At 41.6% G+C, this 72089-nt stretch overlaps 1 pseudogene across 1 annotated transcript; it reads left to right on the forward strand.

The window, feature by feature from the left end:
- Positions 1-14120: 14120 nt before the first annotated feature.
- On the forward strand, positions 14121-53834 carry LOC311181482 (caspase-13-like; annotated as a pseudogene). The gene is made up of 8 exons: positions 14121-14270; positions 14693-14890; positions 46978-47151; positions 47951-48124; positions 49290-49496; positions 51006-51143; positions 51827-51936; positions 53736-53834. The product of its transcript is annotated as a caspase-13-like (transcript).
- The last annotated feature ends 18255 nt before the right edge of the window (positions 53835-72089 follow it).

Consider the following 72089-nt stretch of genomic DNA (forward strand, 5'->3'; position numbering starts at 1 on the left):
TGTTCCTGCCTTCTTTTTTGGTCCATTTGCTTGTAGGATTGTTTTCCAACATTTTACTTTCAGTCTGTTAATCTTTTGTGGTTAAATGTGTTTCCTGGAGATAGCAGAAGGTTGGATTTTGTTTTTTAATCCAGCCTGCTACTCTGTGTCTTTTTATTGATGAGTTTAATCCATTTACATTTAGAGTTAATATTGATATGTTGGAATCTGTATTTTATTCCCTGCTTTATTCTGTCCTTCTTGTTCATTCCTCTGCTGGTTTTGGCTTTAGGACTTCTTGTAGAATTTTTTGGAGTGGGGGTTTAGTTGTAATGAATTTCTGGAGTTTCTGTTTCTCTGAGAAGGTCCATAGTTTTTCTTCATAGAGGAAGGAGAGCTTTGCAAGGTAAAGTATTCTTGGTTGGCATTTGCTGTGCTGAAGTTTGCTGAACATGTTACTCCATTCTCTTCTTGCCCATAATGTTTCTTTGGAGATGTCTGAAAGTTAACCTGATTGGTTTTCCCTTATAAGTTATCTGTTTTTTACCCCCTTGCCAGTTTCATTATTTTTTCCTTGTCTTGGACTCTTGCAAGCTTTACTATTAGGTGTCTTGCTGTAGTTTTCTTTTCATTATGGAAATTGGGAGTTCTTCTCACTTCTTGTATGTCTATATTCATCTCCTTTTTCATGCTTGAGAAGTTTTTTTTTTTTAAGATTTATTTATTTATTTATACAAGCACTGGGTACAGTCAGAAGCACGGGAGGGTGAGAGAATTCACCAGAGCCAGAGCAGGGAGCAGAGCAGGCAGAAGGACCGAAGTACACTGCTGAGGGGAGCAGCGGGTGGCAGGAGAGGTCTTCGTGCCATATGGGACCCTCCTCTGGTGGCCAGAGAGCAGCCGGGGATTGAACCAGCGCTGCAGAGGCCTCGGGCTGCTTCACAACCCAGCACTCAACTGCTGCACCACCGTGGAGGCCTAGGGAAGTTTTTTTCAATTATCTCCTTTAATGATTTCTCAGTTCCTTTGTCTCTCTCCTCACCTTCTGGAATGCTGATAACTCTTACATTTCTTCACTTCATGGAGTCTGATAATTGTCTAAGGTTGTCCTCATACTTCTTCATTTGTACTTCTCTCTCCTTTTCTCTTTTGGCTCTTTTTATTTCTGTATCTTTGATAGTGCTGATCCATTCTTCTAGTTCATCGACTATGTTTTCATTGCATTTCCCAGATTTCTTTTTCTCCTCTAGTAATCATATTAATCTCCTGTGTTTCTTTTCTTTCCTTTCTTAAGGTCTCAATTTCCTTCTTCAGTTCAGTGATTATTTGTGTCAAATCATTTTTTTCCTTTTCATTTTCTTTCTGATTTTAAATCATGATGATCATTAATTCTCTATCTGATAGGCTGAGAAGTTTATCCCTGTCATTATTGAGCACTGGTGACTGTATTTCTTCTTGTGGTGTGTCCTTCTCCTGCGGGCTTGCTTGGTTATATATTTTTCTTCTCCCTGTTGTTTGCTTTCTAATTAGTTCTATGCATTGGGATTTTGTGCCACTGGTGTTGGCAGGCATCTCTTTGGAGTGCACCTTTAGGGGTGTTGGAAACTGTTTACCAGACTGAGACCAGCACTGGTAGGCTACAACTCCATCAGGGTGCTGATGCTGTGTTGCTGGGCACTGACCCTTACAGTTCCCTCCCTCTGTATTTACTCAGTTCCAACAGGGAATCAGCTAGTGATTTTGTTCTGGTCACGAGGTGGTGCCAGAGACCCATACTTGCTGACATGTGCTTTTTTTCCAGTGGTTTTCTGAGAAATGGAGGGGGGAGGGCTGAGGGGAGCACCTCAACACAGGGGCTCTTATTCTAGCTGGGAGCTGTGTCTGCCCTGTGTTCACCTGGTGCTGTGCCTGCAGCTATATGGATCCCATGCCCTGAATTCTGCACTCTAGGTGTCAGTTCCAGGGCTATGGATCCAAAACGCTGGCTGTCATCCTGTGTAGTGCCCACTGCTATGGTGTGTCCCATGCCCCAGATCCTGCACCTGGCTCTCAGTTCCAGAACAGGGTCTTGTGCCATGCCTTATTTCCTTTCTTAGCCCCGTTTGCATGGCCCACCCTCTGTCAGAGCCTGTGGGTGTTTTTGGGATCCCTGGTTTCCAACTATCAGGATGTTGGTGATTTTGTTCTGGTCACTAGGTGGCACCAGAGATCTTTCCTAGTGTCCTTCCAGGACTGTTGTTTCCCCCCCCCCACCCCGATGAGTCCAGGGAACAGAGTGGGGGTGGCGTGGAGTGCCTCAACGGCATGGGGGTGCTGTGTCTGCCCTGTCCCCCCTGTCGTGGGGATCTCACACCCTGAACTTCATGCCCCAGTCTCAGTTCAGAAGTCTTCAGATCCAGGATGTGGGCTCTAGCCCAGTGCAGTGTCCACAGAAATGGTGACTTTTGCACCCCACTCCCATGTCCGGGCACCTGATTTCAGATGACTCAGTGAGGGACATTCACCTTAGTGACAGCTCCTGCATATCTCCCCACAAACCTAGGTTGTGGGTGTGGACCTGGGCTGCTGCGATCCGATCCACGTATGCTTTTCAAGCATGCTGCTTTTCCACACAAGCTTACTGGCTGGCCTTGGGCTATTTGCAGGTCTCTCTGCGGTGTCCTTGTTTCCTCTAATGGCGCCTGGAGCCATTCGCTCACCTCCGTGGTGATTCCCACAGTTCCTGTCTGCAGGGTGTGGTGCCTGCAATAGTTCCTTTCCACTCACAGTCCTGCTTGATGTGTAGTTTGTTCTCATTGTTGTTTTTTTCTTTCTGTTGGTCGGACTGCACCAGCGTTGTGGGTGGGGGAAGGTAGCAGGGTTCTGAGCTTTCCTCTCTTTTTGTCCTCTTTTATGGCAACTTTCCTCTTTGGGTAGTTTGCCAGAGTAATCAGTTTATCTTCCACGCCCTGGTTTTTGCAGGGACCTGCCACATTTCCTCCCAATTAATTTTTTTTTCTTTTCTTTTTTTTTTTTTTTTTAATGGGAGGACTTACTTGCAGCATTTCCCCACTGCCATGTTGATCCCTTCTCCCTGATAAAAGGTTCATTTACAGGGGAAGGGGAAATGAAAAAATGAATAACTCAGGGGAAAAAAAAGAGGGAGATAAGTTTGTAAATGTCCTAACTGTTCCGCTGACCTGGAATTCCAATGACCCGCAGAGCTGGTGAAAAACCAAGCATGCTGTGTGGCCAAGAGGGTGACCCCTGGCCACATGACCAGTTAAATACTCAAACCGAGAACTTAGTTGCTTAACACCACCCTCAGGTCCTCACAACCTTCCCTTTGGTGATCATGGGGCTTGTAGTTCCCAGTGTCTTGATGGAGAAGGGGTGGAGTACACAAAGCCTGTATGGAGTTTGCTCAGGACATTCTTTCCCCCTAACAGAAATTCTGGCCTTCTACCCAAGTAGAGGAAGAACAAGCAGTACTTCAGGAATGGTGAGGTCAGCAGAAGCTTTATTACTCATACATGCGGGCCCAGACCTAGGTAGACCTGTAAGGTCTGAGCACCAGTTTAAACACAAAGGATTCCTTTTATACATAACTGTCTTTATATTTGCTACATTGATAGCATCATTTTTCAGCAGGCACAATCATTTGCTGCAAAGTTCCCAGTCAAGGAGAGGGAGGCAGGCAAAGGGGAAGAGACAGACAAGCAGGAAGGCCTTGGAGAGACAGACCAGCTTTGACTAGCTACCTGACCCTTCTGAGGCCCTGGCCATGAATCTTTAAAGGGAAAGAGCTGTAAGCAAGCAAACTTGTTAATTATGCCTGCATTTGGAGTGTTTGTTGCACCAGGGCTGGAAGCTGGAAGTTCTGTTGGAATCTTTATTATATTCATTTGCTCAATAATATATTTTCTCATCATTCCCCCCTTTGATGCCCTTGTGAGTTATTTTTTTCACAGGGTATCACCTATAAACCTTCCTTTTTTTTTTTTTTTTTTTTTTTAAGGGAACCCTGATTACTACCCAGCAGCCATTATGAGGTGAGAGTCACGGGAACTCTGGGAAGGAGGAATCTTACTTGGTTGGCTGTTGCAGGGCCTCTTTTTTTTACGATTTATTTATTTATACAAGCACTGGGTACAGTAAGAAGCGTAGGAGGATGAGAGAATTCACCAGAGCCAGAGCAGGGGACAGAACAGGCAGACTGATGAAACAGACTGCTGAGGGGAACAGTGGGCACGGCAGGAGAGGCCTGTCAATGCAGGGCCAGAGCTGGGTGGGTGTTTTCTGAACTACCCCAAAATTGTTTGCATAGAAGCAACGTTGTTCTTAAATACAGACCTCCATTTCCCAGTGGTCAGGGGCCACTGTGGCTAGGCCACCTGCAAAGACAGTCATTACAGGTACAGTAAAAATAACAACCAAGAGGTCAACATGTAGAAGGTCCTCAAGCTTCTGCCATGCATATAGCAACCAACTTCCCAAGTGTGGCTGGAGCAGGGCTTGATGTCTAAGGCTGCCTTGGTGGGTAAATCCATTTGTAGCCTCAAGCAGGAGTGATTCTCAGGATCAGGGGCTCTGTCCATCTGCTGGCCAAAGTGTCCTTTTTCTGGTTTGCAGGCCTATTTCACTCAGGAGTGATGCACCAAACGGGGTGGAACCTGAGAACTTTAAAGCAGCAGGAGTAGTTAAAATAACAGTAGAGTAGCCAATCATGTGGGTTTGGGAGACATTTTTAATCTTTTACCCAGACCGTGTCTAGCACAAATATACCAGGGGAATCTGATACGGGTGTAGGTACTCTAAAGTGTTGTATGATAAATGTTTTTTCAGGCTTTTCTGCCCTACCACCATTAGGATTGCCCTGCCTGATGGGGCACCTGCAGTTGTTACATTGTTGAAAACTGTCTTGTTTACTTCTTTGGGCCATGGGAGGAGCATTGAGATAGTCACCAAGAGAAGCAGAAGCAGGGCAGAAGCAGGACAGAAGCAGGACAGAAGCAGGAGAGAGAGGCAGGAGAGAGAAGGGGAGAAAAGAAGGTCAGAGAAGCCCAGAGTGAAGACTTGCCTGGGGCCTGGAGGCCTACTGGCCTCCTGGCCCCCAGACACCCCTGCCTGCTGTGTACCTGATTGCTGCGATGCATGTAAAGCTCAATAAAAGCCTGAGAAAGCCACCGAGGGCTCCAGGACTCTCCTTTACCCCATCGGTGCGGATCATAGAAAAACCTGCTCAGTGCCCATCCTGCCCCTACAATTGGCATAAGTAGGCAGGATGATTTGAAGCAGATGGGTGTAGGGGCAGGAATGACACTGCACAGGTTTTCTGATCCATGAGACCGGGTAAAGGAGGAGTCAGAGTCCTCAGTGGCTTTTGCAGGCTTTTATTGGGATTTACCAGGTACATGGCAGGTAGGGGTGCTGGGGGGCCAGGAGGCTGGCAGGCTTCCCAGCCCCCAGCAAGTCTTCACTCTTTCTGGGCTTTCTGGTGTTCTCTCTCCCTCTCTCTCTCTCTCGGCTTCTCTACTCCTGCTGGCGTCCCCATGATGCCATCCTTAAAAGCCCAGTCTTAGCCCAGGTGAATCCCATCTACCTATGCCCATACCCTACTCCAGGTACCTGCCATCAGGCATGCCTTCAGGACTGCAGAGTTCCATCATCTATCCTAATGGTGGAGGGCAGAAAAGCCTGATACTTTTTACCTTACCCTACAGTGGGTATGGAGCCCTCTGAAGACGTCAGGAGGGACTGAGGAGTAGCAGACTGTTTGCCCGTGACAAAGCTGGACTTGTCATGGCAGCACAGGAGATGAACAACATCCAGGAGCTGGGGAAAGAGCTAAAGATGCTTCAGGAGCACAGGAGGTGGACAAGGGCCAGGAGCTGTGGGAGGAGACCTTGCCTGGAGGAGGAGACGGCCGAAGAGGATCAGCCCATGACAACTGAGGTGGCAGAATTGTCTGGGAAGAAAGGACCATGATTTGGAGCTCACCAGTGCTGATGCAGAAAAAGACTGATGGACTGACAATCCTGCCAGAAGGTGGAGGGACTTTGGCAGGGTAATGCTATGTTTTGGGGACCCTGGGGGAGGATGATATTGTTTGTACACCCCAGGAGATGGGAATCTGGGAGTGGCCAGTGGGCCTTGATGGCCAAAAGCAGCTTGTGTATTGCCCAGCAGCTAGGCAGAGGAGAAAAGCCAAGTTAGATAAGGCAAAAGCTGATGCTGAGACTGGGAAGCCCCGAGTGCCTGTTAAGCAGCCTAAGTATGCTAAAGAAGGCCAATAAGTCTATTAAAATCACCTGTGGGTGATGCCCTGCTCACTGTTGAGTTAGGGTAAGTTGTTGAGGAACCCATCCTTGGGGGACCAGTGGGGAATGTGGCTTGTGGTGGAACCCACAGCCAAATAGGGGACCAAAGAGAGGCTGCATGCGGAGCTTGTATCCATAGATCCCCGACCCATGTGCTTGTGCAGTGGGTTGGCCTAAGTGCAGAGGTCTGCATGACGCATTGGTGGCTGTGAAAGCCGCATGTTGGAGCGACTGCAGACAGAAAACCCTGAGGGTTGGGTGATTACTCCCAAAGTACAGAATCACCAATCCAAGAGTGAGTACATCCTGGGGGTGGATGAGGTGTGTGGCTTGTGGCCAAGACCACAGCCGAATGGTTCCCTCCTTGTATGAGCAGCACCTTCAGCAGCAGAAGTGGTAGATCATATGCTGGTGCCAATAATTGTCTTTTGCCACTAGGCTGGTGCCCTGCCTGGAATTATTTGTTCTGTTGTATTGTTTCATTATTATGTTGTCTTTTCATTTGTGGGCCGTGGCTGCTGTGTTTGTTAAAGGAAACTTGTATATACTTGTTGTAAAGGCAGGACTGGGCACAGTGCAGGTTTTCTGATCCCATGCAGACCGGGTAAAGGAGGAGTCAGAGTCCTCAGTGGGTTTTTGCAGGTCTTTTATTGGGGTTCACCAGACATATGGCAGGCAGGGGTGCTGGCTGGGGGGCTGGGAGGCTGGCAGGACTCCCAGCCCCCAGCAAGTCTTTACTCTATCTGGGCTCTCTCTGGCGTTCGTTCTGCTGCTTCTCGGCTTCTCTTTTGGCTTCTGCTTCGGCTGCTGCTGCTGCTACTGGCGTCCCTGTGACGCCGCCCTTAAAAGCACAGTCTTAGCTCAGCTGAATCCCATCTACCTATGCCCACACCCTATTCCAGGTGCCCGCCATCAGGCATGCATTCAGGACAAGGATCCATCATCTATCCTGATGGCGGGAGGACAGAAAAGCCTGACATTTTCTTTACCCTACACTTGTATACAGACTGTATAGCAGAAAACCCTGAGGGGGTAGATTGCACGGTCAATTGTTTTTCAGGCTTTTCTGCCCTCCCACCAGTAGGATGGCCCTGTCTGATGGGGCACCTGCAGTTGTTACATTGTTGCAAGCTGACTTGTGTACTTCTGCTGGCTGTGGGAGGAGTATTGAGATAGTCACCAAGAGAAGCAGAAGCAGGAGAGAGAAGGGGAGAAAAGAAGGCCAGAGAAGCCCAGAGTGAAGACTTGCCTGGGGCCTTGGAGGCCTATGGTCCTTCTGGCCCCTCCGGGGCACCTCTGCCTGCCATGTACCTGGTTGCTGCAATGCATGGAAAGCTCAATAAAAGCCTGAGAAAGCCACGAGGGCTCCACGACTCTCCTTTACCTGGTCTGTGTGGATCATAGAAACTTGCTCAGTGCCCGTCCTGCCCCTACAGGTGTACTTCCTGAAGCGCATTAAGTGTGATATATATAGCCTGGAGCCCTCTGTCTGGATTTTGTTTTTTGTTTTTTTTCCTTTTTTTACACAAGCTTAGTTAAAATGTTCTAAATGGTGTGGTTTATCTAACTTTCCCTGAACTTTGGGGCACTGTGTCAGGGGAGTCTGAATTCTGGGATGATCTAGTATCCTTGTCCCTGTCCACCTTCTTTTAATCTGGGTGAGGCAATAGGCGATTCCTCTAACTTCATGTGGCTGGGTGCCAGCATAGTCTGTCTTTGATATTTTAATACAAGTTGATTTTCATCAGGCAGCCTTTATCATTCCCCCCTCTACCTGGAATTTAATGAAGAAACTAGTGAGAGTCTTTTTTGGCACCCATATCGCTTTATCCTCCTGTAGTGTAGATGCAGCTTAGCATTACTGTTAATTTTAACCTTTTAATTTTTATGACCTCACCTGTAACTTAGCGTTTTCACGAACCAACAAGGAAAAAGTTGAACTCTTTTTCACCACTGGGCACTGTGACAGTGGATGAACTTGTCTTGGATTAGCAAGCCAAATGTAGAAACAAAGTATCAGCAATTCTAATTGTAACAGCATTAAGAAGAGTGTGTGTAGGGGCAGGATGGTCACAGGGCTGGTTCTTTATGATTGGAGCAGATGGGGTAAAGGAGAGTCCTGGAGCCCTCGGTGGCTTTCTCAGGCTTTTATTAAGCTTTTACATAGAGTGCAGCAACCAGGGACACGGCTTGCCCCCAGCAAGTCTTCACTCTCGGCTTCTCTCTGGCTTTCTTTCTCCCTTCTTTCTCTTGTTCTTCCTCCTGCCTCTTCTCCTCTTGGTGACTATCTCAATACTCCTCCCATGGCCCACAAAAGTAGACAACACAACTCACAACAGTGTACCAACTGCAGGTGCCCATCAAGCAGGGCCATCCTAATGGCAAGAGGGCAGAGAAGCCTGAAAACCATTTACTCTACACTGTGCGAAGATTGCCTTTTTTCTTTTCTTTTAAAACAAACTTGACTTTACCCAGGCTCTTTACTGGTGCCCCTTTACTGCCGTGCTGAGATGTTGCACTTTTTGCTTGACAACGAGCCCATCCAGTCTGTCATGCTGCCAGATGATCAACTCTCAGAAGCTTTGTCTTAATTTAATGTTTGTTTTTGGTGAGTTCTCAAATACTAACACTTGTATGTTAGCAATCATTGTAGGAAAATAAGCATAACCACAGACTTTTTTTATCATTATCAAATTTCTTGAATCCAGAGCACAGCGCAAGTCTGAAAAGATACTGACTTTCAGATAAGTCCGAAAAGATAAGCCCCTGCCCCAAATCAAGGCAGAAAGTTGTGCCCCTCTGTGCATATCATTCCGCTTGGAGAGTGTTGGATTCCTTGACAGCATAACCTGTCCTGCAGGTGTTTTTCTGCAAGAAGATTCTGGATGTGGGCATGATCTCAGCCGCTTTTGTCACTGGAAGACCCTTGGACATAGCTATGGACTTTGTACCTCTATGAGATCTGGCTTTTATAGCAGCCACATCCAAGGAGCTGGTCTCTATGAATCTGAGCAGTTACACTGGCAGTACTGGATGCACTGGTGATGAGAAAATATATTATTGAGCAAATGAATATAATAGAGATTCCAGCAGAACTTCCAGCCCAGGTGCAATGAATACTCCAATGTAGGCATAATCAACAAGTTTGCTTGTTTATAGCTCTTTCCCTTTAAAGATTCATGGACAGGGTCTCAGCATTCCTATCTGAACAAAGTTGCATTTCAGAAGGGTCAGCTAGCCAGTTAAAGCCCGTCTGTCTCTCCAAAGCCATCCTGGTTGTCTGCCTCTTACCCTTTTGCCTGTCCTCCCTACCCCTTGTCTGGGGACTTTGCAGCAAATGGTTGTACCTGCTGAAAAACGGTACTATCAGTGTAACAAATATGGAGACAGTTATGTATAAAAGAAACCCTTTGTGTTTAAACAGGTGCTCAGACCTTAAGGGGCTACCCAGGTCTGGGCCCTCATACATGAGCAATAAAGCTTCTGTTGACCTCACCATTCCTGAAGTACCGCTTGTTCTTCCTTTGCCTGGATAAAAGGCCAGAATTTCTACAACACCAGGAGCGCTGCGGCGGTCACCTTTATCTTGGGGCTCAATCAGTTATTTTTGTTGCTGCTGCTCCCCTGGGTGTGTAGGGCCACCATGCCTGGCAGTTCTAGCTGCACACAACACTGCCACTGTTGTTCATCAAGCAGTCTCTATCAGATTTGTTTAAGCAGGTTTGGGGAGCAGGGAGAATGGCCATGGGAGGAAGAATAGCACGGTATGGTTTAAGCAAGTGTACAACACAACTGTAAAGATAGTGGGAGATCCAGACACTTGGACTGAGAACACCCCAATTGAGAGAGAGCATGAATTTTTGAATCTTGCTACTACTGGCCAGCTATGAAAGCCATTTGCACAGAGTTTTGTCTTTTAGCAGTTGAATGACCTTGTCTTCGTCTTTGTCTTTACTTGCTTACTAGGGAGACCACCAGTGAGTTTTGCATTAGCTAGGGACCTGAAACATAGGCCATCGGTCCCCAAGAAACTGGTAGGAGGCTGGGTGCTGCCATGGCCACACAACCTAGGTTAGGACTTTCAAATTGATACCATCTTTTTGTTTTGTCTGTGAAGATGTTAGAGACCCTCCAGCTGGCAGCCCACCCTACTGTGGAAACGTCCCAACATCTGTTATCCTCAAAAGGCAACTTTTATATTTTAGCCCAAATAATAACCTATATTATTCTTCAGCCCCAATTTTGTTGTGTACAGGGTGAACGTCTAGGTACCATACTTGTTGCTGGCATGTTTGTAGCCTTTTAAAAACTTGGTACTCTGGGGCCTCCCCGTTGGTGCAGTGGTTGAGCACTGGGCTGTGAAGCTGCCCGCAGCCTCTGTAGTGCAGGCTCGATCCCATCCCCAGCCTCTGGCCAGGGTCCCACATGGCGCTCAGACCTCTTCTGCCGCCCGCTGCTCCCCTCAGCAGTGCATTTCGTCAGTCTGCCTGTTTTGTAAAAACTTGGTACTCTGAATTTATTTATTTATTTATTTATTTATTTTTAAAGCAAGTTATTTTATTTTTTTTAATTATTTATTTACACAAGCACTGGGTACAGTCAGAAGTGCGGGAGGGTGAGAGAATTCACCAGAGCCAGAGCCGGGAACAGAACAGGCAGACTGACGAAATACACTGCTGAGGGGAGCAGCGGGCAGCAGGAGAGGTCTGCATAGCATGTGGGACCCTGGCCGGGGATCGAACTGGTGCCGCAGAGGCTGCGGGCAGCTTCGCAACCCAGCACTCAACCGCTGCACCACTGGGGAGGCCCAGTACTCTGAATTTAACAGAAGTTAGTGGCCAGCTTTGTGGAGCCAGGCAGAGGCAGAAAGCGCTCTTCTTTTTTTTTTTCAAATCCAAACAGGTAAAGGGTGCACAAGTTTGAAACTACCGGGCGGAGAAAAACAGTCACTTTATTAATGACATGGGAGTCGTGAGCTGATTTATAATTTTTCCAGTTATTTGTGAGGGAAGGAGAGGTGGTGCTTTTACAACTAAATTGACTCTACCAAAGTACCAGTTTTTTTTTTTTTTTTTTTTTTATGACGAGCTAGGCGTTTTTGGATACCCCTCTGAGATTTCCAACTGAAGCAGGTACTGGCACTATCTCTGTGGCACAGCATAGGAATTAAGTCCAAATAACAGGAGCTCTGCTAGGGCCAAGCCTGGGGCTTGCTTTTGGTCATGTGTGAAGAAGTTTGTTGAACAAGTCAGACCAGCCTGGCATTAAGACTCCTGTGTCATGGCTTTTCCCAGCATTCTTTAGCTCTTCTGTTAATCCTTTGATCTCCTGTATTTCCTTCATTTCCCTCTTTAGGGACTCAATTTTATTCTTCTGAGCATTGTTTTCCTTAATGACTTTAGTCAGTTTTTTCATCATGGCAATTTTTTTTTTATAATAAATTTTATTTTTATATTCCCTATACAATTTCAACCCCCCCATTTTGACCCCAATCCCTCCCCTCCCTCCACCCCCCCCAAAAGTGTCTCTGGTTCATAGATTTTTGTTGATTTTGATTTTCACTTTCTTATAGTTATTCATTTTCCTGGTCCCTTATTTAAGTTTTCTAGATTCCTGCTATGAGTGAGACCATCCAGTATTTTTCTTTTTCTTTCTGGCTTATTTCGCTGAGCATGATCCCTTCCAGCGCCATCCATGTTGCTGCAAATTGCATGTGTTTATCTTTTTTGAATGCTGAGTAATACTCCATGGTATATATGTACCACATCTTCTTGACCCAGTCATCTATTTTTGGGCATTTGGGCTGTTTCCAAAGCTTAGCTATTGTAAACAGTGCTGCTATAAACATAGGGGTGCAGGTGTTCTTTGGAATTGATGTTTCTGTGTCCTTTGGGTAAATACCTAGGAGTGGAATTGCTGGATCATATGGAAGCTCTATGTTTAGTAGGTCCAGACATGGCAATTTTAAATTATTTTTCTGGAAGGCTCAGAAGTTCTTCAAAGTTGCTGTTGTTGGAAGCTGGTGGGTGGTTTTCTTTTTGTGGTGTGTCTTTTTCCTGCGGAGTTGCTACATTGCATGTAGTTTTTCTTTTCCCTGCTGCTTGTCTTCTAATTTGCTGTATGTGTTGTGACACTGTGCTGCTGGTACTGGCCGGCATCTTTTTGGTGTGCTCTTTTGGGGGTTTTGGAAACTGGTAGTCCAAATGAGTCAAATACTGTTATGCCAGAAGTCCAGAGAGGCAGTGGTACTTTGAGTATGTTGATGGTCACTGTCACAGAATATCTCCTCCTTCTGTGTTTAATTACAAAGGTGTGTCTTGAAGTCCCACAGACTTCCCTGGAGGTGGGGCAGCCGGATTGCTCTCTGGGTTCCAAATTGCTGGATCCCCCTTTGGGCTCTGACTTCCTACTAGGCAGGACCAGCCTTGTGGGGGCCTTCTGCTCACCTCTGATGCACAGGGAACCTTCTCCCTCTGGCTCCACGGGGAGCCTCCCGCCAGTTTCAAGCAGTCTTTATTGAAGAAAGGTCCCTGTTCTAAAATGGTGATTCATGCGGAGAGGCACACTCCTGTGCGCCTGGTCTGTGTGCCTTGGCTCTCTTAACCCTCCCCCAATCTGCATCCTTCTAAGCCAATGGCTCAGAGGGCCAACCGCTTATTGTTCCTGGCCAACACACTAAAATGTTGTAGAAATTCTGGCCTTCTACTCAGTCAGAGGAAGAACAAGTGGTACTTCAGGAACGGTGAGGTCAGGAGAAGCTTTATTACTCATGCATGAGGTCCCAGACCTGGGTAGCCCTGCAAGGTCTGAGCACGGGCTTAAACACAAAGGGTTCCTTTTATACATAACTATCTTCGTATTTGTTACATTGATAGCATTGTGTGCAAAATTGTTGATTCTGTGAGATGAAGGTAGATCCTATATCCCACCTCTGGAAATCTCTTTTGGATTGAGATTGTTCCATTGGCAGTGACTCAGTCAACAGCGTTAATGTCCAGCCCAGAGCTGTCCTTCTGAGAATGCATTTCCTCCTCTGCGGTTTCTGACACAGAAGAAGCTGTGTGAGCACCAAGAGGAAATTCTACTTTTCATAAAGTTTCTTATCTCTTGCAGCTCTTCAGGCAGTGCAGGACAAACCACCTACCCTCACACCCTCAGGGTCAGAGAAAAAATGACAAGCTTTGTCCCCTAGAAATAGCCCAAATGATAAAGGAAGAAAAAGCAACAGAGGTGCTGTGCTGTGGATACAAGGATCTGGGTGAAAGATATTAAAAGAACTTTTAGGTGCTGTGTTGCTTGCTTAGAGCTGGTGGCCTTGAGATGCTCTGAAAAAACACTTTGACTCTTCCCTTACAAAGATCGCTTCTATATCCTAGATTCCCAGACTTAGTAAAAATTCCCAGTTTGATGAATTATTGAAAAATAGTAACAATAACAATCATATCTATTGAATGCTAACTATACGTCAGATCTATTTTAAGTTTGCTGCAATTAAAACCCCCTTTAAATCTGAATAGAACCCATTTTACATATCATTAAATTAAGGCATGGATTATTAAATATTTTAGACAAACCAGTAAGTGGGGACTTAGTTTTAAATTTCAGTCATTCTAGTTTCAAAGTCTCTTCATCGCACAGTCCTGTCAAACTCATTACATCATGTTCACGGCTGCCATTGGGCTTAACACTCCATCCCCAGCCCTAGGGCAGGACTCGCTCACCCTCCACGTCTTTATCTCTGGCTCATGGGATTTCGTGTCTGGGTAGGACATCAATTAAAGAGAACAAGACTATTCATCTCACCTGCCTTTCCTACAGATATGTCTGATAATTGAAAGATCCATGTGCACATGTCTTGCCCTCATCATCTGCAACACAGAGTTTGACCATCTTTCAGGGGGAAATGGAGCTGATGCTGACATCAAAGACATGAAGAGACTGCTGGAAAGTCTGGGGTACAGCGTGGATGTGAAAGAAAACCTCACTGCTTTGGTATGACCTATCCTAATGTAGGCACAGAGCAATACCCTTCCTATGTCTAAAGAATCTGAGAAATCCTCATTGTAACCTCATAAGTATATATATCCTGGTAGTCTCAAATGGAAGTTTTCCCTTGGAGGAGACTTCATGCTACCATCATCTTTTCGAACATGCAAGGTTTTAGCAAGAGTCTGGTAAACTTTTAAGTGGGATGTTATAATATTAATTCAATAATGTCTTTTTCTCTTTACTCAAAATCCCTGAATAGCACCCAATAACCGTTTGCTGCACCTTGTCCAAATTTAAGTTTAAATTTTATTTTGCATTCCATCAATTTGAAGTGAGATATAAATTCCTTAAGTGTCTCCCTATTGGATGCCCACAGAGTCATGACAATGAGTCACATGGGAGACCAGTGCTCTGCTCTCTTCCAGAACATGAGGATGGAGTTGATGGCATTTGCTACCTGCCCAGAGCACCGGACTTCAGATAGCACTTTCATGGTGTTCATGTCTCATGGTGTTTGGGAAGGCATTTGTGGGATGAAATACTCTCAAGAAGTTCCAGATGTATTAGATGTCAACACCATCTTTCGAGCTCCAGTTTGTACCAGTTTTCTGCTGGGATATCTGGTATCAGGAACTGGCCCTTGTCACAGATGGATATCTGGCCTCTGTCTTAGGCATCCTTATTCATTCCCTTAGTACAGCTTCCCAAACCTGCCTGCTGGTTCATGAATAGGGTGTAGTTATTATACTTTATTCCGTTGTACCCAGACACCCTGCACTCAGCAAGGTTATGAGAGGAAGCACTGGGAGAACCAGGCTCAGGAGCCTTTTCTAATCATAACCCATTGCTGAATTTGTGAATCCTACAGAGTTGAACATGTCACGGTCTTTTTTTTTTTTCCCTGTCCACTGACTGTTGTGGAAAGACCTCTCTTGCACAACCCTGCATTCATTCTGCTATCATCTGAGACTGCATATATAATCTGTTGTCGTTTCTGGAGTCTGTGTGTTTGGAGTGCGGGGGTCCTTGAGTTCACTCTGGGAAAGGTTTCTCCAGAGCTCCTGTTTCAGAGATACGCGGTGAGTTCCCCAGGCAAGTTTCTCCATGACAAGGTGACATTAGTTATATATAAAGGGCAGGTTTATTAGGGAAGGGATAAAACAGTTAAAGACACACACCTGCATAGTCACAGGTTGGCAATGGGATTGCTGCCCCAACCTGTGCAGAAACTGAACTGATATAGTCTTTTTTTGTTTGGGAGGGGTCACTCCTTGTGAGTAGTCAGTTATTTGCTAATTTTGTATAACTAGGTAGAATTTGAAAGGGACCAGAGAGTCTACAATGGGCTCAAACTCCATATCTCTACCTTTGGATGTGCCCTCTGATACCTGCTTGAATTTTATGCTTTGTGATCTAGGTGTCCATGCCTAACAACACTAGTCTGCGTCTAAGGATACCAGTTTCCACAACTGTGTTGTCGGCTGCCTAAGGATCTTGGTTTCCATAGCTGTGTCAATGGCTATGCTTATCTCTTCTACCCCCACCTCATGTGAGCCAGGTTTCTGGTCTCGTGGCACACCTCTTTTTCATTTTTTTTTTTATTCTTGTCCTCCATCATAGTAAGTCACTGTTCAGCAGGTATCAAAACAGGGAGATGAACAGCCCCCTCAATAAAAATTAACTGTTAAGGGCCTGCCTGGTGGTGGCACAAGGGTTTAAGTCTCAGCACTATGACGCTATTGGCAGCCACTGCAGCATGAGTTCAGTGGCAGGACAGGGCGATAACCCACATGGCACAACAGACCTCTCCTGTCTGGCCTGCTGCTTCCCTCAGCATTGTATTTCAGTCAGTCCACCTGTTCTGCTCCTGACTCTGTCTCTGGTGAATTTTCTTACCACCAACCCCCTACCTGCACCTATAGCCTACAACCCAGCTCTTGTATGCATAAATAAATAAAATAAATCTTAAAAAAATAAATGTTAAGGGGGGGCTTAGTCAGTAAACAAAAGCAGGGGGGGTGGCCTTGAGGTGTCTGCAGAACTTACCTCTAATGACAGGGTGAGATGACACTGAGATGTCGGGAGACAGGGAGGGAAACATCATCCCACCAGATCATAGTTCATATGGGAAACAAGCTATGTGGGTAATTGTCATCTCCTTCTCTGGAAATGAAAACTGTCAGTTTTTACTGCTCCCTGATTTGCATTTTTAAGCAAGCAGAGGTCAGGTGTAGGGCAGAGACAAGGAGGTGTGAGGGCACTAACAAGTGAAAGGAGGCCGAGGTGCCAAAGTACAGGAGAGTGGATTGTTATTTCCACTTGCATTTCACAAAGGAAGAAAAGTTTTACCACACAGGACAGAAAAGTCCTTTCCTGTACATCGGGATATTACTCAAAATTGAGTAAGCGGTTTTCTAAACAGGTTTCTATGCCTGGACGAGATACTCTAACCCCTGAAGTAAGGAAAGTTCTGATAACTTTCACATTTTGAAGTCTGTGCCTTTCTTCAAGCAGGAAGGCCTGAAGATGTTATCCATAACTCGTGAGTAGTGATTCTTTTGTGCTCTGGGGTCAAAGACTTGGGTGTTAGGTCTGGCACAGGCAGAAATAAGGAAGGGGTGGTGAGGTTGATGTCATTTTTGGAATCAGTGGGTTTGGAGTGTGGGGTCCTTGGGTACACTCGGGAAAGATTTTATTATGGGGCAGAGAGAGAGGTACCCCAGAGCCCCCAAACCTGCCTGCTGTGAAGAAGTTCTATGACCCATCGCATCAAGACAAAACATGTAAGACCTTTATTGGAAAGGAACTTTAATACAATTAGTAAACAATACAAAAAAGACAAAGAATATAGTTTCAAAATCAAGCACACAAAGTTACCCATTCCCTCATGGGTAAAAGTCCACCCAAACAGGATTGGCCCAGAGAAAGACCCCATAGTCTGCCACAAGTCTAAAGCACCTTCTGGTGGGGACCCATTGAAAAGGATCAGAAACAACCAGACGAGTCTGGGAGGAAAAGAGCAAAATCAAAATAAAAATTGCCATTCTGAATCCCCCAAGGGTCTCTCACCCACATCTGTTTCAGCCAGTTCAGGAGCAAGAAGCAAGTGCAGCTTCTTCACGTATCTCTGTTCCATGTGCCTCCTCAGGCCTCCTTCTGGCTCTCCAACCTGTCTCCCTCTCCAGTCTCCTCTTTAGCATCTTCTCCTCCCTGCTCAGCTCTACCCTCCATTCAGTGGGGCAGGGAATCTGGAACTTTCCCTTTTCCTGGGCACCACCCTGTTGCAGTTTCACCAGAGGCTCCCCTTTCAGCTGCACACACAGAATTTTCCGGGCAAGATTCTCCATAAGACAGAGAAGTTACTCAAAAGAGAAGGATTATTATGAAAAAGGAAAGAAGGAAAAAGGATACTTGCATAGACAGGAGGGAACAAGAAGAATGCCCTCTGGAGGGGCCAGCCTCCTGTTTTATCCTCTTCTTTTGCTGAGTGGTTCTCACCTCTGTGGGGTGGTCTGCTTTTGTTGAATTTGAATAGCTATGCAGAATTTGAAAAGGACCTGAGATTCTACAATGGCCCTCAAATCTCCATATCCTCACCTCCTTTCTGAGCTCCTGACACCCTCTACAGAAGTCTGAGCAGTGCTTGGGTCTGGGTCTCCTGACCTAAACATTGGAGCATCAGGATTGTCAGTGCCAATAGCTGGGTCCATGGCTCTGGGAATCCCTTCTACCCCCAGCTCCTGTGTGAGTCAGATTCTGGTTTGGTGATGCCTCCTTGTCAAGTTTTCTCCCCTTTTCCTGCACCAGTAGCATGAGAGCAGAAGGCCCTGCCCTTACCACTGCTGAGGGAGAGCAGGGGCTCCAGGTATCTCTGCGTCAGTGTAGAGACAGGAAGGGCACAGAGCAGGATATCTAGGATCCAAGCAGACCAGATAAAGGAAAGCTGTGGAGCCTCGGTGGCATTCTCAGGCTTTTTTTGAGCTTTACATGTATTGCAGCAACCAGGTATGCGGCACTCAGGGCTGCCCAGACATCTTCACTCTGGGCTTCTTTGACTTCTCTCTTTCTCTCTTCTGCGTCTGATTCTCTTGGTGACTATCTCAATACTCCTTCCTCCCATGGCCCACAGAAATAAATAAGGCAGCTTGCCACAATGTAACAACTGCAGGTGCCCCATCAGGCAGGGCAAACCTAATGGTGGAAGGGCAGAAAAGCCTGAAAAAACATTTACCATACTGTCAGGAAAATTAATTCCTTCATTTCAGCTTCTGGTAATAAAAGAGGGGGTAAACACAAATAGTGCAAGTTCTTTGTGTGAGAGACAACCCTGGCAGTTTCTAAAGGTACTCTGAAATCTGATGATGTTTTTTGGAGTCAATGAAGTGCAGGATCCTTGGGCTCACTCTGGGAACCTGTCACCAGAGCTCCCGTTTCAGTAGCAAGTGGCAAGTTTTCCACGGGGAGTTTCTACACAAGACAGAGATTAGTGATATTTAAAGAAAAGATTTAGTAGGAAAAGGGGACAAAAGAATGAAGGATACTTGAATAGACAGAAGACAGCTGAGAGAGCTCCCCGAGAGGGACAGGTTTGCTGAGAGAGGCCTGCATGGTTGCAGGCAGGCGGCCTTGAGGAGAAGTACACACATGGTCATGGGCAGCAGGATGCAGCTGCCCTGCAGAGCAACACACTTGGTGAAAAGAAGCACCTGCAAAGTCACAGGTGGGCAGAGGGGCTGCTGAGAGCTAGTGCAGAGACTGCACTGATAGAGTCTTCTCTTTGGGAGGGGTCACTCCTTGTGCTCCTTGGGGTTAGTTGCTGTTGGTTAACTCTGCAGAATCCTAAAGGGACCACAGTATTCTACAGTGGGCTCAACCTCCATATCTCTACCTTGAGCCTGTGCTCTAGTCACTCCCTCCAGCAGTCTGATAACTGCTTGGGTCTTATGCTTTGTAATCTAGGCATTGGAGCCTAAGGGTTTGGGTTCTAGAGCTGAGTCAATGGCTGTGCAAATCCCGGACCCCACATCCAGCTCTTGGCATTGTGTGAGCCAGGTTTCTGGTCTTGTGTGGGGCTCCTTTTTAGTTTTTCTATTCTTGTTGTCCATCCAAATCTTCTCTGCTTCCCTTGAGTCCAAATTTGTCATCAGTGTCCTAATCATTGCTCCTACAGAGATAAGCAGGGCTGTGAAACCCACTTCCTCTGCCTTCTCTTGTACTGAGTACACACTTGGTGTTTTTAAAATGACTCCCAGTGTTTCCCCTTTCTCTCCAGGCCTGCTGCTAACTGCTCTCGTGTGGTGTGCAGAATTTCTCGTGTTGTTCTCATAGTTTTTAAACTGGTCTTCCTCACTCTAGGATTTAGCCCTCCAATCCTTCTTGCACTGGATATTCAGGTCAGGTCTCCTGTCCAGAGGCTGAAAATGTCTCAGAGATGGTGTCACTGTTTGTGCAGTTGGTAGCCAAATCATGTCCTATTGAGTCCTAGGGCAAATTAGGGTTAATTAGGCAGTCAGGGACAGTGCAGGCAGGGGCTTGAGAGAGTCAAAGAGGCTTCTGAGATAAGGGAAACAATAGGAATAAGGCAAGCTCCAGAGGTAAGGACAACCTCTGAAGAGGGTTAGTCAAACACCCAGGACCAGGGACAGTGGATGTTCCTGGACAAGGCCAGTGAAGAAAAGGATGGAAAGGGCTGGGACACAGAGACTTAGTCTGGGCACAGAGACATGAAGACTGTGTGAGTGAGACCACCGAGAACTAAGGAATCACAAAGAGACCTGTGGAGCTTCAGAATAATTAAGGAAAGAAGGTGTATATTCTCAGGACTCCACTTTGGCTCCCTTGTCCCTCCCTTGTCTGGGAGTTCCACTTTATTTCTCCCCTTTCCTCCTCAATAAACTTATTTTCTTTCTCTAAACAAATCTGCCCCTTTTTGCTGTGTGTCTGAGCTTCAGTGAGGCTCCTGCTGTGTCTTGGTGAGACACCAACCCATGGTGGCCTAGTGGCCGACTCAGAACTGGCCCTGCAGCAGGGGTCCCTTCCTGCCTGGGCACTAGGTGGGCCTGAAAACCTGCAATTACGGTATCAGTTGGCTAAAGAAAAAAAAATACGGTATCAACTTGCCAAAAGGACAGGGATGTTCATTTCCTTTACACAGGGCGTTTCCTGACACCAATAAAATGTTTTTTCTAACTTGGACAAGATGCCCCACCCCTGAACTAAGGAAAGTTCTGGTGCCTATACTGAAGTGTGTGGCTTTCTTTAAGCAGAGAAGGACTGAAGCTGGTCTCTATGCCTGCTGAGTAGGGGTTCTTTTCTGTTTAGGGGCCAAGGACTTGGGTCTCAGTCTGGGATGGACAGAAATCAGAAACTGAAGGTGGTGTGATAGTGCAGTAGTGAAGTCCTTGTGTGTGTGTGTCCTTCACCTTCTGATCTGAGTGTGTCTACTTTTGCTGATTTAAAAATGCAAATCAGGGAGCAATGAAAACCTAAGTGTTTTCAGTTGCAGAGAAGGAGATTAGAATTACCCACCTAACTTGTTTTCTTTTGAATTGTGATTTGGTGGGAGGATGCTTCCCTTCCTGTCTCCTGACATCTCAGTGTCATCTCATCCTGTCATCAGAGATTAAGGTCTGCAGACACTGTAAGGCCACTGCCCTCCTGCTGTTCTTTCACTGCCTAAGGCCCCCTAACACTTACTTTTTTTGAAGAGTTATTTTATTTATACATAAAAGAGCAGCATAGCTATTCAAAATCAACAAAAGCAAACTACCTCACAAACATGAACCCCTCCCCACCTAGAGAAGAGGATAAGGAAAGAGAAAGCAGGCAGAGGCACCGAAGTAGAGACTAGTGTATTGTCATTTCCAGTTTTTGTTTCCCAAAGGAAGAAAAGTATGACCGTACCAGAAAGTGAAGTTCATTTGCTGTACACAGCGGAGGAGGGGTTTTCCTGCAAACAAGCATGTCGTTTTTCTGACTCAGACTAGTGCCCTGCCCCCACACTCAGGCCCCTTAAAGTCACTTTCCTTTGGAAGTCGGTGGCTTTCTTCAAGCAGAGAAGGACTGAGCCTGTTCCCCTGGCTGGTGAGTAGGTTTTCTTTCCTGCTTATGGGTTAAGGACTTGGGTATCAGGGCTGGGAGACGCAGAAATTGGAGAAAACAAGAACAGGCCCCTTGGAAAACCCACAACACCAGGCACCAGGGAACATGAGATAAGCAGAATCAGAGATACAGCTGACAACAGTAACTAACTCCAGCAGACCCTCTGGGCAGAAGAGACACCTGCTCTGGACAGTACATCCTTGCACAAGCCTTCCAAATATCATGTAATGAAGTCTAATGTCTTAAGAGTGGGGCCAGGCTTCTGTATTTGAACCCCTGAATTTGAATCCTTTCCCTACTTGCTATACACACTGTATGCTATACACAGAATTTGGGTCAATTACTTAAGCTCTCTATTTCCGTTTCTACATCGTGCCAATATTAATATACTTGCTATATGAAGGTTTTTTTTTTCCATTTAATTGCTGTACATTGGTGTACATTGTTAGGATACAGGAAGTATAGGATCCCTTCCTTCAGATGTAGTTAACCCGGCATGCCCATTACCAAAGCACCCATATTCCAACACGATAGTCCACTGAAAACTGATATAAGGCTGTTGGCACCAATGTGAGGCCCATTTATATTAACTATTATTACTGCAGCTGTGTTGTGGCTAACTACAAAAAGATGGCCTTAAGAACGATTTGAATCCTAATATGTGTGATTATTTTATTTCAATGATCTATACAATAGGGGAAATATTGTAGGATATGTGTGAAGGTCCAGCAGACAAATATTTGTAAAGTATGCAGTACTGAGATTTGTAAATGATATAGATGATAATTTATATATAATTGTTTATAATCATGATCGGTGACTAAGAAATTTTAATAATCATTAAGTTGACGGTATTCCTTCACTTTTTGTTTATGCATTAGAAATTTCCTGTGTCTTTTTCATTAGCGTTGTTCAAAACATTTATTGAAAGAATACTTTAAGATAACATGGAAGATGAGGCTGATGCTTTGGGCCAAGTCTTTGTTTCAAGTCCTGTCCCGTTTTCTAAAGAAACTGTGTTTTTGTGTCTAAGTTATCTTCACATTTAGATAGACTGGAGAACTCTATTTTAGTGTGGATTTAGAATCAACAAGGCATCTTCCCTTCTCATCTACTATAAATCATATCTGTGGGGTTAAAATAAAAGTATGACTTTGATGTCCATATTCACCTAAAAGCTGGAACTTATGTTAGATAGTAATGTTATCCTGGTATCCATTTAATGTGCCAAACAGAAAGTTGATTTTCAGTCCTAAATTTTCAGATTATTTTCAATTCTGAATTTTGATTGAGATAAGATCTTAAGGCATAAAGACTTTAGGTGAATTCATTCATTGATGTGTCTACTAAGCAAGCATATGAGTGCTTGCACGTATTTTAAGCCTTAAGATGCAGGAATGGGATGTAGATTGAAAACATAGCTTTTTCACCCAGGAAATTAAACACAGAGGAAAGACCCTATTGTCTGGGGGATAAATGTACAGTCCAGACAAGAATGTGGAGGATCCTTGGAGGTAGGTCATCATCACTACTGTGTGAAAGAGAGAAACAGAAAGATAAATTGAATGCAGTGGGTTGCCAGATGTCAACCCAATGTCAGAGAGGAGAGCACAGAAGTTACCAAAAAGTTGAGGTGGCGATGAAACTTTAAACATAGTCTCATGTTTATCTAATGGGCTAAGAGAACATTATAGGCAGGATGAGACAGTGCAAATGGTGGGGAGATGGTTCACTAGTGAGAGGTCTTTTGAAGTCTGTTTCACATTCCAGGGAGCTCTCTGAACAGGAAAATTCTCTCTAAGCTGTGCCCACAGGTGAAGGAATATTTTTATTACTCACAGGAAATGCAAACAATGGAGATTCATATAAGGAATTGGAAAAGCTGTCCAAAGAACAACCATGGATAAAACAACTCAACCTCAAAGGGAAGGGTAATCCTCCAGGTTTGAACAAATAACAGAGGGAAGTGGTTGAACAGGTCAATCTTACAGAGAATGAAAAGTTGTTTAACTATGTTGTTGAGGCAGCGTCTAGAAGACAAGATGCCAGACCACAAAACTTCTAAAATACCACCAACAAAAATTCCAGGAGAAGGTAAGTGATGGCCATCTCATATTTTTTAGAGAGGAACACCTCCGATGTCCTCTCTAATACCTCCTTCCTAGTATTACAAAAGCATCCTTTTTACTAAACCTTTCATTAGCCTTTTAGAGGCCATTTTGTCTTCTAGGATGAAAGTCCTGGGCCTCGCTGGTGGTGCAAGGGATTAAGACATAGAACTACAAAGCTGTCCACAGCCACTGCAGCACAGATTCTATCTTGGCCGACCAAGGAGCTACCCACATGGCGCAGAAGACCTCTCCTGTCTTGCCCGCTGCTCCCTTCAGCAGTTTATTTGATCAGTCTGCCTGTTCTGTTCCCCACTCTTTCTCTGGTGAATCCTCTCACCCCCCCCAGCAACTCTGGCCTGTACTCCAGCTCTTGTATGCATAAATAAGTAAATCTTAAAAAAAAGGAAATTGAGTCCCAGTGTACATTTTAGACAGAAAGAGCTAATTGCAGAGACTTGGTAGTAAGGGATTCCTGAAGTTGAACCCAGCCTCTGTCACTTGGACACATGTGACTTCATTCTGAAATTCCCCAGGCATCAGTCTCAGCATCTGGGAAATGGGGCAATTCCTATAACTTCCTCCAGACTTTGTAAGGCTAGGTGCATAATGGCAGAGGCACTCTGCTAACTCCTTCGATTTTAGATCTCAGCCAGAATTCTGACTCCAGAGTCAGTTACCTCTAACGCCTATTCTGCATTTACACCTGACGTCACAACAGTAAAATCACTAATTCCCACCAGCACATTTATTCCACTTTTTATCCCCTTTCTATATAGAGAGAATGTACTCTATTAGGTTTCTAAATCTAGAGCACAACTGTATGTTTCATCCAAACACAATAGCTCTTAGCAGAGTCGCAGCCAATTTCAGGCAAATAAAACAGAATGGACAAATGAAAAACATGCTGCAATAAATATCACTTATCATAATTATCATTCAGTGTCCAGTATTTAGACCTTGTCGGTGCTTCCTCATTCCTGGGTTTATGAAATGTGATCAGGGGACCACCTAGAAAATGACCAATCAATTAAGATCTTCCAAAACTTCTGACTCAGATTGAATTAAGAGTATCACTAGACTTAAATAGCCTCAGGTCCAACCAAGTTCGCCAGTAACAGACACCATATGCCATAGAGTTTAACTTGATATCTAAGCCCTGAAATTAGATTATCATAATAATAAGCAATAATAAACAAATGCCCTGAAATTAATTAATAATAAGTAATAATAAACAAAAGGCAACTGACATTGTGAAGACCTCATTTTGCCAAGTCAGCATTCCAAAAAGCCCTTCCTGTGGAATGGAACATACCCACCAGAAGATGCACATGGCAATCTGATGCATTTTCAAAATTGTGAACTAGGCTATTTCTCATGAATATTATTACACTGGCCCATGTGCAGGTTTATTGCTTTTTCTTAAACTTTGAATGGTGGGGGGTGTGGGGGAAATTGCTTTTTTTTTTAAGATTTATTTATTTATGCATACAAGAACTGGGATATAGGCCAGACATGTGGGGGGTGAGAGGATTCCCCAGAGACAGAGTGGGGAACAGAACAGGCAGATCAACTGAAATATACTGCTGAGGGGAGCAGTGGGTGAGACAGGAGAGGTCTGCCTTGCCATGAGGGTTTCTCCCTGGCCAGCCAGGGATCACACCCATGCTGCAGAGACTGTGGATTGCTTCATAGTGCAGTGCTTAACCCCTTGCACCACAAGGGAGACCAGCTTTTATTTATTTATTTATTTTAAGTCAAAGATAATTCAGCAAATGGGACTCAAAGCTTTAGTAACCCCAGGAATCACCATGAACATTGAACTAAACTGAAATATCCTAGCAGGCTGCAGAATTGTGGCAGACAAGAAGAGGCGTGAACATTCTCCTGTCATGTCCAGTGGCTCCCTCAGCTCAGTCTGTGCCTGCTTCCTCCAGTGACTCCAGGACACTCACAGGATACTGGGCTGGGATGCCAACAAGGGGGGTGTGCTGGTCAGTAGAATATGTAAATGCCTGGCATTTCTTCAGATGTGGGTATAGTTCTGAGAGTTGAGAGCATGACATGCTGCTGCGAATGGGGTGGACATTTGCCAAGATATTTGTTTATCTTACTTAACTTGCATATGCATATATTCTGTGCTGGCTGATGCTACTTAGAGAGAGCTAACACTTGAATTCCTGCCCCTCATTCCTCCCCCCCACTCTAGTGGAGAGGACTCTGCCTTTTCCACTGTCAATCCTTTCCTTTTTATAACAATTTTAGGATTTTCCTGATCATTTCATTACATAACAGATAAGACTCATAGTAAAATTTTTATCTAGATTCCTGATTCTCTTGTTTCTTTCTGAGGTGCTACCAGGTTAACAGTTCTTGTTGGAGAGCAAGATGCACAATATTTATTGTTTTGAAATCAAAGCACTCATATTCATGCTAATTTTACCTCAGACCTAAGAAGTTTTAGTTCACCAAAGTTGCATAAACTGGGAAGAAAGGAGATGCTCTCAGTGGGAACACATGCCTTCTAGACAGCTGTGTCCCAGGATCCTGTATTGCTTCATGCTGGCAGTATCTTCTGGATTGAGAAGGGAAATCATGTGTCACTATATAATCCATAAAAAGAAATATTTAGAAATGGTGGTATCTTAAAGCCTTAAAAGTAGCTGCATCTCCACAGCTTTTTTTGCTTTCAGCATCACCTTTATAAAGACACTTACTAAAATAGCATTATTTAAACACACATTGTAATGAGTGAAGTGAAAAAAATATTATGAACTATAGTAAGAGAAACTTTTATACAGGATAATGTTGTAATTGAACATAAAGCTTTCTTCTCATGAACTAACACATGGTTACATTCCCTCTGATACATTCCTCTAATTTCTACTTGTGACTTCCTCCTCCTCCTCCTCCAAGGGAGGAGCTTTCCCCCTCTCTTGCACAACCTCAGTCAGATGAGGACAACCCATACTAGATAGTCATACATTTCTCTAGTGATTATGTCAGGATGTGTCAGAAGCAAACTTTTCCAAGAGGGAGGAATTATTACCTCCCATTTTAAACATGGGTTGAAAATATGGCTGTTTGTTCAGCAATTTGGAGACCAGGACTTCAGATTATGTTAAGAATCTCTGAAATGAAAGTGTCCATTTCACCCAGGGTAGCAAGCTCTGGTTACTAAACAGTAACGTAGCTGACTGCCCCACGGGATGAAGACGGAGGGAAGTCCATCTCTTGTAGGAAGGCTACATTTCAGGCTGAGGTTGTTAAAAATAGAATCGTTGGGTTGTGTAGAATTCAGTATTAATGTTTGGTGTTTGTAACTGATGTGTTGTGCGGATTAGGAGTCATAATTGGGTAGCCCATGTGACTACCTAGTACTTGAATTGTGGCTATTAACATATGTGGAAATAATATTTGATATATCATGTAGAAAAAATATACAATCACATTAATATTATAGTCTTTTTAATGTGGACATAAGGCAATTTAAAATTTAGGGTATGACTCCATTATATTTCTAATGATAAATATTACTCAATATACTCTTGCTCAGAGATCAAGTTACAGGGCAACCCTGATATAAAACGGGTTGCCTGACTGTGGGTCCTCACCCACATGCTTAAAAGTGACTTGTTAATACTCAACACACACAAAAGGCACACACAAAATGTTAATAAAAGGTTTATTTACAAGGGAAGGGGAAATGAGGAAATGTACAACTCAGGGAGAAAAGAGGAAGAAGAAGTCTTAAATGCGTCTTACTGGTTCCGCCAAACTGGAATACAAATGGCACTCTGAGAGCTGGCAGAGAGCCAAGAGCCGTGAAGCCAAGAGAGAGCCCCAAGGCCCACATGTCTGGTTTTATACCAAACCTGGCTGCTTAAATCCACCATCAGGCCCCAGCCACCCTCCCTTTGGTGGTGATGGGATTTGTCTTTCCCAGTGTCTTGATGGCTTTGGTCTGGAGTGGGGGTGGAGTCCACAAAGCTTGTATGGAATTAGCTCCAGACAGCCTTTCCCACTAACAATTCCCCCTGTTCACTTTTTGCCACCATTTCCACGGTGATGAAGATCAAATATATGGCTGCTGAAGAGCAAATATACAGTCTCAGATGAAAATTTTTCAGGGTTCCAGTGTGAAAGAAAACCAATCTCACCAGGTATTGTCCATTGTGGAAAGCAAAAGTCCTCCCTTCCTGGAAAAACAGCTCATTAGTCAAAGCCAAAACAAAACCCATCTGGAGGGCCTCCCCGGTGGCGCAGCGGTTGAGCGCTGGGTTGCGAAGCTACCTGCGGCCTCTGCGGCGCCGGTTCGATCCCCGGCTGCTCCCCGGCCACCGGAGGAGGGTCCCACATGGTGTGCAGACCTCTCCTGCCGCCCGCTGCTCCCCTCAGCAGTGTACTTCGGTCCTTCTGCCTGCTCTGCTCCCTGCTCTGGCTCTGGTGAATTCTCTCACCCTCCGCGCTTCTGACTGTACCCAGTGCATGTATAAACCAAACAAACAAACAAATAATAAATAAATAAGACATGCCTCTAGAAAATTAAAAAAAAAAAAAAAATTTAAAAAAACAAACAAAAAAAAAAAAAAAACCCATCTGGAGGTATTAGCCAAAATAAGACAGCAAATATGTCAAAATCACAGGAGAAAAAAAAATTGTAAAATTGGTTCAACTTATGTAAAAACAAATTCTCTCAACCTTGAGCCCAAATCATTTTAACAGCATAGCAAAAGTTTGCAAACTAAATCTACTTTTAAACCATATTACCCATTTTTGCATAAAATCACAGAATAACTAAACAGCACTTTTAGCTGGCTTTGTTGGAATACTCCATATAGGATCAGAGCAAACTCTTGACATCTGGTCATGTAGGCTTCAAGAACAAAGTTGATCTCATCAGACTCCACCTGGGCTTTCCTCTTCTCGAGGGTAGAAGGACATTTTTGTTTGCTGGGTTGTCTAGGCCCAGCAATGGAGACAGCTTCCTCACCTTCTTTGGAGTTCCCTGGAACCCTGTGAACAAAGCAACAGGTTCTCTTCTTCTTGGTTCAGCTCTGTTTCAACTTCCTGGAAGAACTCCAATCAAAGCCACACAATGAAACTCATGTCCAATTTTTTTAGTTTAAGCAGACAAAATCCCTATGGAAGTTATGCAAAAACAGACTCAGAGATAAGTAGTAAAAGATTAATACCACTATTTTTATGCTGTGTTGGTATCAAGGGGAGAGAAAATACAAACACAAGTTAGCTTTTTTTTTTTTTTTTTTAGAGAGATCTATTTATTTATTTATACAAGCACTGGGTACAGTCAGAAGCGCGAGTGGGTGAGAGAATTCACCAGAGCCAGAGCAGGAGCAGAAAAGGCAGACTGATGAAATACACTGCTGAGGGGAGCAGCGGGCATGGCAGAAGAGGTCTATGTGCCATGTGGGACCCTCACTGGCCGGCTGGGGATCGAACCGGCACTGCAGAGGCCGTGAGCAGCTTTGCAGCCCAGTGCTCAACCACTGCACCACCAGGGAGGTCCCACAAGTTAGCTTTGCTGGAAAAAAAAAATATGCAAACTTGCTGCAGATCCTGGTCACTCAAAACAAGAAAAATTTGTGGATTCAGAACAAAATGCAAAAAGGAATTACCAGTATTATCTCAAAGAAAACTTAATAAAAATCAGGTGTGTCTCTAACAGTCTATTCAGTCCTTCAGTAGGAATCTGTTGAGGTCTTTTCTCCCTATTTTTTCCAGAAACAATTTCTGTAGATATCAAACAATTGAAGTATACAATATTACAAGGTGACAATCACCACTGACAATTTACATACATATCAGATAGTGAGAGGTTTTATACACATTTTAGAAAACCAATGTTGACATTTCTGTAAATGTCAAAGTTTCCCCATTTTCCCAAGTGGCAATGCTTCCCTTCTAGTTTTACTTTCCTAGGAAAGTCAAATAGGACAAATTCATCTAATGCCTTTCCTAGGAGGAAAGGGAGAAATTTTGTGGAGTGTCTCAGGAGCTCTCCTGAGGTTCCACAAGATTTCCTTTGATCAACCATATGATAGGCTACCAAATTTTTACTTGAATTTAGATTTCTGGGAAGCTTTGCCATAAACATCAGAAAACAGCAGAAACAACAATATTCAATCTCTATGAAGGCACCGGCTTAGTTCAGTAGTACATTGTTGACAATCACACCATAGTCTTTAGTTATGAAGATAACTGGAGACTCTTTTTTTTCAATGTCTATAGGCACCATATACACCAATTTGTCAACCACTGGAGGCCAAGACAAGGACACAAGGAAGGACATACAGACATACAACATATAGACACAAAGAGCTCTTTAGTTACCATTTATCATGTGTGGGATATCTTACGCAATTGCAGTTTCACTCATAGGCCAACATAACAAAAACAAGCAGAAAAAAAACCCCAAAAAACTCGAAGTTTAAAAAAAAAAGTTAAAACAAGATTGAAAGCCTTTCTGTGTAAAAGAAAAAAAAAAATACTGCCAGCATATGCGTGATTCAAGATGTTATTTCATGTCTCCTAAACTTTGAAAGGAAGAAAAGTGAATCCTTTGGTATCCTGCAACAATAACTGGAAAAGAAGTCAGTAACATTCAAGTTTTTTGTCTTTTTCTTAAATAAATATCTCAAGTCCTCAACAGGTTCACAAGACCAGTGGGACTTCGTCTCTGGTCAGGTTCTTCTGGGCTTATTTAGATCGAGTGGAGCCCCTGGGTCCCCTATTCTTCATCTGTACCTTCTCCATATACTATGATTTGTTTCCTTTCCTCTGCACTTGGCTCTTGATTCCTTCTACTCTGTCCATAGTCCCTCCTATCTTCACCTGAGCCTCTACTCTGTGCTGTCATTTGTCTCCTTTCTTCTGTACTGGGCTCTTGGTTTTTTCTCTGTCTGTATCCCCTATCATCATCTGAACCTCTACGCTGGCCTATCGTTTGTCTCCTTTCATCTCTCCTTGGTTCCAGGTTTCTTGTACTCTGTCTATATTCAGTCCAGTAACTCCTGTGGGAATTGTCATGTTGTGGTGTCCTCAGTCTTCTGTCCTGCCTTATGTAATTATCTCATCTGCTGCTTACCTGTAATCTGGGACAACTGTACTTCCAGTGCCCCTCTTCCCTGCAGTGAGCTCACTGATTTCTCACTGATTTCTCTAGGGGTTCATTTCTCATGGGTTCACTTCTCCTGGGTTCACTTCTCAGTCCATTATATTTCCCCGAAACCCTGTCCTGTGCTCTCTGAACAAAAACAGTCGCAGGTTTCAGTCTCCTGTCCTCTCTATTATTATAAACCCTAAATGCTAAGTCCACTACCTGGGACTGACTCATCTCTGTGATACCATACACCTTTGCTAACTTTTTTCTTTATGTCTGGGGCATTATGTGTAATGAACGCCATGGTGATCAGACAAAAATTTTCTGGGCATCTGGGTTTATATCCACGTGGTTGGTATATGCCTGAATAATTCTTTCAAGGAACTCCAACAGAGCCTCATTAGCTCCTTGTTCAAGTTGTAATATTTTGTTAATTTTTTTTTTTGTTTGGTGATTCCCTGCTGCAGTCCTGCCAATAAACATTTTTTATATAGTTCTAACATCGCTATTCCTCCATTGTCGGGGTCCCATTCAGGATCTACTACTGGGACAACCATCTCTGGCTCTGGGGATTCTCTATCCTGTTGCTGGAGATGGTCAGCCTCCTCCCTGGCTTTCCTGAGTACCATTCTCTGCTCATTCAGAGTTAGTAAAATTTGCAGCATGGACTGTGTGTCTGCCCAGTTAGGGTGGTGGGAAAGGAAGAAAGAGGCAAACAAGTTTGCCATCCTTTCAGGAGCCTGCCGGTATGAGGGGACAGAGCTCCTCCAATTTAGGAGGTCTGCAGTGGTAAAGGGATGGTGTGACCAAAAGTACCCAGCAGGTCGCCAATGTTCATTCAAGCCACCCATTGGCATCTGGCAAAGAGGAAACTGTCCTGCCTCAGGGTGACCCTTCCTGTAAAAATGGGTGTCATGTCTAGTATGGGGAGGAGATGCCATTTTAGTTTCCTCCCCGGAGGGCAGTGGAAGCTGTGAAGCCTCAGGAGTCTGCGGGAGGGGCCTTGTCACACAGAGAAGGAATTAGTGCTGATGTATTTAAGGTATTTAACAAATGCTACTCCTCCTCTTCTAACTCTGTCCTCTTGCAGTCCTCATGGGACAGGGAAGGTTTATCCCTTCTCTGTGCCATCAGCCAAGCCTCTGCCAAATCCAATTTATGGAGGGCAGCCTGTATTTGGTCCTGCATACTTTTAAAAGCTGGATCCTGCATGCTTTTAAAAACTGACTCAAAAACAGTACGGTTTTCATTCCTCACACTCTTAATAGTTAAATCAAGTGCCTGAATTTGTTGTTACATAGCTAAGTTAAGAGCCTGAATGTGTTGTTTTACATTCTTAGTATGTGAAGTAGAACATCTACCTCTCATAGAACCAAAAATGTAGCAAATGGCACTTACACACATTACCAAAAAAACAAAAAACACCCAGAAGCACAGATTGTAAAGGGATGGCTTGTAAACCACCCATATATGTATACAGAAGTAAAATCATGTGCCATATACCAGGTTTTATCAAATTATTTACATTTATAAAACTGGTGGTAATATTTAATGGAAAAAGGCTACTTAAACTCAACGCTGGAAAAGAACTGAAAGAACTCAAGCTAGGGATAAAACTGTGTAAGCTCATAGTTGAGGCCATGTTTGGGTCAAAAACACAGCCACAAAAGCTGTACATATGGGGAAAAAAAAGCAGACTTTTTAAGACTTGAGACAAAGATTACACTGCAAGTCCTGCAGTCCTAGGATGCTTATGGTGACCAACGCAAGGAAAGTTACTTTGGGCTGGTCAACCATGGGTGTAACTTGGAAACCACATTGGGCACCAAACTGTTACAGGGGAGCCCTGATATAAAACAGGTTGCCTGACTGTGGGTCCTCACCCGTGTGCTTAAAAGGGACTTATTAATATTCAACACACACAAAAGGCACACACAAAATGTTAATAAAAGGTTTATTTACAAGAGAAGGGGAAATGAGGAAATGTACAACTCAGGGAGAAAAGAGGGAGATGAAGTCTTAAATGCATTCTATCTGTTCCCCCAACCTGGAATTCCAAATGTTACTCTGAGAGCGGGCAGTGAGCCAAGAACCATGAAGCCAAGAGAGAGCCCCAAGGCCCTGGTTTTATATCAACCTGGCTGCTTAACTCCACCATCAGGCCCCAGCAACCCTCCCTTTGGTGATGATGGGATTTGTCTTTCCCAATGTCTTGATGGCTTTGGTCTGGAGTGGGGGTGGAATCCACAAAGCCTGTATGAAATTAGCTCAGGACATCTTTTCCCCCTAACAATCACAGCAAGTTTACGTGGGTGAATGATTGTTCTAGAGTATCACTGGAAAAATCAAACCTTTCTACTAACTATGGCCAGTCTATATTTAACCTCGGGTCATCAAGGTTTTTGTCCTAAGAAATATCAAAATCTATGATTGCTTTTTGGCAATATTACATTTTTATTTTGGGGGATAGATCTGCTTTCTCTATAGACACTTCTCTCTACTTTCCTAATCATAGTACACGTATTCTCATACTATAAATCAGCTACCACTATATTTTTACATGTTAAGAAATATTCTTCTCAGAATTTCCCTTTTCTGTTAATATTCATGGCTGCTAGTTGGGTTGATGGTCACAGAAGCAGCTATGGTAATTTATGTTATGTATGTGTCCTGCAGTTCCTCCACAGTTCATGGCCAGACCCCATGAATCAGTGAAATCTACAGATGCCGTCAAGCCTTGTCCTCATGGAGAATCCCTGAGAATACATAGACAAAGATTGGAGAGGTAATGTGCTCTGACATGAAATAGAGAAAAAGAAGCAATTGTTTTCACTAAATACACATGGATAGAGAATGTATAACTAGTGGGGGGATGACGTAGTAGTGATCTTTTTCACAGGTGCTTTAAGCAAGGAGGAATCATGAAACTTAACACAGACTCCATTCTATTTTCAACCCCATGAGAAAATGCAAATATGCGGCTTTGTGCATTTATCTGTTCTCTTTTTTTTTTCCGGATTTATTTATCTATCTATCTATCTATCTATCTATCTATCTATCTATCTATCTATCTATCTATTTATTTATTTATTTATTTATACAAGCACTGGGTACAGTCAGAAGCATGGGAGGGTGAGAGAATTCACCAGAGCCAGAGCAGGGAACAGAACAGGCAGACCGATGAAATACACTGCTGAGGGGAGCAGCGGGCACGGCAGGAGAGGTCTGTCGCACCATGTGGGACCCTCACCAGTGGCCAGGGATTGAACAGGTGCTGCAGAAGCTGCAAGCAGCTTCGCAGCCCAGTGTTCAAATGCTGTGCCACCAGGGGAGACCCCAGATTTATGACTTTTTTAACTATAGAATGGAATCAAAATATTTTTGTAAGACAACATGTCTCAGTAGTAACTACTTAAGTACATTCTAGTGGAAAAGCCTAGGCACAAAGCATACTTAAAAATATAATTACTGTCCATGAAGTCTCCTATGTTGATATGTTTAAAACAGTATAAAAAGAATCACGTTACCAAAGGCAAAGGATATTTTTCTTTAGCTGATGCCACTGGCAAATCCTGGTTTTTATAAACTTTGCCCTGCATCTAGATTGCTGAGAAACATTTGAAAAGGTAGAAGGTAGGGATCTTTCTAATCTCCTCAGGTTTCTCAAGTAACCATCCAGGATATGTACTAGGTTTTAGTCTGGGCTCCTGAAAATTCACTTTCCAGTCATACTTCTTCCTGTCGTCTACTCAATCCATTACACAGAGGGAGAGGGGCTGGACCTTGTCCTCCTGGATGAGGGAGAGGGAAGCTCCTCAAACCCTACACAGAGCAACAATGATTAGTATGGGAGGGTTTCACAGAGATGAATTAGGTTCAGTCAACTGCATAGCCATTTTTCAGATCTACCCAGTGAAACATAGATCCTCAGGGCCAGGAGAAAGCCTCAAGCTTTGCCCCTAAGGAAGTGCCCAAAGGATAAAGGAAGAAAAGGCAAGAGAGGTGCTGTGCTGTGGACACAAGGATATGGATGAAAGATCTCTAAGGGACTCTCAAGTTGTGTTGCTTGCTTAGAGCTGGTTGCCTTGAATGATTCTGAGAAAACACCTGATTCTTCCTTTACAAAAAGGGCTTCATCTCCTTGATTCCCAGGCTTATTAGAGAGTTCCAAGCTTGCTAAATTATCTGAGAAATAATAGCAACAAAAACGATGATGTCTATGGAATGATAACTATATGTTAGACACTATTTTAAGCTTATTGCAAATAAGAAACCTCTTTAATTCTCAAAATAACCTTTTTTAGACATCATGAAATTAAGGCATGAGTAATTAAAAGTTTTAGACAAATCAGTAAGTGGGGACATGATTTTAAATTTCAGTCATTCTAGTTTCAAAGTCTGTTCATCTCACAGTCCTGTGCACGGCTGTCATTCCGCTTATAAATTCCGTCCCCAGCCCTAGGCAGGACTCACTCATCCTCCCCGTCTTTATCTCTGGTTTATGGGATTTGGTGTATGGTTAGGACTAGAGGAGTAGGAGCTGTCTGACCCTCAGGATGAACACTGAATTAAAGAGAACAAGACTATTCATCCCACCTGCATTTCCTAAGATATATCTGATAATTTCAAGGTCAGTCCGCACATGCCTTGACCTCATCATCTGCAACATAGAGCTTGATAATCATTCCAGGAGAGATGGGGCCAACAATGACATCAAAGATATGAAGAGACTGCTGGAAAGTCTGGGGCACAAACTCACTGCTTTGGTATGGTTTATCCTAATGTAAGGACAGAGCAATACTCTTCCTCTGTCCACAGAATCTGAGAAATCCTCATTGTAGCCTCATGAGTTATATATCCTGATAGTCTCAAATGCAAGTTTTTCCTTGAGTAGGCTTCATGCTACCATAATCCTTAAAACATGCAGTGTTTTAAAAAGAGTCTGGTAAGACTTTTATCAGTCTTCACTACTCTAGCGCAAAATTTCATTTCTGTTTGCTTCATTTCCTTTTCCTAGGGAAGCCAGGAGTTTTGTCATGCTGTACCAGCTTTTGGAAACATGTCTGCAGGAGCACTTACTTCAAACATTCAATAAATAGGAAATAAAAATGCAAGGTTGTCATGGTTTTCCTTTACTAGCCTAGGCAGTCAGGAGGTGAAGTTGAAGTGGGTAATGGATTTGGTGTCCTTAGTTACTATCCATAAATGCTCAACTGGCTGACAGCACCATTGTTCCTTTCAAGAAACTTTTTTTAGGGCTTTCCGTTTCTGGGATACACATGCAAAATGTAGCAGGAACCTGACTTATAAGGATTTGGAGTTAGTGGGGAAGATGCAGATAACCCACCCAATGTGCTAAGTGATTTATCCAAAATTGCAGAGTCCCCCATTTATCCAAAATCCCAGAGTCCACATAACGGAAATGATGTGTTTCTACCCTTCCTAAGACATTTCAGGGAAACAAAATAATTCAGGTTTCATCCCAGGCAGCTATTCGTTACTGCCTTGTTGGCAGGACAGCACAGTCAGCAAACATGAAATGATTAGCACATGACACCTGTGAATGGCAGGGTATGTTGCAAGAAGATCAGGTCCCTGTGTGCATTAGTGCTGCTGAGTTTGGGGGGAAACCCAGAGTTGTGGGGAGAAGACCAGGGTGAGGCCAAAGGTGTGGGGGTGAAAGAATTCATAAGAGACAAAGTGAGGAACAAAACAGGTGGATTGATTGAAATACACTGATAAAAGAAGAAGCTGGTGAGAACGGAGAAATCTGTGCACTAAGTAGGATTTAAGGATCTCTTTTATACTGTTTCCACAGGCTTTCTAACTTAGTACTCCAGATTGCACCAGTTTGCTGCTGGCATGTCCAGTCTCAGGCTCTGGCCCTCAACACAGAAACATGTCTGGCCTGTGTTTCTGTCCCAAGACATCCTTATTCATTCCCTTGTGTATCCCACCCTCCCTATCCTGCCTGTTGGGTCTGGAGTGAGGACTTAGTTGTTAACCTTATTCAGTTGTACCCAGACACCCGACACTCAGCAAGGTTAGAAGAGGAAGCACTAGGAGAACCAGGCTCCAACCTTTCTAATCATAAATCAGTAAAAGTGAAGGAGAATAGCTGATGTGGTGAAACCTTTACAGGCAAACATGTCACAGTCTTTCTTTTTCTTTTTTTTTGCTTTTCCTGTTCATTGACTATTCTGGACAAATCTCTTATGCACAATTCTACTATCATCTGAGACTGAATCTATGATCAGTCACTGTTCAGCAGATGTGAAAACATGGAGGTGAACAGCCCCCTCAGTAAAAATTAAGTGTAAGGGCCTCCTTGGTAGTGGTACAAGGGGTTAAGTCTCAGCACTATTAAACTATTGGCAGCCACTGCAGCATGAGTTCTAGCCCAGACAAGGGAGCTAATCTACAGCAGACCTCTCCTGCCTGGCCTACTGCTCCTCTCAGCAGTGTATTTCAGTAGATCCTCCTCTTCTGTCTCCCACTCTGTCTCTGGTGAATCCTTTCACCAACAACCCCCAGCCCATACCTGTGACCTAACCCCAGCCTTGTATGCATAAATAAATAAAATAAATCTTCAAAAAATTAAGTGTTAAGGGGGTACTACGCAGTAAAAGAACAGCAGAGGGGAGTGGCCTTGATATGTCTGCAGAACTTATCTCTCATGACAGGGTGAGGTGATGCTGAGATGTCAGGAGACATGGAGGGAAGCATCCTCCCACCAAATCATAGTTCAAACAGGAAATAAGTTATGTGGGTGATTTTCATCTCCTTCTCTGGAAATTAAAATACTTGTAGCTTTTCATTGCTACCAGATTTGCATTTTTAAATATTTATTTATTTATAGATACAAGAACAGGGGACAGGCCAGGTGCAGGGGGTGAGAAGATTCATAGACAGAGCGGGGAGCAGAAAAGGCCGATCTACTAAAATACACTGCTGAGGGGAGCAGCAGGCGAGTCAGGAGAGGTCTGCTGCGCCATGTGGGTAGCTCCCTCACATGGGTGGGTAAACACAAATAGAGTAAGTTATTTGTGTGAGAGGAGCTACTAGGAAAGATGGTCTCCCCACATGGGTAGTTCCCATGTGGCCAGCTGGGGATGGAACTCGTGCTGCAGAGGCTGGGATGGTTTCATTGTGCTGTGCTTAACCCCTTGTGCCAGCAGGGAGGCCCACCCTGTTGCATTTACGCAAGCAGAAGTAGAAACACAGATTGGAATGTGAAGTACAGAGAGAAGGAGGTGTGCGGGCACTGGGAGAGAAAGAAAGGAAAGGGAAAGGGAAAGCAGGCAGAGGTGCCATAGTATAGCCTAGTGGTTTGTCTCTTCCATTTTCAGTTCACAGAGGAAGAAAAGTTTTATCACACAGGACAGAAAAGTCCATTTGCTGAACACAGGGGATTTCCTGAAAACACAGAGGCAGTTTTCTGACCTTGGACTAGATTCCCTGCACCTGAACTCAGGAACTTTCAGTAAATTTCATTTTGAAGTCTGTGGCTTTCTTTAAGCAGAGAAGGACAGAGGCTGTTCCCCATGGCTGGTGAGTAGGGGTTTGCTTCTGATTAGGGTCAAGGATTGGGTATTAGGTCACAGACAGGCTGAAATAGGAAGGGGAAGCGAGATGATAGCATGCAATGGGCAGGCCCTGCTCTTACAGCTGCTGAAGGAGAGCAGGGGCTCCTTGTTTCTCTGAGTCAGGAAAAAGTTAATTCCTTTATTTCTGCTTCTGATAATGAAAGGGAGGGTAAACACAAATAGAGTAAGTTATTTGTGTGAGAGACAACTCTGGGAGATGCTAAATGCACTCTGAAATCTTCTCTGCTTCCTCTTGAGTCCAAATTAGTTATCAGGGTCCTAATCATTGCTCCTACAATCAGATAAGGGAGGCTGTGAATCCCACCTCCTCTGCTTTCTCTTGTACCAAATACACACTTGGTATTTTTAAAGTGACTCCAAGTTTTTCGTCTTTTTCTCTAGTCCTGATGCTAACTGCTCTCATGGGTAGATTTTTTTTTTTTTTTTGTATTATAACAGTATTTAAACTGGTCTCCCTCTCCCTAGTGTTTAACCCTCCAATCCCTCCTGCACCCTATTTGCAGGTCAGGTCTCCTATCCAGTAATGGAAAAAGTATCAGAGATGCTATCATTGTTTATGCAGCTAGTAGCCAAACATATCATGGCACTTTTTTGATCTTTGTCTCATTTGAAAGGAAGAGGCTCAATTAAATCAGTGATTTCTAAACCCTACAACAAATCCAAATCATCCATAGGCATTTTCTTAAAAATACTGATTACTTCTCCCTCCCTGAGTTGAGTTGTCTTGATTGCAGGCATTTACAATCTTTTAGAGATCTACAGATCGTTCTTACACAGCTGGCCTGGCATACGTTTCTTTGCAGATTAGTGTTATTAGGAAAGATGATCAGTTGGTTACCATTCAGCTATTAAATTATCAGTATTTGTAATGCAATTAACATACACAATTCCTTATGACCTCTAAAAAATAATCAAATCATTTAAGACATTTTCCTACTTTTTAAAATATATTTATCCATTTTTCTATTAATCCTTCAAGAGCATGATTTTAGATATTAACAACATGTTCATACTATTTACTGTGCCTCTTTATTACTATTTATTGTGTCTCTTACTTTCTTGCTGCTTCCTTTATGCTTCCTTGTTGTATTTGTTTGTGATTTTCCCTTAGCAGCACAATTCTTCTCAGCATGTATATTTGACTTAAACTCCTAAAATACAAAGATTCATCTTTTCTTTTTTTCCTTCTTTGATGCTAATTTAACATGTGACAGGGAAGCATTAGATTTAATCCACAATCACAGCTACCATTTTGCCAGAAGGGATGGCCTTACTGCTTACTGGATGGTCACAGAGCATCATTAGATAATAGATTTGAAAATAAGTGAAGTGGTTTATTACATATAAACAACAAAGCATGGCTTGCCCATTTCTGCTTAATTAATAACTGTTCTCTCTCAGGAGAAACAATGGACCCTAGGAGAATGTACTTCTGACCCCCTAGACTTCAGTATCAGGCAGGGTTCCCTGCCTGTTCAAGTAACCTGAGACTTGAGCAACAAACAAGGACTTACAGAAAGGGATGTGGGGTGGAGACGATATATAGAGAGATCCCTAAATAAGGACTTTCTGGGAACAGAAAGAAGGGACAAAAGTGTAAAATGGAATAAGCCAGGGAGCAGAAATTATGGCTAAATGAAAAGGTCAGAATTAAATGGATAGATTTAATGATTAAATCTAGATTTTACAACACTCATTCTACTTCATTGTGAAGAACAGATTAGAAGGAAGCAAGCATAGATTTGTAGGATCTTGGAATATTTAAGAGAGCAAAGATGTTGGCCAGAGCATTAGTAATGTGTAGTCAGAAATTTGCAGCAACATGGATGGAGCTGGAAGGGATCATGCTTAGCGAAATAAACCAGAAAGAAAAAGAAAAAAATACCAGATGGTCTCACTCATAGCAGGAGTTTAGAAAACCTAAGTAAGAGACCAGGAAAAAGAATAATTACAATAAAGAAAAAATCAAAATCAACAAGCAACTCTAAACCAGAGATACACTACAAGGGGGGGGGTGGGTGGGGAGAGGAAATATTGGGGTCAAAATAAGGGGGTGCAATTGTATGGGGAATATAACCAAGATGAAAATGCATACATTGTGCAAAAATGAAAAATGATGTAAGAAATATATAAAAAATAAAAATTAAAAGAAATTAGAGAAATGGTGAGATTCTGCAAATATTCAGCCAAAAAGAAAAAAAAATCAATGCATTTTGAAGTGAGATGGATATAAGACCAAAAGAGGTTCATTTCACCAGATGTACTACTTTGGTGTACCTGGTGATTAGATTTCACTTACCACTACAGGAAAGGAGATGAATAAAAACTAACATGTTCCATTTTAGAAGGTTGAGTTGAACAAGTTTATGGAATATGGAAAAAGATGGATGTGAGTCTTGAATTGGCTGTCTGTATCTGGGTTGAATATACAAACTTGGAGGTAAATGATTAACTTTTTAATAACTGAAACCAAGAGAATGTGTAGCTGGTGAGAAGAGGATCTGAAGACAAACCTCTTTGGTTTTATTGTTTACAAATTTCTTCCCATTTCATTCTTTCAGTCAACAATCTACCACAATATGGAGGGCACAAAGAAATGACACAGAAACCCAAAACTCAGGCAGAATGAATATTCCACACAGTAATCTACAATCTGTTTACAGTTTTTGAAACCCTATGTTTTCACACTTGCGTACTATATTATGTCAGTGTGTCTACACTTTTTCTAAGAAGCCTTTTGTGTTATTACCATCAGAAATTTATCCAGTCTTATCTCAGTCCCTGAAACACTTATAATCTTTTTTTTTAAAGATTTACTTATCTATTTATGTATGTATGCATTTATTTATTTATTCATTTATACAAGCACTGGGTACAGTCAGAGCGCAGGAGGGTGAGAGAATTCACCAGAGCAAGAGTGGGGAACAGAACAGGCAGACGGACAAAGTACACTGCTGAGGGGAGCAGCAGGCACAGCAGGAGAGATCTGCGTGCCATGTGGGACCCTTGCTGGCGGCTGGGGATCGAACTGGTGCTGCAGAGGCTGCGGGCAGCTTCACAGCCCAGCGCTCAACTGCTCTGCCACTGGGGAGGCCCAAAACACTTTTATTCTGTTAAATGACTCTTCATCAAATATCATGTAGTGAAGTCTGATGATTTAAGAGTGGAGCAGTTGCCTCTCTTGTGGCTCAAGGGGTTAAGATGCAGCCTATGAAGCTGTTCGCAGCCTCTGCAGCATGAGTTCAATCCCAGGCTGGCAAGGGAGCAACACACATGGTGCAGCAGACCTCTCCTGACTCACCCGCTGCTCCCCTCAGCAGTGTACTTCGGTCGATCTGCCTGTTCTCTTCCCCACTCTGTCTCTGGTGAATCATCTCACCCCCCACACCTCGGCCTGTACCCAGCTCTTTTATGCATAAATAAACAAATCTTTGGGGGAAAAAAAAGAGTGGGGCAGATCTGGATTCTGAACCCCTGAATGAATCCTTTCCCCTACTTACTAAAACACACTATATACTACACACACTTTGTTTCAATTACTTCACCTTTCTATTTCCTTTTCATTGTAATGCAAATATTAATATTCCTGTAATATGGAGTTTATTTCTAAGTGAGTTACCATTGGTGTACATTGTTAGTATTTAGGAAGTATGGGTCACCTCTTTCAGATGTAGTTATCCCAACATACCTGTTACCAAAGCACTCATATTCTACCTCCATAGTATATTGAAAACTAATATAAAGCATTTGGCACTTATGGGAGCTCATTATTACTGAAGCTGTGTTGTTCTTATCTATAAAAACATGGCATGAGAACAGAATTTGATTCCTAACATGTGTGATTATTTTATTTAAATGATCTATACAATAGGGCAAATATTAACTATCTCAGTGGATATTTGTGAAGGTCCAGCAGACTAATATTTGTAAAGTATGCAATACAAAAATTTATAAATGATAAAGGCATGATAATTTATATAATTTTATATATAATAGTTATTTTTTAAATATTTATTTATGCATGTATGCAAGAGCTGGGGTACAGGCCAGAGGTACAAGGAGGTGAGAGGATTCACCAGAGACAGAGTGGGGAGTAGAACAGGCAGATCTACTGAAATACACTGCTGAAGGGAGCGGTGGGCCAGACAGGAGAGGTCTACTGTGCTATGTGGGCTAGCTGCTTGGCTGGTGTTGGAACTCATGCTGCAATGGCTGGTGATAGCTTCATAGTGCTGAGACTTAACCCCTTGCACCACCAGGGAGGCCCCTATACCTAATTGTTTTTAATCATGATAAATACACAAGAAATACTAACAATCATTAAGTTAACTTAAGGTCACTTTTTGTTCATGTTTTATCATTTCCATGTTTCTTCTCATAATAGTTGTTCAAAATATTTATTGAAAGAATAATTCCAGATAACATGGACAATAAGGCTGATGCTTCTTAGGCAAGTTTTCTTTTCAAGTCCTGTCACATTTTCTTTAGAAAAGGTGTTTTTTGTCTAAGTTATCTCTATATCTAGAATGGACTGGAAAACTAACTTTTAGATTGAGTTTAGATTTAATGAGGCATCTTGCTTTCTTATATATTACAAATCATATCTATGGGATTAAAATAGAAGTATTACTATGACTTCTATATTCACCTATAAAACTTGAAATTATGTCAGGCAGTAATAAGTTATTCTGGTATCAAATTAATGTACCATATAGAAAGGTGATGTTCAGTTTTGAATTTTCAGATTATTTTCAATTCTGAATTTTGATTGAGATAAGATCTTAAAGTATAAAAAGTAGATTGAAAGGTATAGCTCTTTTCAGCCAAAAAATTAAATACAGAGGAAAGATCATATAGTCTGGGGGAAGAATGTACAGTCTAGACAAAAATGTAAATGTTCCTTAGAGGTAGATCATCATCACTACTGTGAGAAAGAGAAAAAGAAAAGAGAAAAATTGAATGCAATGGAATTAGGCCCAAAGTCACCGAGATCTCAGAAGCTACCAAAAAATCTGAATTGATGATTAATCTTTTTTTTCTTCTAATTTTTAAATTTTGCATAGAAGAACTGGGGTTCAGGACAGAGAGTGAGATATTCATCAACAGAGTGGGGAGCAGAACAGGTGGATAGACTGAAATACACTGCTGAGGGGAACAGCAGTCAAGATAGGAGAAGTCTGCTGCACCATATGTGGGTCAGCTCCCTGGCCAGGTATTGAAATCATGCTTTAGTGGTGATAGCACTGAGACTTAACCCTTAGGTCACTTGGAATGTCCAGTTATGAATCTTGAAACACAGCCTCATAATAATCTGATGGGAAAGGGAGCACTTCAGGTAGGATAAGACAGTGCAGATGGTGGGGAGATGGTACACTCATCAGAAGTCTTTTCAAGTCTGTTTCACATTCCAGAGAACTATCTGAAGATAGAAAAACGCTCTCCAAGCTGTGTACTCACAGTTGAAGTCCACCTACAGAACTTCCTTATCATCAACAAAAATTCCACGGGAGCAGAAGGTAAGATAATGGTTTTCTCATATTTCCCAGGATCTATTTTGCTCTAAGGAAATATACTTCCAGTATCCTCTATAACCCCCCTTCCTGCTGTTATGAAGGCATCATTTTTACTAAAACTTTCATTTTCCTTTTAGAGGTCATCTTGTCTTTCGTGGGATGAGATCCAATGTTCAAGAAGCTAAGAAACTGAGGCCTTCTGTTTAGGTTACACAGGAAGAGCTAATTGTGGCGACATGGTAGTAAGGGATTCCTGAAGTTGAACCCAGCCTCTGTCACTTGGACACATGTGACTTCATTCTTAAGTACCCCAGGCATCAGTCTGAGCATCTTGGAAATGGGGCAATTCCTATAAATTCCTCCAGACTTTGTAAGGCCTGGTGCACAGTGGCAGGTGCACTCAGCTAACTTCCTTGATTTTATATCGCAGCCAGAATTCTCTGAGCTCCAGAGTCAATTACCTCTAGTGCCTATTCTGCATTTACACCTGACATCACAACAGTAAAATCACTAATTCCCACCAGCACATTTATTCCACTTTTTTATCCCCTTTCTATGTGCAGGGAATGTACTCTATTAGGTTTCTCAATCCAGAGCACAACTGTATGTTTCATCCAAACACAATAGCTCTTAGCAGAGTCACAGCCAATTGCAGGCAAATAACACAGAATGAACAAATGAAAAACATGCTGCAATAAGTATCAGTTATCATAATTATCATTCAGCTTCCAGTATTTAGACCTTGTCAGTGTTTTCTCATTTCTATGGTTTATGAAATATGATCAGTAGGCCACCTAGAAAGTGACCAATCAATTAAAATCTTCCAAAACTTTTGACTCAGATTGAATTAAGAGTATCACTAGACTTAAATATCCTCTTGTCTAGGTTCATTAATAAAAGACTCAATGTGCAACAGAGTTTGACTTGAAATCCAAGCCCTGAAATTAGAGTTTATCATAATAAGCAATAATAAACAAAAGATAATAGACATTGTGAAGACCTCAACATGCCAAATAAGCTTTCCCAAATGTACTTACTATGGAAAGGAGCATACCCACCAGCAGATGCACATGCTAATCTGATACATTTTCAAAATTGTAGCGTAGGCTGTTTCTCATGAATATTATACTGGTTCTTGTGCAGGTTTATTGTTTTCTCTTAAACTTTAGATGGTGGGGAGGAATTGACTTTTTTTTTTTTCCCAAGTGAGAAATAATTCAGCAAATGGGTATCAGAATTGAAGTAGTAGGAACTTCATAGCTTTACTAAACCCAGGATTCACTACGAATATTGAACTAAGCTGAAATATCCTAGCTGGCTGCAGAATTGTGGCGGACAGGAGGAGGTGTGGACACGCTCATGACTTGTCCAGTGGTTCCCTCAGCTTTGCCTGCACATGCTGTCTGTGCAGATTCTCTTCCTTCTCTCTGGCAGCAAGCATAAATTGTATTGAAATTTAAGGATTCATGTTCATGCTAATTTTACTTTCAAATCTAAGGAAGAATCCTATTGAATCCCCAATTTTTTGCAAACACTTTATATAATCATAGGAGATAATATTTTTAAAATTTTAGAGTTCACCAAAGCTGTATAAACTGCAAAGAAATGAGACACTTTCAGTGGGAACACATACTTCCTGACCCTGAATGTTCCAGGATCCTGTATTGCTTCATGCTGGCAGTATCTTCTGTACTGAGAAGAGAAATCACGCCGCTATATAATCTATAAAAATAAATTTTCTGAAATGTTGGTATCTTAAAGAGTCAAAATTTTCTATATCTGCACAGCTTTTAATTCATGATTTTAGCATCTCTTTAAGAAAGTCACTTATTAAAAAAACATTATTTTAAAAGACATGGGAATAAATGAGTGAAGTAGAAAAATATTATAGAAAATAACTATAGAAACAGAAACTTTTACATAGGATAACATTATAACTGAACATAAAGGTTTCTTCTCATGTACAACTGTTGCTTGGTTACATTTATTCTGACCAATTTCTACTTGTGACTTCCTCCTCCACCTCCAAGGGAGGGCTCTGGGCTTTCCTGCTGTCTTGCATAACCTCAGTCAGACGAGGACAGACCATGCTGGATACTCGTACATTTCTCTAGTGATTAGGTCAGGATTTGTCAGAAGCAAACTTTTCCAAGAGGGAGGAGTTATTACCTCACACTTTAAACATGACTTGAAAATACGGCTGTTTGTTCAGCAATTTGGAGACCAAGACATCAGAGTATGTTAAAAGACTCTGAAATGAAAGTGTCCCTTTCACACAGGGTAGCAAGCTCTGGTTACTAGACAGCATTTCTCCTTTTCATAGTTGATTGCTCCACAGGATGAAGACACAGGGAAGTTCATCTCTTGTGGGAAGGTTACAGTTCAGGCTGAGGTTGCTAAAAATAGAATTGCTGGTTTGTGTAGGATTCAGTATTAGTGTTTGGTATTTGTATCTGTGTGTATTATGTGGATTAAGAGTCACAATTGGGTAGCCCTTGTGACTACTAAGTACTTGAATTGGGGCTATTAACATGTGTATTTGCTGCATTATGTAGTATTTGCTGCATTATGTAGAAAAATACATGATTACATTAATATCATCTGTTCATTTTCTTTTTAATGTGGACATAAGACCATTTATTTTATTTTTTTAAATATTTATTTATTTATACAAGAACCAGGATACAGGACAGATGCATGGGAGGGTGAGAGGATTCACCAGAGACAGAGCAGGGAACAGAACAGACAGACTGACTAAATAGACTGCTGAGGGGAGCAGCGGGCACAACAGTAGAGGTCTGCTGTGCCATGTGGGACCCTCGCTGGCTGGCCGGGATCGAACTGGCTCTGTGGAGACTGCAGACAGCTTCATAGCGCTGCTGTGCTCAACCTCCTGCACCACCAGGAGAGATCCCATAAGACTATTTAAAATTTAAAATGTGACTCAATTTTATTCCTCATAACACATGAGTGAGTACAATTACTGGAAAAAACAAACTTTTCTGCTAACCATGGCCAGTCTCTATTTAACCCTGTGTCATCAAGGTTTTTGTCCTTAGAAACATCAGAATCTATGATTGCATTTTGGCGATGCTACATTTTTCTTTTTGAGGGTAAATATCCTTTCTCTATCAAACATTTATCCCCTTTTTCCTAGACAAATTACATGTCCTCTCATACCATATACAGTTACAAATATACCCCTACTTATTAAGAAATTTTCTTCCCAGAACTTCCCTTTTCTATCAATATTCATAGCTACTGATTGGGCTGATGGTCACAGAAGCCACTATGGCAATTTATATTATGTACTATCCTACAGTTCATCCAAGATTTGTGGCCAGACCTCCTGAATCAGTGGAAACTACAAGTGCCCTCAAACTTTGTCCTCATGAAGAATTCCTGAGAAAAAGTAAACAGAGGGCAGGAAAGGTAATTTGTTATGCCATGAAATAGATAAAGAGAAGCAATTATTTTCATTAAATACTCATGGATACATAACATATTGCTGGTGGGGGGGTGGTGTGGTGTGGTCTTTTTCATAGATGCTTTAAACAAGGAGGGAGCATGAGACTTCACACAGATTCCATTGTATTTTCAACCCCATGAGAAAATGCAAATATCTCATTGTGCATTTATTTGTTATCAATTTTTTTTATTTATGACTTTTTTAACTATAGAATCAATCAAAATATTTTTATAAGATAGTAGGGCTGAGTAGTAACTACTCACATTCTAGTGGAAAATCCTAGGCACAAAGCATGCTTAAAAATATAATTACTGTCCAAAAAGCCTCTTATGTTGATATGCTTAAAACAGTATAAAAAGATAACGTTATCAAAGGCAAAGGAACTTTGCCTTTAGCTGGTGCCAGTGGCAAATGTTGCTGGTTTTTATAAAATTTGGACTGCCTTGAGAATGCTAACAAATATCTGAATAGGTGGAAATAGGAGAAAAAGATGGTAGGGATCTTTCTAACTTCCTTAGTATTTTCAAGTAAAGATCCGGGATATGCACTAGGTCCTATTCTGTGCTCCCAAAAAATCACTTTCCATTCATACTTCTTCCTGTTGTCTACTCAATCCATTACACAGAGGGAGAGAGGCTGGACCTTATGCTACTGGATGTGAGAGAGGGCAGCTCCACAAACCCTTCACAGAGCAATTGTGATCAGTGAGGGAGGGTTTCACAGAGATGAAGTAAGTTAGTCCACTGCATACCCATTCTGCAGATCTACCCAATAAAGGAGAAAATGGGCCGCTCACGTCTGGCTCTCATCATATGCAATACGAAGTTTGACAAGCTTGATCCCAGGGATGGGGCAGAGCACGACATTACAGGGATGCGACAGCTGCTTGAGAGCCTTGACTACACAGTGGAAGTGAAAGAGCACCTCACAGCCAAGGTGAGTCACCACCTCATAGATAACATATTCAGCACATCCTCCTGCCACAAGGTAGCTTTATAAGGACTTCAGGCCAGGACCTGTGTGCTATTTGTGTGTGTGTGTGTATTTATAGGATGTATTTGGAAGGTGAAATCTATATGTCTTTTGCGTTCCCAACATCCTTAATTTCATAAGAGGACAAAATATGACTGACATGTGTACCCACAATTTGTAATTGCAAAGTGAGGTGAGTATGAGTCAGTCTCAACACATCTCAGAAAATTCTGGAGTAATGAATGTTTAGCCAGATCCTGCTTTTTCTGTGGTGCTATCTGGTCCATCAATGAGCCAGAAAGAACCCAACTCCCACTCATCTTGGTTTACTTGGCAGAATGCAATCAAATTATAAGCAAACACACAATTTCAGACATGCATATCTCTGTGTCTCTGTAAAAGAGAAAAGGGTAAGAACATAGAGCAAACTTGTGAAAGGGGAGTAATAATGTTTGACGAGATGGGCAATAAGAGATTGTTTGTGGACTGGACAGGCACTGATGCATGAGTCAGCAACAAGGCCGTTCTGGAAAGATGTGCAGAGAGTGCATTTCAAGCAGGGGCAGCTCTAGTGGAAAGTCTGAAATGCATCTTTTTTTTTTTTTTTTTGTGGGACCCTTGCCAGTGGCCGGGGAATGAACCGGCGCTGCAAAGGCTGCAGGCCGCTTCGCAGCCCAGCGCTCAACCACTGCGCCACCAGGGGAGGCCCTGAAATGCATCTTAAACTAGCACAGAAGCCCAGTGTGACAAAAGGGGTAGGAGCAGCAGAAGTTGATTTTATTCTAAGCATGGTGGGGAGGACTTTAGACGGGAGGGCGGATGCTCCATTTAGGACTTAAGGGTCTCATTTAATAATTGGAGGAATGAGGAAAATGGAAAGGGAAAAATACTACTTGCCAATAAGCAAATGCAAGATCAAGAGTACAGTTTGCATAATGCCAGCAGGAGTGGGGAGTTGAAATTCTGGTTCGTGATATAAAGCACAAGAAATCCACTCTCACCACTGAACAGGTACAGTGTGGAACACCTCAGCTGGGACACTAGAGATGGAATGACACTGAGCCTGTAAATAGCAGGGCAGTTTAAGTTGAGAGCTGGTTCTAGTCAGTAAGACTCAGGGGCCTTCCAGGGTATGGAAGATGTGCTGCAGCAGTTTGCTGCCCGCCCTGAGCACCGGTCTTCAGACAGCACGTTCTTGGTGTTTATGTCTACAAGCATGGTGAGAAAAACCCGGATATGCTACCTTACGACACGATCTTCCAGATATTCAACACCCGCAACTGTCCTCTTCTGAAGGATAAACCCAAGGTCATCATCATCCAGACCTGCAGAGGTGGTGAGTGAGTCGGAAATTCAAAGGTAGGGAAAGGGTTTGCAGGGGACTGTGATGCATGTTTTGCATGGAAGAGAAACAATCTCAGATCCCATCCAGGGCAAATAAACTAAACAGAATTTTCAGGAAACATGGAGGGGCTGGTAGCATAAGGATTTGTCTTGTCAGCTAAAAAAAATGTTTTTAAATATTTATTTATGCATACAAGAATTGGGGTACAGGCCAGAGGTGTGGGGGTGAGAGGATTCACCAGAGACAGAGTGGGGAACAGAACAGGCAGGCAGACCGAAATACACTGCTGAGGGGAGCAGCGGGTGAGACAGGAAAGGTCTACTGCTCCATGTGGGTAGCTCCCTGGCAGGGGATCAAACTTGTACTGAAGTGACTGTGGATAGCTTCATAGGTTGTGTCTTAACCCCTTGTGCCACCAGGGAGGCCCGTCAGCTGAAAATTTAATTCATGGTAGGTGGTAGAGGAGGTTGTCAGCATCACTAAATCAAAGTTAAACAAAAAATATTCAAGCGCTGGAATTAAATCATTTTAATGACAACTTTAGTTGTAAGTGTTTTGCTGACATTCTCTGACTTGAGAAGAAGGTCAAGTGTTTTGACATTCTCTGACTTGAGAAGAATTTCACTTGAAAGTGTGGCCATTACATATAGCAGCACTCCCTCCCCCAGCTCAGATATTATGGAAAGGGAAAAGAGAAGTCTGGCTCAAAGCCAAAATGCAAAATGTTCTTCTCCCCTTAACTTCCAGTTATTTCTTAGTTTTTGGATCTATGTTTGGGGAAAAAAAGTAGAAATAATGTAGCTAGAAACTGGTATCTATGCTCTGGAAATATGAAGATTAGGATTTATCTCTTCAGCTTTCGTTACCAAATGGAATCTTGTGTTTTATGATACTGTCTCTATTTACTGACATGGTACTTTCACTATAAAATGGTTCACTATAAGTGGTTCAAGGATAGTAGGACAAACACAATGTGCCCTCTGTGTGTGTGAGAGAGAGAGAGAGAGAAAGAGAGAGAGAGAGAGAGCAAAAGAGAGATTGAGAGAGAGAGAGCAAAAGAGAGATAGAGAGAGAGAGAGAGAGAGAGAGAGAGAGAGAGAGAGAGAGAGAGAGAGAGAGAGAGAGAGAGAGAGAGAAATTTGCCAGAATGAACACTGACAAAGAATTAGGTAGGGACCTCCCCTGGTGGCACAGTGGTTGAGCGCTGGGCTGTGAAGCTGTCCCCAGTCTCTGCAGTGCCAGTTTGATCCCTGGCCACTGGCAAGGGTCCCACATGGTGCAACAGACCTCTTCTGCCGTGCCAGCTGCTCCCCTCAGCAGTGTACTTCGTCAGTCTGCCCATTCTGTTCCCCGCTCTGGATCTGGTGAATTCACTCACCCTCCCGCGCTTCTGACTGTACCCAGTGCTTGCATAAATAAATAAATAAATCTTTAAAAAAATAATTAGGTAGACAGGGCGACATGTAGAATGAGGATCTTGGTCTCTTGATCTTCCTCCAGAAAAGCGAGGGGAAGCGGTGATCACTGATTCTCCAGGAGCCTCTACAGACAGCTCCTCACCTGCAAACTGGAAAGAGGATGCTGCTTGCAGAACCCATGTGGAGAAGGACTTCATCGCTTTTTACTCATCGACTCCACGTAGGTGTCTCTTAGTCTCGCAGGCATTTGTGAAGCCACTATGAAGACTCTAGATAAGCTCAATGCAACAATGATTTGTGAGAGATTTTGAGTGTTGTGAAAGTATTTTGTATTTTATTTTATCTGTTGTATAGAAGACACAGATTTCTTTCCCATTTAAAAAAATGTATTTTCAGGATGAATATTGAATTTTACAGTCAGAGTTATACCAAACCTTAAAACAACCTAATACAGGGAACAGACTTCACCATACACCATTTAAAGACAAATGATTCATTCAGTTTTCTATTAAATCCATTTAACATTTTGAGTAGTATTATCAGTTTCTCAACCTATTGCCTCTATGTCCTTTTTTATCAATATTTCCTATGTGATGCTCTCTGGAGCAGGAGTAAGCCAGTGCCAGGCCCATAACGTGACTACTGTACCATTGCTGGCAATTCTGATAAGCTGTCCCATTAGTTCACCTTTTGCCAGATTCTTTGTTTCTTTTTGTGGAAAATGAGTTAATGCAGATATAAGTTCTTCCCTAAAAACATGTCAAGATACATAATGGATAGATAGATGGATAGAGATAAATACATAAATAACACATAATAAACACAAATAATACATAAATAACATAAAATAAACACATAAATAAAAAAACATTTTGCTGAACTTATTATGCTCTATCTTCATAGATACTGTATCCTGGAGAAACATTTTGAAAGGTTCTTTATTCATCACAGAGCTCATCACATGCTTCCAAAATTATGCTTGGTGCTGTCATGTACTGAAAATATTTCAGAAGGTGAGCTTTCTGCTTTCCTTTTTCAATCCTTTCTGTGTTAAGGAAGACTTTACTATCACTTGCCTTTCAAGTGACAATGACAGAACTTGTCAGGCAAACAAATGTACAGTAGTGGTAACTGCTTTCTGTCATCAGGTGTTCACAATTTGATTTAGAAAAGGAAAATGTCAATGCACCACAGTGGGAGCTCAAATGGAGCAAAACAATATAAAATATAAACTTGTATCATATGGGTTATATAGTCTTAGAATTTGAATAATGAAAGGAACTTTGAATTAAATTTCATGGCTTAATAGTTAAATAAATTTGCAGTAGGCTGTCTATTTGGTAACGACTGGTAAACTGGTGAGATAGGGGTAAATGAGACATTTCTGACAGAGGTCACAGGACTTACAGTCTTGTAAGAGAGGAGGCTACTAAACAAATGATAAGTGATTATAGAACACTTGTCCGTAACAATGAGACCTAGAACACATGACAGAGAATTCAAGATGAAACATTCTTTGTAAGGATTGGTCTACAGGGAAGAATTGATACTCCTTCTCCAACTAACAACATTCTTTATTTCCTACTTTTTCCTAATTTATTTTCCTCAATAATTCTCACCACTACCCACTTAGTATTATGTTTCCATTGCTAGCTTTTCACTTGTATTCACTCACTCAAATGCAAACGTTATGAAGGCTGGGATTTGTTCAATCCCTCAGACATTATTGAAAATGAAATAGAAGCACATGAATTTAATATTCACTGATTGAGTAAATGGACACATGAATAATGCATGCTCACTTTCCTTTCTTTTTAGAAAGAAATAAATAGGTGTTAAGATCATGAGAAACTGTGGTTGTTTTTAAACTTAAAGTCTTAGAGAATAGCACTTCTGTGGGAAAGAAGGATTTATCTTTAGTGAGTTGGAGAAGAATGTATGGTAGATAACTTGGGTCACGTCTCTGTGAGTAGCAACTAAGGAAGCTAAGTCCTGTTGGATGAATAGGAATTACACATTACATTTTCAAGAACACTACCAGAAAAAATACAGGGAATGGTGTATCTATGGTATGTAGGACTTCATGGCAAAAGACTTCAGATATCAGTTTGGTGGTGGGGAGGTAAAAGTTGTTTAGTGTTCAGGTCTTTAAGGATCTTGAAATTTTAGTTATTCTACTAAGTAGTTGAACTTGGTGGATATTAAAGATAGTCGGGGCCTCCCCGGTTGCTAAGTGGATTGAGCACAGCACTGCGAAGCTGTCCACAACCTCTGCAGCATGGGTTCGATTCCCAGTGTGCCAGGGAGATATCCACATGGCGCGGCAGACCTCTGCTGTCTCACCCTTTACTTACCTCTGTAATGTTTTCGGTCTGTCTGCCTGTTCTGCTCCCTGCTTTGTCTCTAGTGAATCCTCTCACCCTCCTGCACCTCTGGCCTATACCCCAGTTCCTGTATAAATAAATTAATCTTTAAAAAAAAGTTAAAATAAAGATAGTTGATCTCTGAAATCCAATTTTTAGGAACAGATCTCCAAATGTATAGATGAGAAGTGAAAAGTAGATGAAATGGAGATTAAAAGGCCATTGATTAGTCATGAGGTATATATTTTGTGATCTGGGCCATATTCCAGCATGAGGTATCATTTCTAAGAAGAAGGATAACAGTGGCAGGGAGTTAGAATGCCCTAAGTCTTGGTCCCATTAACTCTAGGAGGACCCTTTATTTACAAAAATTTCTGGCTCATGGTACAAAATGTTTTCTGAGAATACATAAAAGGTGTGCCTCATCTAATGTCCTTTTATGTTTTTAGGTACAACAATCATTTGAAAAACGATGCGATCAATTCCAGATGCCCACCATTGAAAGACTAAGCATGACAAAATATTTCTACCTCTTTCCTGGCAATTGAAAATAGTGTGAGTGTCAAGCACAAAATAACTGGGAAAGTGATACTAGTGGTGAGGGCCAATAAGCAATGATTGCTGATTGCTTGGGTTATCAAATTGTATTCTTGTTGATAAAGTTTGCTTTTTTTTTTTTCTCTACTTATAAGCATCTGAATGTTCACAATCAATTGATCAGTAAATCAGTCAATCAGGAGGTAAGTCAAACTAAGACAGGAAGTAATAAACAGTGAAAGATACTGGGTAATTTATTAAAATTCAAATTTTCTTATGCTTTGGTTCTTAGAATCTCTTTCTGCCTCCACACACACAGCACACACAAACACACACACACACAATTACCAAATGACTCAGATTCTAAAGGAAAAATAAACACACAAAAGACAGAGGAACCAACATTAAAGAAAGCAGAACTATGGTCCTCTTAATGCAGGTATCACATTAATGACACTGAGCTACCACCACCAACTATTAGGACCTTTATCCTATATAGTAATGTGTTTACAGATTCTTGTTTTATGACAGTTATCACAATATAGCTCACAGAACACTTGGATTCTGCCCTAAGATGCACACTTATGGCTCAGAAACTCTATCAAGATTCTATGTTAATACAAACAATTTTCTTTGGTCAAAGTATTTGATAATGGGTACATGTATAGAACCAACAATTATGTTACCCATTTGTAACAAATTTATATTATATATTATATGCATGTTATTGGTTTCCTAGCATGAGCATACTTGAAATTATATTTTGTAGTGTTTAACTGAATATTTAAACTATCTAGTCCCATCATCTTTCAACCCTGGTTTCTGACATCAGTTCAATAATTTCACAAGTATTTCAAAAGAACAGCTTTGTAACTACATTAATCCAATGGACTCCTATTTTGGGACTGAATACTATATTTGATTAATATTTATTCCACACTATGTTCCAGGTTTTGTTCTGGGTGTGTGGGATATAGTAGTGATATATTTATTTATTTCACCATTTATTTTATATTTTTTTCGTTTTTTTATTGTAACATGTTTTTATTCATTTTTTATTTTTTATATCATAGTTATTTTTTTTTTAATTTTTAATCCCTCATTAGTTTTGCAGTGAAAATATCTCTCCCATTTTTTTTGTGGGGGGAGAGGAAACTACTTTTTATTTTATTTATTTATTTATTTTTAGTTTTTATATTCCCCATACAATTACAACCCCCTTATTTTGACCCCAAGCCCTCCTTTCCCCGCCCCCACCTGCGATAGAGTATCTCTGGTTCATAGTTGTTTGTTGATTTTGATATTTTCTTTCTTATAGTTATTCTTTTTCCTGGTCCTTATTTAAGTTTTCTAGATTCCTGCTATGAGTGAGATCATCCGGTATTTTTTTCTTTCTTTCTGGCTTATTTTGCTGAGCATGATCCCTTCCAGCTCCATCCATGTTGCTGCAAATTGCATGTGCTTATCTTTTTTGAATGCTGAGTAATATTCCATGATGTATATGTACCACATCTTCTTGATCCATTCATCTATTTTTGGGCACTTGGGTTGTTTCCAAAGCTTAGCTATTGTAAATAGTGCTGCTATAAACATAGGGGTGCAAGGTGCTCTTTGGAATTGATGTTTCTGTGTCCTTTGGGTAAATACCTAGGAGTGGAATTGCTGGATCATATGGAAGCTCTATGTTTAGTAGATCAAGAAATCCCCACACAGCTCTCATTTTTAAATAATATTTGCTTCCCCCGCCCCCTCAGGTGTAGTACCCATACAATTTCCTTTACCAATATACTTGTGCACCATCACCTCAGTCCCCTGTGCTCATGTCCCTTTCACCCTCTGATACCTCTCCCTCCTCCTCCCCTGCAGGATATCTCTCATTTATAATTGTCTGTTTTTGTTTTGTTTTGTTGTGTTTTGTATTATTATTTTTTACACTGATGTCTTATTTGTATCCCCTATATTCCTGCTATAAATGAAACCATCCAATATTTTTCTTTTTCCTTCTGACTTATTTCACTGAGCATAATTCCTTCTAGCTCCATTCACATTGCTGAGAATGACATGAGTTTATCTTTTTTGATTGCTGAATAATATTCCATTGTGTTTATGTACCACATCTTCTTGATCCAGTCATTGATTTTTGGGCATTTGGATTGTTTCCAGGTTTTACCTATAATTAAAAGTGCTGCAAGAAGCATTGAGGTACAGGTGTTCTTTTGAATCAATATTGTTGTGTCCTCTGGGTTTATCCCTAGGAGTGGAATTGCCAGGTCATACGGTTGCTCCATTTTTAATAGACTGAGGAATCTTTAGACAGCTTTCCATAGTAGTTGATCAGTTTGCACTCCCACAGCAATGTAGAAGAGTTCCTATTTCACCACATCCTTGCCAACATTTGTTGTTGATAGTTTTTTTAATATGTGTCATTCTTACTGGTATAAGCCGGTATCTCAATGTGGTTTTGATTTACATTACCTTGATTATAAGGATGTTGAACATATTTTCATATGCTTGTTGGCCATTTGCATTTCATCTTTGGAGAAATGTCTTTTAAGTTTTTCTGCCCATTTTGGACTACATTGTTCACTTTTTTTTTTGTTGTTGTTGAGTCATGTGAGTTCTTTGTCTATCTTTGTGATGAGTCCCTTGTCAGTTGTAGGGTATGCACAAACTTTTTCCCAATCAGTGGGGTGTCTCTTTATTTTGGTTAATAAACAGTGACATAATTAAAGAGTGCTTGCTACAGATAACTCATACTTTATTCAGTGAATATAGATTCAAAATTCACAACAATAATGTATATCATATATAGGAGAAAGATAAAAGCTAAGAATACAGAAGGGTATAGAGACACAAAATGATGAATGTTAGAGTGTTATAGATTATTCAGGAGAGTATTCTTTGAAATGGTGAAATCAAAGTGGAGAGTAGGGGAGTGATCCTTGAGGTACTCTGTGATAAAGTGTCCTTGCACAGAGAACAGCATGTGAAAACGCCCTGATGCAGAATTGTGCATAATAGGTTTAAAAAATCGCAAGAAGGCAGTAGATGGGAGAGTGGGGGAAATGGCAGACGCATTTTCAGAAAAATGGTGAACAACCTGATGACATGTGCCTCAGTGATCACAAGGTAAATATTTTAGACGTATTTTCCTGATTGATATAGTGTACACATCAAGTATTCGAAGAAAAATGATATAACCTAACTTAGATTTACAAACGTCGCCCAGAGTACTTTCTGGTGGATACACAAGGGTCACAGACAGAAACCAAGAGACATGGTGAAAGCTCAGGGAAAGGGAAGGGAGACTCACAATATGAGATGTGTTCAGAGTCTGGGATTACCATCTTGACCTTGGTTCATTTTCTCTGTTTCAGGAAAGCACATCAGTCCAGCCCCTCTTTATCCACTACAAGGAGCACCTGAACCAGTACATCACACATAGTTGCCTTTTAAAAATTTTTCAAATAAAAATGAAAATAAATGAAATGGAACAAATGTGTCTTCTAATAGAGAAGAGAATTTCAATGAAAATGGTGGGAATGGAAATAAAGTGGAGGAAGCTAAGTGTCTTTTCTAGCTGTGTGGCTCACATAGCACCTTGACTTCACTGAGTAAAGAGACCTGCCCTCAAAATGGTGAAAGAAGACAGTGCCCATGTGGATCTCAGAATTAAAAATTGTCCAACTCTTCATCTGTGCACTCAAGAATCCTTGGCTTTAGAATGGCACATGCAAAGTTTTCTTTTTTAAAGATTTATTTATTTATGCATACAAGAACTGGGGTACAGGCCAGAGGTGTGCGGGTGAGAGAGAGAGTGGGGAACAGAACAGGCAGATTGACAGAAATGCACTGTTGAGAGCAGTGGACAAGTCAGGAGAAGTCTGCTGTTCCATGTGGGTAGCTCCCTGGCTGGGGATCAAACTTGTGCTGCAGTGGCTGCAGGTAGCTTCATAGGTTGCATATTAACACCTTGCGTCACCAGGGAGGTCCAAGAAGTTTTCTAATTGAATACAAACACGCCGTGGAGAGACTGCGCCTTAGTTTTCTGACCATCACAATGAAGGGAATATATAATAAGCAATGCTAAATGACTATTTTGGCTTCCAGTGCTTATAAAAGTTATGTTTACACCTTAATGGATTCATTCCATATATATATATATGGCATTATGTCAAAAAGAAAGTGTTACCTTAATTTTTAAATATTTTATTGCTAAATATATGCTAATTATTGTCTAAACCTTCAACAACACTGAGGGTTTTGCCTCAGTGTTGATGGCTTCTGCCTGTTTAGGGTGGTAGTCACTGAAGACTGGGTGGCTGTGGAATTGCTTTAAATCACACAACCTTGAAGTCTGCCCAATTGACTGACTCTTCCATTTTAAAAGATTTCTCTATGATGTTATTGGATTGCATTCTCAAGCCCTGTGACTGTTATATCAGCTTAGTTAATAGAATGTGTTAAATCCTTCATTGTTTCTTCAACATTGTTCATTCACAGAATCTTCTTCAGAAAATGATTCTATGTCAATAATCCACTTTTCTGCTTATCCATAAGAAGCAACTTCTTATCCATTCATGTTTTATCATGAGATTGCAGCAATCTAGTCACATATTCAGGCCACACATCTAATTCTAATTGTTTTGCTATTTCCTTCACACTTGTGATACTTCCTTCACTGAAGCTTTGAACTCCTCAAAGTTATCTGTGAGTGTTGAAATCAATTTCTCCCAAACTCTGGTTAATGTTGATATTTTGACTTCCTCTTGTGAATCAAGGATGCTCTTAAAAAACGGTCTGTGAAAGTCCTAGAATACATCTTCTTGCAATATAAGCCGGTAAATGTGTTATTCAGTTATTCAGTGTAACTGCCTTCTTCAATGATCTTAGCTAGATCTGGAAAATTTGCCGTAGCTACTTCAGTAGCATTTGCTACTTTATCTTGAACTTTTATTTATGCAGATATATTCTATTCTTGAATCTCATGTGCCAAGCTCTGCTAGCTCAAACTTTTCTTCTTGCTCTCCTGTCTCAACCTCATAGACTTGAAGACAATTAATAGTCTGCTCTGAAGTGGGCCTTGGCTTAACACTAATCACTAACATTTTCTCACTATCATCAATAAGGCTGTTTTCCTTCTTATCTTCATGTGTTCACTGTAGTAGCATTTTTAATTTACTTCAAGAAACTTCCTTTTATATTAATGGCTTGGCTTAACTGGTACAAGATGCCTACCTTATTGGTCCCCCACGGCTTTTGCCATACAGTCTTCACTGATATTATTCATTTCTAGCTTTTGGCCTTTATAGGCCAAAGGGAAAGATGCATGCCTCTTCACTTAATACTTAGAGACTATTGTACAGATTTTTTTTTTTTAAAGATTTATTTATTTATACAACTGGGGTACAGACCAGATGTGGGGGAGGGTGAGAAGATTCACCAGAAACAGAGCAGGGAACAGAACAGGCAGACTGACGAAATACACTGCTGAGGGGAGCAGCGGGCGAGACAGGAGAGGTCTGCTCGCCATGTGGGACCCTCGCCGGCCGGCCGGGATCGAACTGGCACAGCAGAGGCTGTGGACAGCTTCACAGCATAATGCTCAATTGCCTGTGCCACCAGGGGAGGCCCCCATTGCACAGTTTTGAACTGATATAATTTAAATAATGCTGTGTCTCAGGAAATGGGGGGCTGGGAAAAGGGAGAGAGATGAGGGAATGAGTAAAACAGCATTTATATGTTCACTGTCTTACATGGGTGGGGTTAGTGACCAATGAAAAAAAATAATAATAGTAACATCAAAGATTACTGATTGCAGATCGCCTTATTAAACATAATGAAGAAAAAATTTTAAATTATTGCAAATCCACAAAATGTGACACAGAGACATGCAATGAGAAAATGATGCTGATAAAAAAAAATAGAACTTAAAACTTATATTACTTGCCCAAACTCACACAATTGGTAGATAGGTGTTGAATGTATGCACTGCTTCTCAAAAGCAAGGAGAGCCTGAAATTATAAAGGTTCTGAACTGTGAGAGTCAACTTAATTTTGAATTGGAAGGTTTTATACACATAACAAATACCCATAGTATTTATATTTATGGATTTATCTTGATCATGTGGAAACAGGAGATATATTGCAAAGTTCCAAAAAATACATATTTATAGAGACATTACAATATAATGGGGGAAGAAAGAGAGAATGAAGTGAAATAAAATGAACAAAATAAAATAAACATATAATTTATCCACAGTAGAGACCTGAAGAAAGAGAGAAATAGTCATGGAGCTTGTGAAGGAAGAATATTAGACAGAGGAAAACATGTAGGAGTGAGATAGACATGTGTTTCCTGTGTTTGAGGAGAAGCAAGGAGATTAGTGTGACTAGAACTGGGGGTAAGGGATTGGGGAGGTTAGGGTATGAGATCACAGAGTAGACCAAATCCCAGTTCCTACAAGGAACCATTATATAAGACCGTACATTTTTACTGTAGGATAGAACTATTGGAGAATTTTGAAAATAATAAATTAAATGGTCAAGTTACATTTATTGGGATCACTTTGGCTACTGAGTTAAGATGAGAATAACAATAATATGACCAAAGTAGAAATAGAAAGACTATGGAGAATCCTATTGCAAAAAAATTAGATTTGATGGTAGTCCATATCTGGATGATTGTTAGTGCCCAATATTCATGCTTTGAATATAAAACCAACAGAATTGAAAATATTTTGAGAAAGAAAATTTACTTGTGTTCTGTTTTTAGTAAATGGAAGCTTGGAACTTGTTTGCCTGACTGGAAGATTAGAGCAAAGACTGAGAGATGTGATTTAATTGTCAAAGTTTAGTAGAAGAAGTAACCAAAGAAATAACAGGAGAAATAATTCAGGGTTGATTTGGAAAGCAAATGAATTATGAGTCTTGATAAACTGCAAATATCACTATGGAACACCTCCAGTGTGTCAAAAAATGTGACTGGGGATTAAACATTTAATTAGGCAATGGGTAGGTCATTTATGCTATTTTTTTTAAGAATTATTTATTTATTTATCAAGCACTGGGTACAGTCAGAAGCGCTGGAGGTTGAGAGAATTCACCAGAACCAGAGCGGGGAACAGAACAGGCAGACTGATGAAATACACTGCTGAGGGGAGCAGCGGGCATGACAGGAGAGGTCTGTGCACCAGGTGGGACCCTTGCTGGTGGCCAGGGATCCAACCAGCGCTGCAGAGGCTGCAGGCAGCTTCGCAGCCCAGCGTTCAACCACTGTGCCACCGGAGAGGCCCCTATATATATTTTTTTTAATAGAAGAATAGAGACTAAAGAACAGATTGGAGCTGGTTCAAGGTAGAGTAAAAAACATTTGGATACACTAAGGATAAACAATGATTGCTTTTTTAAATTTTTAAAAATATTTTATTTTATATAATTCTTACATCATTCTTCATTTTTGCACAATGTATGTAATTTCATTTCGGTTATATTCCACATACAATTAAACCCCCCTTATTTTGACCCTAATCCTTCCTCCCCTGCCCCTCTTCACTCCCATAGTGTGTCTCTGGTTTATAGTTGATTGTTGATTTTGATTTTTACTTTGTATTAATTAGTCTTCTTCCTGGTCCCATATTTAGGTTTTCTAAATTCCTGCTATGAGTGAGACCATCTAATATTTTTCTTTTTATTTCTGACTTATTTCGCTGAGCATGATCCCTTCTAGCTCTATTCATGTTGCTGCAAACTGCATGTGTTTATATTTTTTGATTGCTGAGCAATATTCCATTGTGTATATGTACCACATCTTCTTGATCCAGTCATCTATTTTTGGGCATTTGGGAACTCTCCTGCATTGCTTTTGGGAGTGCAAACTGCTCCAACCACTATGGAGAGCTGTGTGGAGATTTCTTGACCTACTAAAGATAGAGCTTCCATATGATCCAGCAGTTCCACTCCTAGGTATTTATCCAAATCACACAGAAACAATTAATTCCAAAGGGTACCTGCACCCCTATGTTTATAGCAGCACTACTTACAATAGCTAAACTATGGAAACAACAATGAATGCTTTTGAGGAGTTGTGGGGAAGTGGAAACAAGAGAGCTATTTTTAATGGGATCATTATAATATGCTTTTGTATTATACTAATGGGGTAAGTAGGAGAAAAATGACATAGGAGAGCAATGATATTAAGAGATTACATTGAACTATGCTTTTGAGTTGGTGAGAGTAGGTCAATCAGGTAAAAAATATAATGGTTTAGCTTCAAATTATAGAAGGCCAAGTAGGTGACACTAGAGTAGATTGAGAGGGTAGATATATTCTCTGAATGGAAAATTATTGTAGACATCAAGCTCAAAGAGGAGGAGATGTAGTCTTCATAGCTCTCTTGGTGAGACTCTGAAATATATACATAGTCATTAATATATGTGGATTTCATTGGTGTTTACATTTTAAAGTTACTACATAAACACAGCATAGACAACTTGGCTGTGGATACAGAAATGAGTAGACATCTTGACTTGGACAATGTGAAATAAAAATGTAGCTCAAATAAAAAACTGATGTTATAATTGGAGGTGAGATCAATGATGGGAATTGTGTGAAGGCAATTATCAGCAACTTACACAGAGAATTAAGTTGCTGAGCAATACTAAATGAGGGTTAAATATATCATTTAATGCTTATAAATTAATCAAGAACTGAAAATCATGATGTCATCAAGTATTAGGCAGGGTAGGATAGAAGTGAGGCAGTGTTAATAAACTATACCTCACTAGTCATATGAGGTAGTCATTGGGATTGCTTGTATTCAACATATCAGGAAAAAGATAAACTAGGATGTTAGTGAGAATTTTAAAGATTACTAGTAGGATATGAAAGCATAATTAATTTATGGAAATGATACGTAGACTTTGGGACTAAAGATTGGGAGAGTTGTACCGAAGAATATGATTTTCATTATATACTTTTCTGTACCATGGGATAAGTTCCTTTATGAATACTTTAATTTATCAAGAAATTTTATTTATTTATACAAGTGCTGGGTACAGTCAGGAGCACGGGAGGGTGAGAGAATTCACCAGAGCCAGAGAGGGGAGCAGAGCAGGCAGAAGGACCAAAGTATACTGCTGAGGGGAGCAGTGGGAGTGGCAGGAGAGGTCTGCGTGCCTTGTGGGACCCTCACCCTGTGGCCAGGGATCGAACCGGCACTGCAGATGCTGCAGGCAGCTTCGCAGCCCAGAGCTCAACCACTGTGCCACCAGAGGAGGCCCATGAAATTTTAAATATATAATTTATCAACACTTTTAACACTATTCAATCAAAAAATGAGACAGTTCTTAATGTGCTGAACATTACAAACATTTATTATATATTGTCAAATTTTAAGATAATTTGAGGGGAAACATTTATTACAAATGCATGTTGGTTAATTATCTATTGTTCAGTAAGAAACAAAAAGCATTTATTTTAAACAGCATTTACTACTGTTCACAAGTTAAATAACCTTGTCTCTCTACTGGGATCATCCCTGTGTCTGTGCTCACCTGCGGGAAGGCCACCTTTCTCTTCTGTCATGACTAGGATGACCTCATAGATCTAGGAAGCAACTTGGTTAAAGCTGGTTTAGAGTGACCTTAACTGGAACATCTGGCTTCTCTGCCTCATGATGTCTCCTGTTCAAAAGCAAGAAAGGCCAGGCTTGTTCATGTGGAGGTGCAGATATCCAAGATGAAAACCTGAAGACTTTTACAAACCTGCACGGTACAGTGTCCTTTTATTGTACCATGTTGGCCAAAAGCAAGTTGTTAGGCTCATGTGTCATGAGGGCAAAGGGCAAGGATAAGAGGAGGCCAATGGCTGGCTCCACCAGTGAGGTCAGTATTAAAACATGTATATTTTCAACAGCATATGAAAAATTCACAAAAAAAAAGTAAACTCAATATGTAATTGTGTTTACTTGATAGAGTAAAATTATAGAAACTAGATGACACAACCATTTCATAAACTTTTCTAAGGTTTCATTTCAGTGGTAAATTGCTATCTAAGACTTAATAACATTTTGAAACTAAAGTGTTCAAATAAAACAAACATATGAACCTCATGAATAGCCAATATCCAGAATTGACAAATGAGGGATCTGGAATGGAGATGAAAACAGATTCCCTATCTGGATTTTGCACAGTGACAGGAGTTCTCAATTTCTGCTCCCCTCAAGCCTTCTGAATTCACTTCTAGGGCTGAGCAGGCTTTCCTTAAGTGAGGGCTCCCTGCCATTTGGTAGCTAATGGGTGTGGCCCAGAGACAAATAAGGGTCAATGCGTCATTAACTGTTAACAATAGACTGGGAACAATATAGAAAGGTATGTATTTCATTTAACTCTGTTAACTTTTTTTTAATTTTTTTTTTTTAAGATTTATTTATACAAGCACTGGGTATAGTCAGAAGCATGGGAGTGTGAGAGAATTCACCAGAGCCAGAGCAGGGGATAAAACAGGCAGACTGAAGAAATATACTGCTGAGGGGAGCAGCAGGCATGGCAGGAGAGGTCTGCACACGATGTGGGACCCTCGCTGGTGGCCGGGGATCGAACTGGTGCTGCAGAAGCTGCGGGCAGCTTTGCAGCCCAGTGCTCAACCACTGTGCCACCAGAGGAGGCCCATAACTCTGTTAACTTTTTTATATAAGAGAAAGGACTGAGTTTAGGGGCCTCCCCTGGTGGCAAAGTGGTTGAGTGCTGGGTTGCGAGGCTGCCCGCAACCTCTGCAGTGCTGGTTCATTCCCCGGCCACCTGGAGTGTCCCACAAAAAAAAAAAAAAAAAAAAAAAGGACTGAGTTTACTCTATTTTTTTCCAAAGGGCAATAACTATGTATCAGATGAGGACTCAAATTTCACCCTGGCAAGAGACAAGAGAATGTGAGGAGTTGCTGCTTCCCTTTTAGGGAGCTGAAGCACTCTGCACTTAGAAGAAGAAAGCTACTTTCATTTTCATTATTTAGTAGGTGCAAGGAACACAGCAATGGCTGCCAAACAGTGATACTTTTTGTTTCCCCTTATATGGGCTGTATTAGGGGGGACAGTACAGGGAGAAGGAATGTTACAGGGCACCCCCAATATGAAACAGGTTGTATGACTGTAGGTCCTCACCTGTATGTTTAAAAAGGACTTATTAATGTTCATGTTCAGGCACACACAAAAGGTTAACAAAAGATTTATTTACAAAAGAAGGAGAAATGAAATGAATAACTCAGGGAGAAAAGAGGGAGATAAATTCATAAATGAGCCCTACCCATTCCCCTGACATGGAATCCCAATGACCTGCTGAGAGTGGTGAAAAGCCAAGCGCTGTCAGGCCAAGAGAGCGACCCCAACTCACATTGCTGGTTATATACCCAAACAAAAATCATGGCTTGGGCCTCCCCGGTGGCGCAGCGGTTGAGCACTGGGTTGCGTAGCTGCCTGCAGCCTCTGCAGCGCCGGTTCGATCCCCAGCTGCTCCCCGGCCACCGGAGGAGGGTCCCACATGGCACGCAGACCTCTCCTGCCGCCCGCTGCTCCCCTCAGCAGTGTACTTCAGTCCTTCTGCCTGCTCTGCTCCCCGCTCTGGCTCTGGTGAATTCTCTCACCCTCCTGTGCTTCTGACTGTGCCCAGTGCTTGTATAAATAAATAAATCTTTAAAAACAAACGAAAAAAAAAGCATGGCTGCTTAACTCCACCCTCAGCTTCTCGCAACTCTCTTTGGTGAGAGAGAGTCAGATCATGGGATTTGTAGTTCCCAGTGTCTTGATGGAGTGGGAGTGGATTCCACAAAACCTGTATGGAGTTTGTTCAGGACATCCTTTCCCCCTAACAGGAGCATAGGGGGAGAGGGAGGCAGGGAGGGGCAGTCACCAGACACAACTGTTCTATGTGTGGATGTAGGGGAGGGTGTTTGTGGCAAAACAGTGATTATGTTAACAGACAAAGATTGGTAGTTGACACAGTTTCTTAAAAGAAAGGAAAATTTAAAAAAAAAAAAAAAAGGTCCTATGTTCTTAAACTTTCCCATAATTGTTGCGCTTCTTTGGATTCATCCTGATCCAGAACTCTCATTTTCTTGTTGGGAGAGAGGCTGTACAATTAGTTGAAGAGAGTAACGTGTGCTTCCTCCATCTTTCTGCTCCTTGTTCAACCTTTTGTTTATGGCTTTGAGCTAGCCAGCTACTTCCTTTTTGCTCAAGGTCAGCATACAGAGCTGTCCTATCAGCACTGCCACAAGAAGCATACATGCTTTGCTTTAAATGTGCAACACTGTTATGTTTTACTACTCCATCTAATGAATAGAATGTGTTTTTAAATTAGGTATCTGTTGTGCAACCATCCCAGGCTGGTAAGTTCTTGGTCGATTTGAGCAAATGGAAGAAAAATCTTGGAGCCTTAGGGATATCTAACATGCCTTTAATGCTGAAACACAGTAGGGTTTACATAGGCAGGCAGGGAAAGAGAAGGATGGAAAGACCGAAAGGCCAAAAGGACTACAGCAGCTAAGCCTCCTGGTCCCCTCTCTTCTATTTGTGTGCCCTTATTTACATAGCTGATACATTCTTGTGCATAAAAGGTCCAGCTGTTGTTTGCTAGTGTCACAAAGGTGAAAACTAACATTTCAAGGTTATGGGCAGTCTTTTGTTTGGCTGGCGAAAAATAGCCTGATTAACTCATTTTCTTTATAATATTGAGAAGAGTTACAGAGTGTATGGGCCTCCCTGGTGAAGCAAGGGGCTAAGTCTTAGCACTATGAAGCTATCTGTAGCCACTGCAGCATGAGTTTGATGCCCAACCAGGGAGCTACCCATGGCACAGCAGACCTCTCCAGTCTCGCCCACTGGTCCCCTCAGCAGTATATTCCAATAGATCTGCCTGTTCTGCTACCCACTCTGTCTCTTCTGAATCCTCTCACTCCCCACATCCCTGGCCTGTACCCCAGCTCTTATATGCATAAATCAGTAAATCTTGTTTAAAAAAAGATTTACAGGGTATAGGCATTATGGGTGGTACACACGGAGCCGAACCAGCTATCACTAAGTTCCTTAGAAAAGATATTGTTTCCCTCTCTGAAGCTCAGCTTCTCCACCTGTAGAAATCCAGAGTGCTGCTCTATGTGTGACACTAAAACAAGCAGCTTATAGCTTTGCCTGAGAAATAACAATCATGAAAATTTGTGAGCTCCACCTAAACCCTCACATCAGAATTTCTGGGAATGGTATACAAGAAACTCTGCTTATAAAGCTTTTCAGGAGATTCTTTTATTTCACATTAAAATGTAAGAATCACTGACCTGGAGTGAGATTTCTAAAGTCCTGTTTCTGTCTAAATACCCTATCATTTTCACAGAAAAGAAACCAGGGGGAGATGGTCCCATCGACATGATGAAGTCAATGGCCATAAATGTGGTTGATAGTTTTTTTGGCGACTTGATAGAAAATGTGTTAAATAAGCATGAGTTGTGATGATTCCAAAGAGGAGTGAAAACCATAGTAAATGAGGCTGAAAATCTGCTTGAAAATGTTGCTGAGAAAACTGAAATGATAGGCAAAATAATTAAGGACTGTGTGACCGACCCCAAGAAACACCTGAGTTTGAGTATCTGGAATTATAGGACTAGAGATTTACTTGACATTTATCAACTATCATTATACAGCTTCTTCTTTTTCATTCCTCTTTGCAAGTTGACAATAAACTATACTCCTAGTTCCTTCCTTGCCTGATTAATACCACACATGTCCTGATCCACCCTAGTCCCTGTCCAAGCATCTCTAATCACTTTACACTGTAGCACATTTTATTTTTTCTTTAGCAGTTTTCACCTTCAATCATTCCATAAAATTCACTTATTCACTGTATTATGTCTCTTGCCAAATGTAAGCCCCATGAAGTGTGGACCTGTTTGTTTGGTTAATGAATATATCCCACACTCATCATTGAAATGACACCTGTTACCCCCGGCTGGCCAGGGGGCTACCGCATGGCACAGCAGACCTCTCCTGTCTCACCTGCTGCTCCCCTCAGCAATGTATTTTCAGTTAATCCACCTACTCTGCTCCCCACTCTGTCTCTGGAAAATCTTCTCACCCCCGCACCTTTGGCCTGTACCCCAGTTCTTGTATGCATAAATAAAAAAAAAATCTTAAAAAAAAAAAGAAATGGCACCTGTCAAAACAGGTGCTGAGTAAATATTTAAAAATCAATAAATGGTGATAGACATCTGAGGAAATGGGAACCATTTTCTCTGAAACATATACAGTGATGTCAGTGTCACTGCAACTAAATAAATAAAATCAATAAATGGTGCTGAAACTGTATTACATTCCAGGATGGTCTTTCACTTATCTGTGATACTATGGTCATACACTGCAAACTGTAGTGTCCTCCCCAGACACTGAAAGTTTGATAGGGAAAACTCAATCATCTTCTGTTTCGCAGTGGCTTAGCCCAAAGAATCAATCTCTGGGAACCCAGATTTCTCCTTGTTAAAGAAAAACATAGGGGGTTTCAGAGTTAGTGGAACATAAATGGGTCTTTCTTTCTAGAGTATGTGTTGGCATATGTAGAAGGGCCTCAGAGTAAACACTTGAGTTTATTTGGACCATGAGGCCTCTGTCAAAATAAGTGAAAGTTGCTGTTCTAGCATGAAATCAGCAAGATCTAATAAGCTGTAAATAAGATAGTAACTAAAATACCTATCAGCAATAGATAATAAGCACACACTGGGCCTCACTGGAGGCACAAGGGGTTGAGCACAGCACTGTGAAGCTGTCTGAAGCCTCTGTAGCATTAGTTTGATCCCCAGCCAGGGAGCTACGCACATGGCACAGCAGACCTCTCCTGTCTCATCTGTTGCTCCCCTCAGCAGTGTATTTCAGTCAGTCTGCCTGTTCTGTTTCCCACTCTGTCTCTGGGGAATCCTCTCACCTCCTGCACTTCTGGCCTGTACCCCAGGTCTTGTATGTATAAAATAAATAAATCTTTAAAAAAATAAGCCCATATTTATTGTCAATGTGTTACATTAATGTGTTACAAATGTTAATAATAAGACCTGGTGTCAAGGAGGATCTCTACTCTAGAATAAATCATATCCCTGAACCTATTCCAAATCTTGGAAATTGGGAATCCCTATGGGAATATTTTGTTGTTGAAAGACTAACTTTTTGTATAGACAAGAAGTTTCCTGCTTCAGAATGAAAAATTCTGTTGCAGAAAAGTCTTAAATATATTCCTTATACTATATAAACATGAAGATTATGAGCTCTTTTTTGGTTTCATGGAAATTCTGTCTCCTCCTTCAGTGGTCAGAAAATTAAAGTTCTCTAAAACAAACCTAAAGCTTAAAGATGAGTGACAATTCACTTTCCACAGGGTAGCCCCATGCTGTGCACAGTTATTCCCTTGTCAGTGCAAGGAAAATAATTTTAAGTATATAGATTTTAGAAATGTAGTTCTGCTAACACATGTTTTCTATCATTTCAGAATTTCTTCTTGAAAATGAGGATGATGAATCTGAGAACAATGAGTCCTCTTCTTCTGCACCAGGTAACTGCCTCCAAATCTCACATCTCATGTGTGAGAACTCTAGTATTATCTGAAGGCAAGGCATCTTGTAAAGACCTAGCACTGTGTTCCTTGTCACTTCTGATCTTTGGAAACAGGCTTCAGAGTAGAACACTAATGCAAATGAATCCCTTGTTTATTACATCTCGGAATCTGAGGATGAAAGTGAAGAAATGAATAATGAGCAAAAATCTGGATCAGCACAGGAAGGTAATAGCCACTAAAACCCAGTGGTGCATGGGAACCCTCATACATGACTTGGGGGAAGACACATGTGTTGGGACTCTACATTAGAGTGAAGGATCACAGAATAACTGAGGCTTAGAAAGCTGGATTGTTTCTCACTTCTGCCCCTAAGAAAATTTCTCAAAAGTAAAGGTTGAGAGGACTCCCTGGTGGCGCAGAGGGTTGAGTGCAGCGCTGTGAAGCTGTCTGCAGCCTCTGCAGTGCAGTTTCAATTCCTGGCCGGCCAGGGAGATACCCACGTGGTGCAGCCGACTTCTCTTGCCTTGCCTGCTGCTCCCCTCATCAGTGTATTTCATCAGTCTTCCTGTTCTGCTTCCCCACTCTGTCTCTCCTGAATCCTCTCACCCTCCCATGCCTCTGGCCTGTACCCCAGCTCTTGTATAAATAACATAAATCTTTTAGAAGAAAGTAAAGGTTGAAACTTACATACCTGTTCTTCAATTCTCTTAAGAATCTGAAAGTGAGAATGAAGAGGATGACACTGAGGAGAATCCTGGACTGTGCCAGGCATCTGTTCTACCTCTGGCAGGTAATAACATTGATATATGGTGCAGTGGAAAGAATACCAGGGTAAAAATCTAAGAAATCTACACCCTGAGCCCATCAATGCCACTGATCGACCATCAACCATGTGCTCTGATATAAATATCCTAAACTTTCATAGACTAAAATTTTAAATGGGATTAATGACATATTTAAAGAATTCATGAAGCATCAGTGATATAAGCCACTATCAACTGCACAAAATAGAGTAAGGATGTGGTTAAGAAAAACACAGGTTAAAAAAAAAAAAGTATGAGGGCTTCCCTGGTGGCGCAGAGGGTTGAGCGCAGTGCTGTGAAGCTGTCCACAGCCTCTGCAGTGCGGGTTTGATCCTGGCCGGCCTGCAAGAATCCCATATGACGGGGCAGACCTCTCCTTTGGTGCCTGCTAATCCCCTCAGCAGTGTATTTCATCAGTCTGCCCGTTCTGTTCCCCTCTCTGTCTCTGGTGAATCCTCTCACCCTTCCGTGCCTCTGGCCTGTACCCATGCTCTTTTATAAAAATAAAATAAATCTTTAAAGAAAAATTAAAAAAAAAGTATGAGTCGTACATACCATATTATTACCAAAGAAACTGATGAATTACTGGCCAACATGAAAGAATTATTTTCTAGTAGTGATAACATTGTTTTCTGAGTACCATATTTTTGGATGTTCTGAGCAAACTTATGAAGCAATAAAACAGGAATATTTATACATTGCATCCATTTATATAGTATTTGTATTCATATATTAATATACATTAATGGAAAACCTACCATATGCTATGCTAATTACTGTGTTTATGGCAGTAAGCAAGATATATAAGGATGATGCTCTAGAGTTTATAGTGTCTCAGGATGGATGGATAGATGGAGAGATAGAAAATAAACATGTGGTAGGAGGTAGTGTTAAAGCTGCAGAATGTGGTTGCAATGCCACATAGGGCATTTTAGAAGTAGCGGAGAATTTGCATTTCATTTGCAATAGAAAATCATTAGAAAATTTTAACAGAAGAATTGTAGATGAGTATAGAGTTATTTCGTTGGTTGAAAGCTGTTAAAGTGTTTTATTTAAGAGATAACAGCTTTTTGAGTGAGGATGTAGTAATGGAGATAATGACATGGTTAAATTTGGAATCTGTTTTGGAGGTAGAGTCAAGAGAAATTACGGGTGGATTGGATGTGGGATAATGAAGGAGAAGGAGTCAGGATGGATGATTCTAGGTTTTTGGCTTGACAGCTGGATGAAGAGTACCAATTAATGAGATAAAGAAAATCTTTAGTGCTCAGGAGAAACAGATTTGTAGGAATGGACAAATAGGAGTTTATTATACAAATTTAGCTGGAAACGTGTTTTAAGCCAAGGGTAGATGTTGAATAAACAAGTGGATGTTCAACTAAAGAGTTACAGTAGAATGAGGATGGCGATACATTGTGGGATTCATCAACATGTAGATAATATTCAAGATGATGTTACTGGAAGAGGCTGCTTGGGGAGAAAGCGTTTCTGGAGAAGATCACTCCTCTGTTAGAGCTGTGGTAGGAGAGGAAAAGTCAACAATGAAGACGAATTTAGAAAGAATGACTGGAAAATGCTGCATCACAGGAGTTTAGAGAACATTTCCAAGAAAGAAGTTGTGTTCAACCATGTTAAATGCTAAGAAAGTAATAAACAGTCAGTGGCGGCCTTGATAACAAGCATTTCTTTAAATGGTAAGGATTGTAGTTATTTTATATTGCATAAAAGTAAAAGTTGAGGATTGAAAATTAGAAAGAGTGAAAATTGAAAGTGTCTTTCATGAACTGTACCCAGAAGTGAGGAGAGAAATGAGACAATAGCTGGAGAGTAAGAAGGGTCGAGGAGAGTCTTTTTTAAAGATAAATTGAAACTAAGGCAGATGAT

Source organism: Talpa europaea (assembly GCF_964194135.1).
Source record: "Talpa europaea genome assembly, chromosome: 12".
Classification (NCBI taxonomy): Eukaryota; Metazoa; Chordata; class Mammalia; order Eulipotyphla; family Talpidae; genus Talpa; species Talpa europaea.